General features: G+C 40.5%; 4 protein-coding genes across 4 annotated transcripts; 2 read left to right on the forward strand and 2 right to left on the reverse strand.

Moving 5' to 3' along the window:
* Positions 1–18,705: 18,705 nt before the first annotated feature.
* Positions 18,706–22,462, forward strand: znf710a (zinc finger protein 710a; the record flags this gene model as incomplete). Its single annotated transcript, XM_079223324.1, has 6 exons — positions 18,706–18,720; positions 19,278–19,820; positions 19,926–20,762; positions 21,463–21,654; positions 21,747–21,921; positions 22,293–22,462. 6 exons carry the CDS (start codon positions 18,706–18,708, stop codon positions 22,460–22,462), a joined length of 1,932 nt encoding a protein of 643 aa, XP_079079450.1.
* A 1,638-nt stretch (positions 22,463–24,100) lies between these two features.
* Positions 24,101–38,966, reverse strand: idh2 (isocitrate dehydrogenase (NADP(+)) 2). The gene is made up of 11 exons (XM_079224165.1): positions 38,780–38,966; positions 34,180–34,271; positions 33,529–33,694; positions 32,737–32,897; positions 28,587–28,730; positions 27,405–27,541; positions 26,998–27,149; positions 26,762–26,874; positions 26,430–26,527; positions 26,256–26,348; positions 24,101–24,520 (listed from the first exon to the last, which is right to left on the reverse strand). Exons 1-11 carry the CDS (start codon positions 38,892–38,894, stop codon positions 24,436–24,438), a joined length of 1,356 nt encoding a protein of 451 aa, XP_079080291.1. The 5' UTR covers positions 38,895–38,966; the 3' UTR covers positions 24,101–24,435.
* A 3,701-nt stretch (positions 38,967–42,667) lies between these two features.
* Positions 42,668–45,999, forward strand: LOC306740829 (retinol dehydrogenase 12-like; the record flags this gene model as incomplete). The annotated part of the gene is made up of 7 exons (XM_079223064.1): positions 42,668–42,740; positions 43,693–43,833; positions 43,914–44,105; positions 44,194–44,355; positions 44,485–44,601; positions 44,701–44,905; positions 45,410–45,999. 7 exons carry the CDS (start codon positions 42,668–42,670, stop codon positions 45,504–45,506), a joined length of 987 nt encoding a protein of 328 aa, XP_079079190.1. The 3' UTR covers positions 45,507–45,999.
* Positions 46,000–46,745: 746 nt separating this feature from the next.
* Positions 46,746–48,323, reverse strand: ankrd34c (ankyrin repeat domain 34C; the record flags this gene model as incomplete). The annotated part of the gene is made up of 1 exon (XM_079223833.1): positions 46,746–48,323. The coding sequence occupies one exon, from the start codon at positions 48,321–48,323 to the stop codon at positions 46,746–46,748; it is 1,578 nt and encodes a 525-aa protein (XP_079079959.1).
* Between the last annotated feature and the right edge of the window lie 23,766 nt (positions 48,324–72,089).

Here is a 72,089-nt window from a genome sequence, read left to right on the forward strand (position 1 = left end):
ACCTCGTACAGCTGAAAACATAAGCAAGAATCTGTGTAAAATAAATATTTGTGTTACTACACATGGTAACCAGTACAACATACAGTCATATATGTGAGGGCATCTACAGTATTAAGATATTATATGAAGGCTATTTGGTGAAAAATGATACAAATTTTTGCTGGGTATTTTTTACTCTCAAATACAGACTCCTTTAATTCATAGCCTGAGCACGAGATCAGGGAAGGTAGAATTATTAATTCAAAAAAAGCGGAATGAGCAGTGAGGTGCACGTAAGCTGTACAGAATTCTAGATGTGCTGGATCCAAGATGTACAAGATAAGCATTCATATCCTTGTCAAATCAAATCATATAACTCGCTAGATGAAGGTATTTTGAAGCTCTTAAAATCTCTTTAAGATCTAACACACCCATGCAACAAATAATAATTTTAGAGCCTGTGTGTTTTATCTTGAGGGGGAAGCATGTCTCCAGCCCTTCAAAGAACTAATCTCCCACCGCCCTTCATCGTTACTTTACAGGGAATCACAACACCTACTACGAAAATGCACTAAAGATGCACATGACCCTCCTGGAAACCGGAGTAATGCACACTGTGCCTTGCTTTGAAGAGACATGTGTTTCCATCTTATTTCATTGCATTACAGATTAAAAGAATATTGCAATTTTATACAAAATAATCAACATTATTTCCCTCTACATTTCTTTTTTTTATCACTTAATAAAAATCTAACTATGTCAGTGTCTGGTATGCAATTATGTTAAACGTTTGCTTGCTCATATGACAAGAGGAAACGTGTGCTGCTAGTGGTACTGTATTTTCGTTCACTGGGAACATAGTTATATATTATTTTCAAATAAAATACCGCAGTCCCCTATATTTTGCAATTCTCTGCATGTACAAGAGGCAAAGAGCAAGAGTGGGGGATCTAAGCCATTTTGGTGTATCTCACAGTCAGTGGGTGAGAGTTGGCAGCCCTGTCATGTTCAACCAATAGTGGAAAAGTTTTTTTTCTTTCTCTTTCTTTGTGTGAATCCTAAGGGAACAGCACCTCTCTGAGGAAGCACTGGCTAAGCAGAGTAGCACTGGAGGGCATCCGCAACACACGATGCACGGTCAGCCTAAATGACCAATGAAAAGTAAAATCAAAGAGAAGTCAGAGCTGCTGATTCAGTTTCTGTGTTCAAGAGGTTTTATGAAAACTCCCAAAAAATCTTTACATCACTTAAACAGGGCTTGAATAAATACTACTTTTTGATATTTTTAGAATGCTATTTAATGATATATTTAACAGGAATCAATTGTATATATCCTTGTGCCGCTGCAACATCTTGCAAACTCATAGCACAGGGCCCTGTTCTTCATACAATAGCAAATTAGTTGGTTTAATTATATTATTAATGACTTGACACAAACCTGGATTTTCAGTTCTTTGAGGCTCAAAATGTATCTGGAGCTGTCTTTAACAAAACCTGCAAAAGGCTTATTTAGTTTTAAGAATCATGACCAAGACTCTCTTGCATGACCTTGTTTGTTAAGACGTAACTTCTTTCCTTAAAGGCACTGATGTCAACATGTTGATATAAATATGATATTAGATCAAAGTAATTGAGAAATCATCAATATCTGTGTCTGCAATTTGCAAAAACCTTTACAGCAAGGATGTAAATAGGGTAGCATACATGTTAAGATAAACAAGAAAAAAAATCTGATGCCTACAGCTAAAAGCTAAATCAATACATGTATTTTGCTTTATGAACTTAATGAGCAAAGGGAATACATTACAGTCAACAATCCAGAGGAACCAGAAATTGAATTTGATTGAAGTTTTAAATCAAATATACATAATAATATAGTTTAACGCACTTTTTTCAAAAAGTTGCAAGCAATACATTTTTGGACAGACATGACTATTCAATTCAATTCAGTTAATTTTGTAATACCAGGCAAAGCATTTGCAAAGTCATAATGTTTTGAAACATACATTCACTGTACATTGACTTGCAGCCTTCTTCTTCCTCTTCTTCCTCCCTAATTGCATTTTTTGTTGCTACTTATTATATTATTATACACAGTACTGCCATCAACTGTTGCCACCTGCTGCAGTCTAAGAGTGAAACACATCATGTGCTCATTGTGTGCAGGTATACATTAGATATAAATATTACATGAACCTGATCATCAAAACATTGCACTGCAGTACAACAAGTGGTAAAACACCCTGGAGAAGATGCTCTTAACCATAGATTAAAAAACAAGCAAAAAACAAACAAACATCAACATTCAAATGTAATTTAAAAATGTCTATTGTACCAGTGGAGTTTTTTTTCCTTTTTTAATGCAGCTTTAAAGCTGGATTGTGAGGATGGCTGTTTTTAACCTGAAAGATGAAGTGCATGGATAACTTCATCTTTTTTTAAGGCATGTTCTGCTAAACCCCACCAGACTAATGAAATAATCTTTGTAAAGCCATATGAGGCACTGGATAGTGATCATTAATAGGCTTTTAAGGAGAGAGTTGAATTACAAATAATATAAAATAAATCTGAAATTAGCAATATTAGTAATACTAATTATTAGTAAAATAATACTTACAATTGTATATGTCAGCACAGTTGAGTCTTTACAGCACATAATTAGTCTACAGTCTTCTAAACTGTATTCTAACAATGAACAGTGAATAGCGCAAAATAGACGAAAATCATTTGAAACATGCCCAGTATGCTATCTGGACATGAGGACAACAGATTTTTAGAGCTGAATAGATTTGCTCTGTACCAGCAGCCAGTGATTATGTTTTGATTGATGTGATAATGATTTAATAAGTACGACAGTCATTTTTTGTGGAGTCAAAACCAAATTCTAAAACCAATACAGAGAATGAGAGTCCACTGGTGGTTCATGCATAATCCTCATAATCCTCACAGTACAAAACAAATATGTTTTACCTAATATTGTGGAAAGCTGTAAGGGCTTCACATATAACTTCAGAGGTCGTTCTAGGCTTAGAATAAAAAAACTCAAAACAATTAAGAGATCAAACACCACAACATTCTTCACAATTGCATTGGCTTAAAAATATAAGTTAAAGTGGCATGCTTTTTTCTTTTTTTAACCACGGTGAGCATTTATTTTTAGTATTTTGCTTATTCAAACAGTGCAGCTGAGAAGCACACGGAGAAAGAGAAGAGGATACACTGCAGAAGACAGTTCTAATAAGATTCAATTCTCTGCCAGAAAGGGGCTGTCATACCAAAACCTGCCCCATCTTCATCTCTTTCCTCTTTTGCTTATAGTTCATCAGATTCATTTCTGTGTTGTGCACACTAAACTCTCCCACATTGCCTAAAAAAAACAAGATATCTCAATCTGCAATGAGTGTGCAACTCCACCAGACAATTCAAGCTCTACAGTCAGAGTCTCCCTCTTTCTTTCTTTCATGCTCCTCGGCTCCCCTTCTGTCTCCTCTCAGTGGCGGGCTTATTTGACACCCTCAATTTTTGAACACTGCTCTGGTGTTTCAAGTGCATATTTACCATTCTTTTTTTATCAAACGGTTGAAAAAAAATGTTGCATATGTGAAATGAGTTAGCTAATTCTCTTTGTCGCTTCAGAGGAATTGTGCTGATGTCGCTTTGTTTAGACAATTCATCAGATGGCACATCGGTTGGGGCTGAAGACGGTTTGAAAATGATAACATCTCCCCAGATTTCTGTAGTCCACTCATCATCTCAGTTCAAGGCTACATTAGCCACTACTAGCATAACACATCCAAATCTCAGCCTGAACTGTTGCTGTTTGAGGTGCATTGTGGGTACTGTAGCCAACAGGTTTTTGACAAGTAAGAAAACAGATTAGATTTCTATGTTTTTGGTAAATCCATTCTGATCCTATTTTTAACTGTTGATTAAGAGTCTGACAGTGTTTGGAATTGCAATGCTAAATTGACAGAGTATTTTTTTTAACCCCTGGGCTACCAGGGTCCACATACAGTAGATTCCACACAAATTCTTGCTGATTTTTTAACTTCAACTTTATAATTTTTCTTCAGAGAGGTTTCGAGTAGCATACAGTACTTTATCTTCCTGCTAGACTGAAGAGCCTGGGTTTCAGCCAAGTGGGAGAAGCAATCAAAGCATCTGGACTCCTAACCAAAGAGGGAGAAATGTCTAACCCCCTCATCAAACCATCATATCCTCCACAGTTGTGAGAGCTTCACCAGACAGCAAAGCCCATGCAGTTAGGCTGAGCTAAATTGTCTTTAGTTGTGTCTGTAATGTGCAATAAGAACATTTTGTGTTCACCTCACGGTAAAAGAACAATCAGTCTCTCTTAATTTTAATCTTCATTGATATTGGTCCAGATGAAAGTTTTTTTTTTTTATGGACTGCATTCAAGCTTGGCCTCTTGACTGAGATGCAAGAAAAATCCCTGGAGCCCAGCTCCCTGGATTGTTACCTGCTCAGCTACGAAACCTGTAAGACGTCGCACCTCTGTTTGGTTATGTCAGTTAACCATCACTTGATTATACAATTCTGTAGTCCGTTTGGTCTGGTTTGAGAAATACTTTATGTTCCTCATGTCCTTTATGCTTCCTCACCTTTGTCTGAGTTCTCATCGCTGAGGTTTCTCCTGAGTCTATGGAACTAAAAGAAGTGTTCAACAGATCCCAAGCCACATTGACCATTAACCACCTTCATGGGCACATCTCAGGAACACATCTGCTCGCTGCCTTTAGATCTCCATGGTCACATTTTTGGGCACCATTATGTTTGCAGGGAATGTGCATTGGCACACAGCCAAGATTTAGGCCGTCTTCAATTGGTTGGTCCCGTCAATGCACTTGCATCTTGTTCTGTTGGTGGTCATCAATGGCTGAGCAAGCAACCCAAAAACTTAAGCAGCATTTTATCTCAGCCCCTGTCCTGATATACTCTGATCCAGCTTGCCAGTTTGTGGTCACATGTTATTGATATTTCAGATATGGGAGTGGGAGCTGTCTTGTTTCAATGTTCAGCACTTACGCAGAAGCACCATCTATGTGCTTCCCTCACATGAAGTTGGAGAAGAAGCACCTCCAGTATGGCCATGACTCCAGCCTCAGCCAAACCTGCCATCTGAGCACCGGCAGCAGACTTGCCTTCTTGAGACATTGGAAGCTGTTACCCCAAAATAAGTTGCCAACTGCCAAGTCTGCAAGTCTGTAAATTCAATATTGGAATCAAGCACACATGCTCGAACATGTTCGGTGTGTAGCCAATACGTACATGGGCTGCCAATGGATGACTGCACAGACACTCGCAGACATGTGTAGGTGACAGAATTTGAGGCTCTGTGTCTATGATCTTTATCAACTAAACAGACCTATTACCAACACAGTGAAGTGTTGCAGACCGAAAGGAATGTGCAACGGGACACCAGGTTACTCTGCACATTACTATAAGAAGCTTGTCACTACCGGCCCTTGACTTGGCAAACAAATCTACAAGACAAGATAAAAGACTTGCCGATACAGGGTGTTAAACAGACTTAAGCACTTCATTTGGTTTAGAGGCATTTTAAATGTGACACAAAGCCAAAATGGCCAACATGTTTCGGGATGCATTCAGCTCTTTCTGATCCCTAGTTCCCATGTAATTTCTAAACTTGTTTAGCAACACAGTATGTACAGTGGGGACACCTACAGAGTGTCCATTGCCATGTGGGACATGGCGACCACAAGTAAGTCACCAGAGGTGACACTTTGCACATGGTTAACAAGAAGGTATTTAAATGGAAACATAAATACGCATATTAGCTTTTTGGAAGAAACAAAGGGAAACAAGTAGCTTGTTGTGGCCAGTTTTAGCAGCAATTTTGAGATACTGCTTCCAGCTAATAAATTTTGTCCTGTGAACCTTTCCGATGTAAGAAATTGGGTGTGGCAGGATGCTGATTGCTTCCAACATATGACACATATACAGCAACTGGCCAGATGTGCGGAAGGAATCTAGGTATGGTTTGAACTTCTCTCTAAAGCTGTTCATTCTTTACTCAAGGAGTCCCGTCTCTTTTTGTGTGTACAACAGAGTGCGACACCAAGAATGCCTTACGGGACAGACTTACAAGAGTGGGCACCTTTGCTTGTTTGAGTTGTTAGAAGATGATCTCACAATAGGTCTGGAGGTACATGAGGCAGACTCAACCTTCTGCCAAACTATTAACCAAGATAATGACAATTCCTCTTACGCAGATCCAAGATGAATCATCATAGTAACTTTGCCTCTGGCACACTTGCAGTTAAACCAACTTGATGAAGGTCACTCTCTGATGAACAGAAAAAAAGGAGAAATGTATGCTTGGGGCCAAGCTGTTTTGTTTTGTTTTAGAAATAACTGCAATCACTTGGAAGCATGTTACAGTTTTCTGCCTGGATGAGAGAACTGGAATAAAAGTGTAATTTACTGGCCACAACCACTGGCTGGATGTACTTTGTAAACAGATGTTGGTGAGTTGAATTCTCCATTGGGTTGCTACTAACGTGAGCTAACTAATGTGCATCTTTTGAGATAATACAGACTGGGTACTATAGACTTTCCTTTACACAGTCCAAGTTGCCTGACGTTTTGCAGTGTTGAATATGTGTGGAGATTAACCAGCTAACTTGCTTGTGCTAGAGTTGGTGGTTCTGCTAACATATTTACAAAAATACTTAGTTTTGCAAAGATACTTATTATGTTGTTAAAAAAAAGGCAAATGCTTGTTTTCTTTGATGAACTACAGATAATTTGTATGTGTGTGCTGTTCATACGGGTGCTGCACTGTAACCTTGCTGTTGAGTGAATAACAGCAACTGATTTGAAGCCAAGATAATCAGACAAAGCACTTGGCAACCAAATCCAATCATTTAAACTGATCTACTGAAGACAGTTACATATATATTTGGGCCAATTAAGTGAAGGACTGACCATGCTATCATGATTTTAACGTGATTTTAATATGATTTAACCGCTATAGTGGATTTATATATTTTACCCTACTTACTTTAGTCAAAGTAATTCTCCTAGAATCAGTTAGGTACACTTGTGCAATTTAATTGCAATCTAATACAATGCATTTTATTCTAATAATATGAATTAGTTCCCAGTCATGTATGGAAATGGAAATTGAAAAAAACCTTTCAACATAAGTCCATTACAATCATCACTGACAAAAATTGAAATTATAATTAAATTCACCACATTTTTTATGGATGTAATTGCTGCCTGGATTATGATAGCTGGCAACATTTTTTTTTTAAGTGTAAGAAGTGCGATACGTTTTTGTACTGCAAGAAAGCAGTAGTAATGATCAGGGTGAATGGGGGGCAAAAGGGCAGATACATTCTCTAAGACAATTTTGTAATTCATCAGGTTTGTTCATGAGAAACGTAATTTAGGTGACAGCACATGTATGTATTTGTAATGTATTTGCTGTTGCAAAAAAAGCAGTATATAAATGTAATTCCTAAGAGACTGGCATCATCTCAAAGACAGCCCACATGTTCTTGATGTTTGCACAGTTTTAAGAAATCTCTAAACTTTAAAGTGGGCAGATGAGGATTGAAAAATGTTCAAGATATTACTGTCACTTTTTCAAAGTTTGAACAAACTTAATTGGTTTGAATTAATTTGAACGGAACCCAAAAAATGAAGTTTTATCATCTACAATGTAGAACCTAAAATACTGTCATGTAGTGCTGCTTTAGTCTCCTCCTTCATTTTCATTCATTAGCTGAGTTTACTGATGGAGAATTTGGAGACTGCCCACTGACAAACTATTTTGAATGTTCCGCTAAAAGACTGGGCATTTTAAATTCGAACAGGTCAGGAACCGTTTTCATAAAGAAAATGTTCCCACGCTTGAATGAATGTTTGAATTCTCAATACAAAGTGAGTGACTATAATAATAATGTTATTACAGTCCTAGTTTTAGCCGAGACGCAGAAGATGGACAGCAGCCGAGAACGGCCAGTCAGCAACAAAGCATCACGGTGAGAAAACGGAGGGTGCAGGATCACACAAATCAGACAACCAGATAGTAGAAGAACTTGAACAATGCACATAAACATTCTGCACATTTAAATGCACTATACATTCATATGCACTATTTTAATTTATTTTAAATCAGATTATACACTGCCTATTGCAACAAACTTAACAATCGTATTTGATTTAAGGTCAAGAGACAGAGCTTACTTGTCAATCTGTCAAATTATTCTTGGCATGTTTATCCACTAATCTGGTTTCTTTTTATGTTTGATTCAGTTCCACAAAGGTAACAGAATGTGTATTTGAAACAAGAGCAACGTAGTAGGAAAATCAATCAGTACAAATAATCAAATACATAATAAAAATAGCAATTGTCAAGAGCCTGTTATTTTTGCCATAATATTCATATTTCCTGTAAACTAACACTTACCGAGGAAGTCAGCGTTCTATGAACTATGTAAACACCTTAATCACACTATTAAACTGCTATATGCATGTAAACTCAGTGACTGTTTATTTCCTACTGTCATACTTTAGAGCATTTTATTTTGAATAATATAAAACAAAAAGCAGAAATCTCAAAAATGTTTTGACCCTTTTGTACATCCTCAGCCCTTTTCGGATGAGAGGATATTTGCTGCATAAAGATGACTTCAAAATGGATAGAAATGAATGTTAATGTCTCAAAAACCGAACTCATTTAAGAAGGTCAAAAGGATTGTCAGTAACAAACTGTCTGCACCTTGCATTTCTTAAAAGGAAGTACTGTTGCTTACTGTCCTAATGCAATAGACTACCCTGATGCAGTGCAGTAATAATATGGACCTCTTACTCTTTTAAGATAGGTGATTCTGTTTTGAAATAACTCAACTTCAGTCTTCATATTTTTGCCATAATTATTCATTTGTCTATCTAAAGTATGCGTGAAGCTAGTTTTAGTCATTCTAAGATGTGGTTATATATGTGAATATGAAAAGCACTCATAGCACTGATTGATGATGATGTGGGACCAATAGGAAGATTACACCTGCATAGTGTTAAAGGTGCACATAGCTCATTACATGATCATTCATATAGGCCAACACAATTATTATTGTTTGTCATGTGCATCTTTGCTAGAAAAGAGCTGGAAGGTCAGTGTTTTCAATTACAGATTGTATTGCTGATAGCTAGTATCAGATTCTTGATCATGACATCACCAGTGCCAGTGGACAGAGTTAACCTCCTGCGAGCCACATAGTTACTACCTCAGTCAGATGGAGGGATCACATAAATTAAGTCGTTTAGGGAATAAGTGAGATAACTATTTCTCAAAAGCTTAAATATTATCTCAATTAGTTATTTTATATTGTGTATTTAATATTTTAGAAATAGCCCATTCAACTTGCTGTGAGAGGATAAAGGTATATTTTGTTAATTTTACATGTATATCTGCAGTTTCCCTTTGAACCATCCTGCATGTATGTATTGTTCTGATAATTGTAGTGTACTTATGACATTGCATCTAGTATGAAAGGCCGTTTGTTTTACTGAAGAAAGGATAAAAACAAGCTAATTAACTCTGCCGAAATGCATTTATTTTGCCTCATTTATAAAGTATTTAACATGTGTATTATAAAGTATTTAACATGTGTATACATCATCAATAACACCTGCATGTATAAAACAAATGTATCTTTTTAAATGGTTGGTTTACCTATTAAATATCATACTAGGTGATATGGAACTGGCAGTAAAAAATGGTCAGGAATGTCCATTTCCGCACAAAGGATTTTGGGTGGTTAAGCTAAGCTGAGCGGCTGCTTGCTGTCGTCTCATATTTACATCGTATCCATATTCTCATCTACTTCTCAGCCACAAAGCAAATAAATGCATTTTCCAAAATGTCCAATTATTCTTTAAATCTTGAAGTGAATTTTTTAAATATAGTTACAATAGATACAAATATAAAATGTCCTTCCTGCAACATACACAGTACAAACCATCTGTACTCCCTCTTTCTGGTGTTAACACACCTTGCATCAATAATGATAATTATAACAGTGTTCTGGCAGACACACTGATGATAAGTAATATGAAGTCAAATGCAGGGAGGTCAAATCATGTAGTAAATGTAAAAGGTCAAATCCGTTTGGTTCTCTGTTTGACATAATATGAATAGTTTTTAATCGTCAAAGCATGTGTATATATTTTATATATACTTGTCTGCTCTTTGTCTTTCATTACTATGATTGAAACAAGGGGTTCAGCCAGTCTAATTTAGCATGCATGTTCATTTAGCACAAATAAAGGAAAGCTTAGTCTTTAGTATTTGCACAATCTCTTCTGTTATTAGCGATTTTTCAAACCCATTTTGAGCAAATCCACATGAACCTTTTCCTTTCCAATATAGTGCTCCCCTCATTTTCTTCTTAGAATTTATTTCCACTGAAATGTTCCTATCTTTCAGAGCTTTTTTTTGCCATGCTTCTCTCTCCCTGTTTTATGCTCCTTTTGCTCTGTATCTGTTTCTGTCTCCCCTCCCTCTCTCTGTCCTTCTTTCTCTCCTTCAGTTTTTCTTTGGCTGCTTTTCATTCTGTTTTCTTTCATTGTTTTTCTTTTCTTTCTCGCCTAGGGACCCCATTTTTTTTCCCTCTTCCTCTATTCAGGTTTTCTTTATTCTCTTTTCTGAATAGTTGTGGTACTTTAAGGGGAAGGGGAAGGCGAGGGAGAGGGGAGGGAGGTTAGTTTCAGTCAAAGCTGCAGAACAAAACTTCCTCCCACACCACATGCAGTGTCTCTTGGAATGAGTTTGTCACTGACTTGAAGACACACTCCCCCTCCTATGTATACCGCCATGGATGACAACCCTACAGTGAATTGGTATTAGGCCAACAGACACACACATGTGTGTATAGCCACGATTGTCCTCTTAAATATCAATGAGGCATGTTGTGAGGAGCCACAGTGTCCCAGTCTCTGTTTGTGGTTAAGCGGTGTTGGTTCAATGTGCAGTATCACATGGTGACACATGATGTGGTGGTGCGTTAAAACAACCACAGCTGTGTGTGAATATGATTATCTCCACACTGAGGTGCGTGGATGGAGGCATTCGTGCTTCACAAGAACATCTTCATCACTGCGGAGAAATGACAGGCTACCTTACTGGAGGCAGCCCCATGTCGAGGAGCACTACCTCCTCAACGGCTTCGGGCTCAGTGGGACTCCACTCGGATAAGCATGAGCGTCGTCCACGAGTATATCAAATATAATCAAATCATAAGCGCTAGTTTGTCAATTTGTTAATGAATTGTAACTGTTGATATGGAAATAGGAAAATAACATGTGTGTGGGGGGAGAGAGAAAAATCCATTACTGCACTCCTGAAAGACAAAACCACAGCAGCCAGTTAATCTCCAGATATCATGACAGAAATCTTTCCTCTTCCTTTATGATAGTAAAAAGACTACAGCCTCCTGCACCTTATTCTTTCCATCTCGCAGTCACACACACTCACACATTCTGCCCAAGACATTTTAATGCATGACTCAATGGCATTGAAAGTGGGTTGGATAAATTGGAAATGATTAAAAATGCAGAGTTGACAGGGAAACCGATAAAACTTTCTCTCTATAAGTAAGAACCAAAAACCAGCATGATGGAATGGCAGGCTTGAAGGGGAGAGAAAGGTGAAAGACAGATGAAAGTGAAGAGAGATAAAAGCCGGAGTGAGGAGGGTGTGGGATAAAGCAGGAGGAAGGGAGGCAGAGATGAAAGCAAAATGAGAAAGATAAGAACAGAGTGAGAGAGACAGAGAGGGAAACGGAGGAAGAGATAGATAGTGTACAGAGCAGAGAGAGAGGTAACCATGGAAACAGGAGGAAGGTACAAAAGAAGAGATAGACAAAGGGTTTGATTTAAAAGAATGAAACTTGGACGAAAGAAAAGTAATTCCGACTGAAATTTGTTACCGGGAGGTGGAGGAATAATACAAAGGAGTGACGGCCATAGAAGGACAGTGGCTGTGTCCCCACTGTCTGTTGTAGCCAGCATGAATGTGGTCGCCTAAAACCAGCATATAAGGCACTCCAGAGACCTCTGGTGTTAATAGGCTTCTGAGGTTCATTGTGGGCCTCACCTTGAGTAAATCTGGGGCCATTTCACTATGTAGGACACTTGCATTATCGTCCAAATGACGGTTTTTATTGCTGTACGTCTGTCACGCACAGATTTCAGCACCTACAGAGAGCGAATCTGCTAAGACTGTACAGTATATTATAAGCATACTTTTCCATGAATCACATAGCAGAAAGAGACTTCAGAGCGACTAAAATAGGATAAAGTACCTTGGTAAAATTCCTCTCCCACCTTACTGCAATGAAAAACTGCATTCCTGATAAGACGATATGAGTTCTCCGTGGTCCTACATTGTGTTTGCTGACTTATTGAATGAACTTGAGGTGCTCATTGAATTCTGTACTGTTGACTATCCCTTCCTGTTGAAAAAATGCAATGTGCCCATATATTAGTATTCATATTTGTATATCTATATAGAGTTACAGACAGACAGAGGGTTTTTATTCTGTGGTTTTTGAGTCTCTTGTGGCTATCCCTCTTTCTCCCTTCCCCCTCTCTGTTTTTCTCTCCTCTCTGTCTTTCTCTTTCGTCCTCTGTCTCTGTTTCTCTCACTCGCTCCCCCTCCCTCCCTCCTCCCTCTTTCTCTTGATCTCTCTCTCCTCCTCTCTCTCTTGCTCTCCCATGCCCCCCTCTTTTTCTCGCTCTCTTATGCTCTCTCTCCCTTCTCTTTCTCTTTTTCCTTCCATAGCTCTCTGTCTCACTCCCTCGCCCCCCTCTCTGTTCCTTTTATATCCTCCTTGCTGAATGCTCTTCTCCTCTCCTCCCTCAACTCTGTCTTTTCTCCTTTATATTCAGTCCTTTTTTTCAAGCTCTCCCCACACTCCTTTCTCCAATGTTGTCTCCAAGCAGAGCTATTTCATTGCTAATAATTCTGTCTTTCCATTTAGTGCCCCCACTACAAATTGGGGAGTGTTATCTTTTATTTAGGGTTTTTTGCTTTGGCCATGTCTATATCCTGTCTTGAGGTTTTCTTTAGAATGATTTGTTGAGTGAATTTAAGACCTGATTCGTTAAAATATACAGGGGGAAAAACAAGCAAACATGGAAAGCATCAATATTAAAACAATATGCTGCAGATTCTTGTTTGTTTTATTTGCTTGAAGTTGCAAGTGATTCACTTATAGTGAACCTTGTCTAATCGCGTATTCCTCACGTATAAAGTTGCTCTCCTTCACAGCAGTGAGTGAGGCAATACTGATAAAGACTGAAGCTTGTTTTTTTTCAGTTTGTGTTCTGCTTTCTGTGTGTCCAGTCTGTTTTTACTGACCTTAATGGAAGAAGCTGGAGGCGTGCGACTATGGGTGTGGCTGTTTTTATACAGTTTTGCTATATTCCATCTGCATTGCTTAAATTCAAGCTGTGTGATTGTCTGTTCTGTGCTTATGAAAAACCCTGCTGTGCTTTTTTTGTGAAAGCTTAATTACAGCAGCTAATCATGCTTGAGACTTACTATTATATCAGCATGCCGTGCAGAGGTGAGGCTGATCCAGCACTGGAAATAACAGAAGGTGTGTGGGCTTGCTGCCTGAGAGGAATGGCCGTCTATAACATCAGCATCAGTCCAATAACTCAAAGTTCAAAACACAGAGCAAACTGATTCCTCTCTTTTCTTTATCCATTTCTGATCAGAAGAAAATCCTCACCTGAATGCTGCAGCTATAAGAATCCTGTACACAAACCTACACAGCTCCCAGCACACTTGACAGTCAGAAGATGTTGAATTATAGCCATCACCTAGCACAGCGTCTCACACACAGTTAGGGCAAACCTGGGCAGTGTGCAGCCTGTCACTGGGCTGGAGGAAGAAACCACACTGACAATGTGAGCTCACTAATATACAGCAAGATGAGCGGTCTGTGTATGTGTGTGTGTGTGTGTGTGTGTGTGTGTGTGTGTGTGTGTGTGTGTGTGTGTGTGTGTGTGTGTGTGTGTGTGTGTGTGTGTGTGTGTGTGTGTGTGTGTGCGTGTGTGTGTGTGTGTGCGTGTGTGGAGAGAGAGAGAGACAGAGTTCCTCCAGTATGTTATCAGTTGCATTTCTCAAATGTGAGTGTGTACTCACATTTGTTTTAACCAGAGAAAAAAGAAAGAAAACAGGGAGTTGTCATCAATGAGTCTACTGCAGTTTTAAAATGCATTGAGTTTTTCTCAGGGGGAAAACAGACAGCTGATAGCTGAATCTGTTGCCCCCCCCCCCCCCCCTTCAACACACACACACACACACACACACACACACACACACACACACACACCCTCTTCCTCACATCCATCTTGCTCTCTTCCTCTTGCAGAAAAAGTTATAACTTTGACCTATATCACAGAGAGGATGTGCCACTGGACTGCATGGTTGTCCTCCTATAGATAAGCAAGGCTGCGAACCAGGACGCGGTTTAGAAAACGGACAAGAAGTCGCTGGTAGACATACAGTAAGTCATACGGACACCCGTGTCAGAAGTGTGTTGTTTCAGGGCTGTGGGGAACTGAAAGCGTGTGGGTTTCAATGGTGGGTGGGTGTGTGTGTGTGTGTGTGTGTGCGTGTGTGTGTGTTTGTCCCTGATCTCAGACATCAGAGAACTTGCGCACACGCAACCACGCACAAACACACATTTGAAATCCCAGTTGAGGGTTAGTACACTTGAGAGTAGGGCAATGGTTTACTTCCCTTATTCTCTCTCTCTCTCTCTCTCTCTCTCTCTCTCTCTCTCTCTCTCTCTTTCTCATATGCTCACAGGAACCTGTAAAATCTAAGACCTGAAAGTTTACGCTTATTATCCACCTTAGCCTTTCCCGGTATGCTGTAACCCACAAACACACACACACAAATGTACCCAAAGTAAATGGACAGGCGAGCAGGTTTTTTTTCTTTTTGCTGTTATGAAGATTCAGGCCTGGAAAGGAGCCAGTGTATTTCTTCCCCAAACTTTTGTTGTCTGTGTCTTTTTCATTTTCCCCATAGGCTAGTTCTGTGTTGTTTTATGTACGTGTCCCTTGTTGTTTCTTCCATGTGGTTTCTTTGTCTTTCAGCCTCTTATCTCTTTGTTTCTTCCCTTGCTCTCCTTCTATTTTCTCTCCCATTCTCTCCCTCGACTTCCTGCTATCTCTCCCCCTCACTCACACCCTCACTCAATCTTTCTCTTTCTGTCTCCCTCCCCTTCCCTCCCTCGCGCTCACTCTCATTCCCTATCTCTCCCTCCTCCCCCCCTCCCTCCGCTCCCCTTTCTCTCTATCTTTCTCATTCTCGCAGCACTCCCAGCCGCTGATGATTGATCAAGGTTTTCAAGGTTTGCCCTTTCCTGTTATTTAGTAGGAAATGTTTATGCACAGTCCTCAGCCTTACAGTCACAATTGGCATGTGTCCACACAGTGTTTGTCACGCTTGCCTGTACCTAAACATACATTTCTCAAATGCACTTTTTTTGTTTTCTTCTTCCCACACATTTTCCCTGTTTACCAGTTAAAATGTGTAAGGTAAGCTCTGGTATACTGGAATACCTGTCTAATTATCAGGATCATCTTCAGAGCCGACTACTTAAGCACACAACCTGTACTTTGCCCGCAGGTACTCTGCCGCACTGTTTCTCAACGCAGCCTGAAAGAAATCTGGAAGTTCAATAGTTAATGTCTTCCCTTGCTGTTTTTCCTTTTCCTCACTCTCTCCGTCTCTCTATCTCCTTTCCTCTCTCCATTCCCTTTGCTCTCCACCCCCTCCCCTTACCCCATCCCTCCTCCTCCACCTCCTTCTCTTCTTCATTCTGAACCCCCCCTCCTTTCTCTTTTCTCTTGCTGATGGACTCTTCTTTTTTATTTTCACACTCCACCATCCCCCTTTTTTCTTCTCTCTTTTTCTCTCTCCTTCTTTCCTTTCACTGCATTTTCTTTCAACCCTCTATCTCTCTTCCCATCCCCACCCTCCACCACTCCCCCTCCCCTCTTTTCTTTTCTCTCTCTTTTATTCTTTCTTTCTCTTTCTTTTGCCACATCCTTTCTTATGCCTCAGCCCACCCCCTCCCTCCCCCATCTCTCCTTTTTCTTCTTCCTCCTTTTTGCTGCATTCTCTTCTTCCCTCCCCCACCCAGTTCTCTTTCCTCTCTCCCTTTTTCTTTCTGTCTCTCTCCCCCTCCTCCTCCTCTTCCTCCACTCAGCTTCACTCCCCCTCCCTGTGCTTCTTTCTTCCTTATTCTTTCTCCCCCACGTCTGTCTCCCTCCCTCCCTCTCTCTTAACTGCTTTTCTCTTTCTTTCTCCTTCTTTTTTCTTTTGTCACTCTTTTTTTTCTTCTTCTGAATTTCTCAGACAGTATACTTCAGGCTGTCTCAATAGTTAATTAGTTTGAATCTAGAAATAATGAAAGCAAACTACACGGTCTCTGGAAAGTTTAAATTTTAGCATTTCTCAGACATTATCTGTCGGACTGTTTTGCTGCTGACAGACGCACCTCCACCCATAGTCTCTCTGAGTGTGTGTGCGTGTTGTGAAAGTGTGTACGTGCCTCTATGTGTGCCTGCAAACATACACATATGGAAACATGCTTGTACGTGCGTAAATTCACCTATATCTGTGGAAGAGAAACTACTGATTCAATTTTATAACTGTTTGTGCGTTTGAGCACACGCTCGTAAAAAAAAGAGGAAATGCAAAGTATAAAGTGTGATCAAGAAAAGATAGAGCTTGTGTCTCTGTGTGCCTTCAAGAGAAATGTGTGTTGAAGGGTCATGCTGAATTGTATGTAGTGAGAAAGGGAGATAAGATGTGTGTGTGTGTGTGTGTGTGTGTGTGTGTGTGTGTGTGTGTGTGTGTGTGTGTGTGTGTGTGTGTGTGTGTGAGTGTTTGTAAGAGAAAAGAGGAGAGAAAGAGAAGTGAGATGGGAAGGAGAGGGTGGGAGGAAGAGAAAGAAATGGGGTGATGCTGTGTGTGTCTCTCTGTCTGTGTGTGTGTGTGTGGGGGGGAGGCTGGAGGAGGAAGGGGGGTGGGGGGGCTAGGCACAGTCAGTTCTGATAACAGCAACAGTAGGAGGAGGATGAGCCGTGGGACCGCCCCACTCTCCCACAGATATAAATAGGAGGTGGATTTTTTTACTCCACTCATTTCTCCTGAAGGATGAGATCCCTGAAACACCTCAAACATCACTCCAGGAACAATGTGGTGAGTTTGTAACCTACAGATGGAGAAAGATGTTGTGTTGCTGCTAAGGGTTAAGAGGGAGGGGTGGAGGGGGGGTTACTTGTTTGGCAGTTTGTTAGTGAGGTATTTACATTCTTGTCTGTATGTAAGGGGAAACAGGATTACTTTTTACATTCATAAGAGTATACCGCAGTGAGAAGATCTTTTCAAAAAAAGATAAGAGTTGTGTTTCTATCTCTGCCGCACGTTTTCCGCTGCTGCTCTAATTGTTTGTCCTTAGGTGTCTCTCAGATGCAACTTTAAATGTGAAAGTACGTACTCTTGCAATTACTCCTCTACCTTCTCTTTCTCCTTGTCATTTGTCTTTTTCTCTTTCATTTTGTCAGCCTTTCATTTTGCTGTGCTTTTTCTTCTTTCTCCGGCTCCCCCTCCTTCCCTCCCTCACTCCTTCCCCTCTCTCGCTCTCTCTCTCTCACTCACTCACTCACTCACTCTGTCTTTCTGTCTCTCTACGCCCCCCATCCCCCCTCGCACACCCCCTCCCTCTCCCTTTCCTTTCTCTCTTCCCTCCTCTCACATGCTCACTCAATCTCTCCTTCCCCTTCCCTCCCCTCCCTCTCCTCCCCTCTTTCTTTATCTTTCAGCCCCTCCATCTCATTTCTCTCTCTGTCTCCCTCCCTCCACTCCTCCCCCGCCCACAGCTCTTTCTCCTTCTCTCCATACCTCCCTCCCTCTCTTTTCTCTCTCACACACACACACACATGCTTTCAAATACACATCCAGTCTCTTTCCTTTTCTTTCTCACAAACACACAGTCTGTCTCTGTCTGACTACTTTAAAAGCAGTAATTATAAATGACGTGGTTATCAGGGCATCCAGGTCTACTCCCCTCTCCCAACACACACACACACGCACACGCATGCACACACACACACACACACACACACACACACACACACACACACACACACACCTTTATTCCTGCTCTATCTCCACTTCCTTTCTCCATCCACTCTTTTCTTTCCTCTCAGTATTGTGTCAAGAAAGGAAGCAGCCCTTGGTGGTGCGTATGGCACAGAGTGAAGACTAGTGTGTAGTCTGATAGAAAGTAGGGGTCAGAGAGCTTCCCTCTATATGTTTTCTTACCACTCAGATCAATGCTGAGAAATAGCCTGAAACCATTGGCCTGCAATACTCATTGTGTCTCCTTTACCACAGACAGACAGTTTGGTTGTACCACAATTTCTTCCTCCTAGTTTCACTGTTCTGCTTTTACATGCGGCAGGGTAAACATGTGCGTGTGGGTCTGAAACACTTCCGAACCATACAATTATGTTAGTGAGCCTTATGCATCAGTCTGGAATACAGAACGAGCTCGAAGCTCAATCGAATGTCTGTTATGGATATGAGGCTGCCTGCCGGCATATATCATCTTGTTAAGGAAGCCCAGTGTGGCAGGCATTATGAAGTTGGCTACGGTAAGTGTAGAGCCATGGCGCTGTGCTCCCCATGAATGGGACGGATAGCACCAGCGATGAGCTGACTTTGGTCAGCCAGGCTGCCCCGGGACCCCACAGGAAATGCTGAGGACAGTCCGCGGAAGTCAACTTCCTGGCTGGACCTGCATCCCTTGTTGTGTTCTTTATTATTCTAAAGCCTGTCAAGGAAGGAAACGCGGTGCTAACACAGATCTGCCTTATCTCCTCGATCGAATGTTATGCGAAACAGTATGAATGCTGCTTTCACAGTGTAACCATGAAAAACATTGTCTTAATACTCTACTGGAGTCCTGGGAGTGGAAGATAGTGTTGCATCTGGTGACTTAAAAACTGAACCATATAATTTCAATATTATGGCAACAAAAAACATTATGTTTGTACTTATAGTAAGGTTACCAATATCACGAGGCTGCACTGGGGAAATGAGGTGATATGAGGAAACATTGTGTAAGGCAGGGTTTGTAACGACGGAGTAACACACAGAGAGATGTTATTTCTTCAAGTTCATTTTTTAAAAGCTTGTATGTTTCTTCCAGGAGGAGGAGAGTAGCCGCTTGGTGCGGACCTACCCCAAGATGACCGATGGCCACATGGATGTGGGCACGCAGACGGAGCCCGTCGTGGTGCTATCTCTGGCTCAGGCTGCTGTTCTTGGCCTCATCTCCCAGAATGAAATCTTTGGGGCCACTATTGCTCCCAATGGCTTTTACACTGGGGAGCCCAGAGAGTGTGCCCCTCCTCCACCTGAGTCAATGGAGTATGAGTATGCAGATCAGCTAATAGGGGCCAATGGGGACTACCTGGCTGAGCCTGCAGGCGAGACAGAGCCCCAGCCCCACTGCAGTGAGAGAAGAAGGCCCGGGCCCCGTGGGAGGACCAAGAGGCCCAGGACTGAGGAGGGTCACCCACACAAAGTAACAAGTCCACAGGCTCAAGTTAAAGGTGAACGGCTTGAGTCTGATACCCCTCCTTCCTGCATTCACATGAACAGCAGGCGAAGTACCGGCAAGTCAGAGGATTCAGTCACCAAACAGGGATCTCTGAAAGAGGAGCAAGCCTGCGGAGACTGTCTCTCATGTGTGAGAGAGACACCCAGGCCACAAACAGACACACAGCCAGAACAGGAAGAAGAAAACACTGGTGAAGAAAGAGAGAAGAAGGAAGAAGATTTGGTGGTGGAGGAGGAGGAAGAATTGGAAGAGGCACTAAACCTCAAGACCAGTGGGGACACTGGAAGTCCTCTGGAGAGCCGCTTTTATGAGTCCAGTGAGGTGACCTACGAGTCCGCTGACATGGCCCTTCCAGGAGAGTATGAGGAGAACGGCCAGGCCATGCTGTGGTCAGACCCAGAGGGCCTTGCCAGGCGAATGCAGATAGACCGGCTGGACATCAACGTACAGATCGATGAATCCTACTGCGTCGATGTGGGAGAAGGTCTGAAGCGCTGGAAGTGCCGCATGTGTGAAAAGTCATACACATCCAAATATAACCTCGTCACTCATATTCTGGGCCACAACGGAATTAAACCCCATGAATGTATACACTGTGGAAAGCTCTTCAAGCAGCCAAGCCACCTCCAGACTCACCTGCTCACCCACCAGGGAACCAGACCTCACAAGTGCACAGTTTGTGAGAAGGCCTTCACGCAGACAAGCCACCTGAAGAGGCACATGCTGCAGCATTCGGACGTCAAGCCCTACAGCTGCCGCTTCTGTGGCCGGGGCTTTGCCTACCCCAGCGAGCTGAGGACCCACGAGAACAAACACGAGAACGGTCAGTGCCATGTCTGCACCCAGTGCGGTCTTGAGTTCCCAACCTACGCGCACCTAAAGCGTCACCTGGCCAGCCACCAGGGTCCGACCACATACCAGTGCACAGAGTGTCACAAGTCCTTTGCTTACCGCAGCCAGCTGCAGAACCACTTGATGAAGCATCAGAACGTGCGGCCCTACGTTTGCCCCGAGTGCGGCATGGAGTTTGTCCAGATCCACCACCTCCGACAACACGCTCTCACACACAAGGTAATGGCAGCACACACTTAAGGTAGTCAAATCCAGATGTTGTGCCTTTTGTCAACTAGTTGATGTGTTCAAAACAAGGCAAAATAGGCACGTACTTACTCTATATTTAAAATGGCATTATCAAGATATAAACATTTAAGAGATTCGAGGAAGCATTTTATCTTCACTCCTTTAGAGTCCTCTGTATGAATCCTGGGAGGGTATATTGCACACTTGCACCACAGCCTTTCCTCCAAAACCAGTTGCTTTGTAAACATAGCCTTCAAAGGCCTTGAGGTTTTTTTTGTTTGGCTCAACCCCCCACTTGCATGTGTTTTGTGTTGTGTGTCATTCGCAGAGCTACTTCCTTTTGTGTCTGATGAATCACCGTGGTTTTTCTCTCCATTTTATTATATAATCTGTTTTATTCTATAGGAAAAATATTTCTTTTCATGGTATTTGCTTTTGTTAAATATTAACATTAAAGTCAAATAAATGTTGAAAGAAAAAAGTTTCATCTCTCCATTGTTTGGCTTTTTCCACTCTTTTCCCATCTTTCAACACTTGGGAGGGTGGGCTAATGTAATTTACGTGTGTTGGATCAAAAGCCAGAATGCAAATGCTCCTCGTGTTTTTTCTCTATGACTCATTATTTATCTTCCTCCTAACCATATGTTAAGCCAAATTAATTAGAATGCCCAAACATTCTTTATTTCTGCAGGGTATGAAAGAATTCAAGTGTGAAGTCTGTGCCAGAGAGTTCACCCTGTCTGCCAACCTGAAGAGACACATGTTGATCCATGCCAGTGTGAGGCCGTTCCAGTGCCACGTCTGCTTCAAGACATTTGTCCAGAAGCAGACCCTTAAAACACACATGATTGTCCACCTGCCGGTCAAGCCTTTCAAATGCAAGGTGAGTGAAGCGAGTGGCGTTGTACTTCGAGAACACCGGGTCCCACTGTGCTTGAGATGGGAGATGTACTGACGCACTCTTTTGTCTCTCAGGTGTGCGGAAAGTCATTTAACAGAATGTACAACCTCCTCGGCCACATGCACCTCCACGCAGGCAGCAAGCCCTTCAAGTGCCCATACTGCTCCAGCAAGTTCAACCTGAAGGGCAATCTCAGTCGACACATGAAGGTCAAACACGGCATCATGGACACCTCAATAGATGGACATGGTAAATACCGTTCTTGATCATCAATTAATTACTCTGCTTTGAAACTCGTTGATGACAGGTTATGTGTGGAACATTTCCTTGTGATACTGCTTGGCGGGCTTCATGTCGTATTATTGTCACTCAGTCTGCCCCTAATGCACTTTGACTTAGCATGTATTGTAATCGAGTGGCCAAGTGTTCTGATGTTTCTCCGTCACTCCCTCCCCGTGTTTTTAGTAAATATAGCACTGCCTGGATTAGACATGCTTGTCTCTATCAGTAGAGGCTGATACAGAGGCATCGGAGAAGGGGCCATGTGTCTTTAGGAAGAGCTCTGAATGCGTGTTGGGGACAGAGTGCGATGATTTTTGTGTATTTGCTTCCTTCATCAGAACCCCCCAAAGACACAGAAGGCCAGCAGGACTACGAAGAGGAGAGCTTTGAATTCAGCGAGCGAGAAAACCGAGCGAACAACAACAACACACCAGACATTGCTAAACTATCTCAAATGGAGTATTACAGCACCTATGGGAAGGGCACAGGGCGCTTCAGTACTGCATGAATTATTGAAATGACCCCAAATTGAATATAAGTGTGAACTAATGAAAATACGATTGTTTTTTTTCTTTGCTTTTAAAAGCATAGTGCTTGGGTTGTTCTTCAAGTGTGTGAAGAAACCCAGCAAACTGCACATTCATATGCACTGGAATCACTCGTAATTCTACGAAATTTGGAAATATATACTTTTTACCTTACTACATATTTTTCATGTCTAAAACACAGCAAATCTACTGAATAAATATATTATATTTGAGAAACGTGGACTGTCTAAAATCGGAGCGTTTAGGTAAAGTAAAGAAATATATATACAAATACATAGATGTTGTCAGTTGCTTAAAAACACGAACGTCATCTGAGCCGAATTTAAAAAGCACATTTTTAGCTACAAGCTTAAAAGCACATGTTAAACTGCACTTACTCATTCAGACAATCCCACTCTCTCTGTCTGCCGGGGTAAACTAATGTGAAGGGTTAAAGAAGGGAAGAAGTAATTTCACATGCCAAAGCTTATCAAGTTGCAAAGGTTAATGATTCACTTTGATTTTTACTGTAATAAATTACATTTGAGGTCTGCAAAATTAGTTATATTCAATTGGATTTGCAATCTGTGTTGAATTGTATATTATTGTACAGAATGCATCAGTCCTCTTGTATGGTGGCTGGTACTGTAATCAGTGCGTTGCACTGAGGACCACTGTGTCGACTTTTTAGGTTTTGCATTAACAAGCATCACCCTGTATTGATTGCTAGTCTATGAATGTAATTGTTTCTGTGGAATGTTTTAAGACTCTAATCAAAATACCCTTTTTAAAATGGTAGGACCCCTTTACCAAAGAATTGGATGAAATCTTGCAGCTACGGGGACTGCAAGTCTCTTTTCCTTGCTGTTGTGTTGAGCTGGGACATTAGATTTCTTGGGGTCCAATCGCAGACCTCATGAAATTACATTCAGGTTCCCCTCCCACCCATCTGTAGATCTCCTCTAAAGATTACAGAGAACAGACTGTGGCACAGCTTCTCTTTCAACGAGTCTCATCGTTTCCCTCCATCCAGGCCTTCAGGAGACAGGACCGTAGCATTTTTCAAAAGCAATGCAAACCCTGCATTCATATTGCAGTTCTGTTTTTATTTTAATGGATGAATCTCAACAAGAAGTGTCCCCAAAAAAACTCAAGACACAAATATTAAGTGCCCCAGTGTGTCTGCAAGAGCATGCCATCCATCATGCTGTACACTGGTCTCAAGTGATGAACGACAACCTCCCAACATGTGACAGGGCCATGGACCTTGTGGAAAATGATTTGGGAAATGCTCAATATATTCAGTTTCCCAGTGCTTAGCTTTTCAAACTTGTAACCTGCAAAACAAGGTATTCATTTGCGATGTGGATATAGCGCATTTAAAATAAAAATGCTCAATTCTGTGAGTTCTTCAGCTTCTGTGTTCATTCCATCACTGTTGAAGTGATGTTCAAAAAGGGAAAGATGTTCATCTTAAATGGAATTCTGTATTAGACATAAGTGTGGAGATAATGTTGATAGAAATGTATGTACAATGTTGTGGACCAGACTGTAAAATAATAAATTTATTTACCTTTAAAATGGCTTTGCTTGCTTTGAAACAACAAAAACTACCAATAGTGGGTCAAACAGGATTTATTGGCAAATGCTCGACAGAGGCTTCAGTCCTGCCCAAGGCATTACACAGTATTGACTTATTAATACAGTACTTCACATTACAAAAATAAAACCTGGAAAATAGTGGGGTGGATAGTTGGGGAGACATATGGTGGAAGCACAGTTCTCAGCTATTTAACAATAACCTAATTGAATACCACATAATAATCCTATTACAGTACTTTCCTTTCTCCTTCAGACAACATGCAAGTGGATTTATTGACCTTTTAAGTTAAAAATGAGGTACAAAAACATGTGACATTTCCATCTCCAGGCTAACTACATTCTCTCAAGTCTTTTACTTGCCGAGGGCTTTATCCAGATTTGTCTTGATGGCGTCGAGGAAGTCTGTGGTATTGACGTAGTGCTCGTTCAGCTTGACACTGAGAAGGCAAAACAGATTAGAACATTCAGTATTCATACTTCATGGGGAGGGGGAAGAGAATACTGTAGCAAAACAATCAGTTACCCTTCTTATCATTAGGGCTGCTAGTTAATAGCATCATCATTATCCAGAGCAGCATTATTTATTATATATATATATATATATATATATATATATATATATATATATATATATATATATATATATATATATATATATACACACAAGATGTACAATATGAGCAACTTTTAACAAAGTATGACTTGGTGCTGCACCCGCCTGTATTTATGCTTGTCTCTAGTCTGCAGAGTAGTGTCTTTAGTGAAAAAAATAACAAGCCATCATTGGGTGTGAGCTGCAAGGCCTCATGGATGAAAAGTGCTTGAAAGAAAAAAAGTCAAGATGTGCTAAAGCAAGCAACTAACAGCTAATGTAGTGCATATACCAATCATGTGCCAAAACGACTTTGTGAACAAGACGACACATACCATCAGGACTACACAACCAACAAGTGAGGGTTTAAGACAACATTTTGATCTGTACCTGGATCGAGAGGTACAATCCTGCAATGTGTGCAGTTTGTTCTTCGGCATTCAAAAACGCACTTTTAATGAATATTTCACGACATTAAGAATTCTCAAAAATCGCCTGGATCCACATTTGGAACTGAACCGAGACAAATACATTTCTTTCACCGCATAAATCTCTACCAAAATTTATTGAAATGGTTTGTGTTTTTAAGATATCCTGCTAACAAACAAACTGTATTGTAAACACTACTTTGAGAGGTAAAAAATAACGCCTCAAACCGTACACCCATTTGTCCACAGGAGACCATACTGGCTTAAACTCTTGTTAGCGAAAAACAAGATGAGGGCATGTTAGGGACAAGGTTTTGGGTTCCCAACCTGTATCACATGTGGGCAGGTCAGAATCAGGGCAAATAACACCCCGTTTTATGTCAATGTTTCAGACTGATGTTTTAATCAAAAAGGGGATATTTGTATTCAAAGTTGAAAAAAGAAAATCTGCCAGTGACAGCAGCCAACATTAATATTTGGATGCCATTATATGTTTAATTTCCCAAAACAAAGACCCATGGACTAAATTAAGACACCTCAAATTCGGGCTGCAACATATTTTTGTACGATTGATGAATCTGCAAATTGTTTTCCCAAACATATTTGGTGAATAAAATATATGTAAAAACTTCACTTTATTTTGTATTATGTTGTGCGTTTTTCTCTTAAATAATAATACTTAAATGACAGATTGATACATACATGCCCTTTGCAAATTGGGAATAATAGTTGCACTCTGCTGCACATTACTTTTATTCTAAATGTTTTAGAGTGAAATCCCTTATTTTCGGTGGCCTCTGGGGCTGAACCCTTCCTTACACCTTGATGTTTATGTAACCATGCAGTACCCCTGAGACACTTTTTAGGTTTGTTATAGTTCTCACACAAATATTTGAGTCACTGATGACACCGTTCAAACCAAACAGGTTACAGTAAAGGTGTGCTGCCTGACACTGGACAAAGATCCCTGTGGGACATATACAGCACTTCGCCGAGTCAAAAACTAACTCTAGCTGATCTGGTGACTACTAGTAGCAAAAACTAGGAAAATATAATAAAAAAATCTTTGCAAGCAATACACAAATGTATGTAGTTTATGATTTAGCTCTGACCACTCTTTAACATAAGCATTAACACACAAAATTAACTTACTTGGGCAGGCCATGGATGCAGCCAGCGAGGTCCTTGGTCATCGTACCACTCTCAACAGTCTCGACACACACCCTCTCCAGAGTCTGGGAGAACCTGCAGATAAACAAAGACATTTAGAAAAGGCATGCTTGATCTCAGGAGCAAAACGTTTCCCTTAAAAACAACATCTCTTACTTGATCAGGTCTGGGTTGCCGTCAAGTTTGCCACGATGCTCCAGGCCTCTAGTCCAGGCAAAAATACTGGCAATGGGGTTGGTGCTGGTCGGGTTTCCCTGAAAGTAGAGTTAAGGACAATGTAACCGTTTTTAACTTCTTCACAGAACTAGAATGTTGTTTGTAATAATCATGAATGTAGAGCCCAGTTTATTTACTTCTCAATTTCCCCCACATGATGGCAGTATAACCCCACAGATTACAGTCGGTTTGGCTTCCCACATTTTCCGTTTCATTGCTCATAGTAAATGTTTTTCAATACAGAGCAAAACATGATCAAAATGGTTAGCAACCTTCTGGTGCTCGCGATAGTGCCTGGTCACGGTGCCATGGGCGGCTTCAGCTTCGATAGTCTTGCCGTCAGGGCACACAAGAACGGATGTCATCAATCCAAGAGAGCCAAAACCTAGAAACAGGAAACACAAATCCTTCCTTAATGCAACCCTCATCTGACCAAATAACTAGCAATATTTTTGCAACATAAAAATTCCCAAGAAGCAGCAGCCGTGTTGCTTTCCAAGCATCTCACCTTGTGCGAGGATATCGGACTGAACATCTCCGTCGTAGTTCTTGCAAGCCCACACAAAGGCTCCAGAAGACTTGAGCACTTGGGCGACCATATCGTCAATAAGCCTGTGCTCATACCAGATCTTCAGTTTGTCAAACTCAGGTTTGTAGTTCCTGTAGGAAGAACAAATAGCATATTCAACTGAAGTTACTTCTTTCTCTTACCTCGTTAAACAAAATGCAAGTGAAAAAAGCAGTTATATTTTTCAACAATGTCGGACCCTATTCAAACTATTGAAATAGTTATGTATACAAGCTGAATAAAATACATTTATTTTAGCTATATTTCAGCAATGATGCAGAGCACACATTTTACAAAAACTCTGAAATGTGTTTGTGCATGAAAACAGAAAGAAAGAAGACACTCACTTTTCAAAGATATCCTGGAAGATGTCTTTAAATCTGCCATCATAGGCTTTAAGAATGGTGTTCTTTGTGCTCAGGTACAGGGGCCACTTCTTGCCAATCGCATACTGGAAGCAGCTGTGGGCAAAGCCTGTGATAGACTGTTGGGGGTAAAACAAACGGCTCACCACTACTGTAGTGTTTTATCAGTAGTACTGGGGCTAACGACCTTCCCCATGACAAGTTTAAAGTCATCTACTGTGACCTATGATGTTGTTAAATCAAACAAACCAGTTCTGATGAAGGCAAACAAAACAGTAGCGAAGCAGGTTGAAAAGAGGTCAGACTACTGAAACGACTTCCATATCCATTCTAAACGAAAAGCCTTGGGCAGAATGTAGCAGCAGTTACAAAGGCAAACATACAGTCCTCTAACAGTCGTGTTTGAGACTACTGACTAGAATTAAGCAAGTTATATTATTTTGTATCCCTCTCTGTGACAAAACAATATTGACAAAGCACTAAAAAGGTGTTGCACATTTTCTGAAGCTTTCACCTACAAAGTCTCAATGTGAAAAGCATCTTATTCAGGTATGCAGGACCATTTGTTATATTTTATGCAGAGAGGCGCTTTGAAGAAACAATCGTCCCTCATGAATTTAGTAAAAACACAATGAAATATTGCGTGTTCAAAATGAGCAATACACAAAGCCAAGTTATTTCTTACCGTCAACAAATCCCTCCCCAAAAAACAAAGATGAATTGATGCCACTAACAATAATTTTCTGTGAGCCAAAGCCTGGTATGTCTTATTCCTCTGTGCAAGAGATCTCCATTGTTCACAAACTATTACAGGCACATCAATGAGCCGCACCATTAGCGGGCGACCACGTTCCTTAAATATGGTGAACTTTACTTTAGTACTATATTTTATTTTGATCATACATAGAATGTCCTGCTGCCATAAGTATTCAGTGGCAAACTAAATCTGCATCAGAAAATAGCCCAGAACAAATGAGTCAATAACTCCTGTTTGTGTAACATCTGCTAAAAACCACAACTCCAACTGTTACAGGGAAATAAATATTTATTTCTGACAATTTTTTTTTTTAGGATTAACCTAATAATCTACAGCAGGAACACATTGTTTAATACATGGGATTTGTGGAAAATAAAGGCATCCTTATCTTTTAATCACACACTCACCTCGTCAGTGTTGTACATGCCCATTCCACAGCCACCAGCAGGAAAGTCATAGACCTCCCACTCCTTGCCTGCACTGCCATCAGCAGGTGAGAAGATAATCTTGAATTTTCCAGGCTTGTCCACAACAAAGTCTGTGGCGCGGTACTGTAGAAACAGTGCATTGTTTTAACATTTATATATCAATTCAAAAATGTCCTTGGATCTGATGTATAACGGTACACAAGCACAAAACGCTGCCTGAAACAGACTCGCGTCACCTCCCACGCAAAAGTTATGATCTATAAAAACAAACTTGAAGGTAGAAACTGAGCACCTGGACAGAAACTCTCACCGCTGGGTATTATGAAGACAAAATAAATCTTAAAAAAAAAAAAAAAAAACTTCTAATATTGTTTGTTTGTTTATATATATATATATATACATACATACATACATACATACATACATACATACATACATACATATATATATATATATATATATACATACATACATACATATACATACATACATACACATATATATATATATATATATATATATATATATATATATCTCATATCAAGCACAATTGTAGTTTTCATAGAGTTTTTGTGTGTAAAAGCAGAGCAGTGACCACAACTTTATTAATCTATGGTTTATTCGAATGGAAAAGAAGTGGTGCAGTTTGGAGCAATCAGTCCGATTACCTTAAAACTACATATTGTGGTGACACTCGTAAAGCTGCATGATTGATGCACTGCCACTGCTAGAGGACTACATGAATCGAGCGTTTAGGAGGAAATGAGTGTTTAGGGATCACCTCAGCCACAAGCAGGCCCGTAGAGATTTCGTCAACCGTCGGAGATTTTTTTATTTTACATTTCTGGGTCCAGCATTTCCCCTGTCAAATGGACGATCTTTGATCCACCTCAGACGGCACATGCGCAGTCTACTGAAGAGAATGCACCCGGGCTGGCTTCTGGGAAATGTAGTTTTCTTATAGAACTTTGACGTTTTTCATTTTTTAACCGATTTACAGTTTTTCCCCTAAAAAGCCTTCAAATGACCCCGACACTTTGTTTGTATGTGGTTTCATTGCATATTCGGGTTCTTTATGCTCTGTTCTTTCAAACAAGGGGTGTTATTAGTATGTGAGACCTTGGTAAGGGTCTGAAGCACACATTTTGAACATGTCGGAAACCGCTCGAAAAGCATTTTTCTGCCATTCTTAATTAGATCATGCTGGATGTTCATAGTTATGATAAAAATGTTATAAAAGGATTTTTTTTAAATATACATTTTCTTCACAAGAAAATTCTGAAAAAAAATGATATAAAATAGTACAAGTATTAGAACTCATTTGTGGTTCATACGACTATTTGAAAACTTAATCTTGAGACGCTCCCCCAGTACCGGGGGAATGGGTCTTCACAGTTTGCTATTTGACAGTTGACTGTTGCTATGTGAACGATGCCTGGTTTGTGTACGTTCCAAACTTCCTTTGCTTCCCGATCTCTGTGGCCGTCAAAATAAAAGTCCCATTCACCGTTGACACTTAAATCATATTCTGTGACAGAGGATAAGGGAGAGCCAGACGTGCGCCAAGGTTCTGCAAGTCCAGCGAAGTCAGGCTGCAGTGAAGAGCCAGGATGCAGTGAGGAGCCAGGATGCAGTGAGGAGCCAGGATGCAGTGAGGAGCCAGGATGCAGTGAGGAGCCAGGATGCAGTGAGGAGCCAGGATGCAGTGAGGAGCCAGGATGCAGTGAGGAGCCAGGATGCAGTGAGGAGCCAGGATGCAGTGAGGAGGCCTCGGGTAGCCGTGCGAAAGAGTCAGATGAAACTTCTAATACTACACGTTACCCTGGTGACCGGGCACATTTCCCAGTGGATATTACTGATGACATGAAAAACTTCATTTTAAGGCAGGGACCATGTAAATGTGAAGGTCCATATCCTAAAGATAAAAAGGGGAGATGTTTTTCTAAAGATTTGTATCATAGTGTCAAAAAAAAGGAACCAAGATACAACGCAAATGGCTGTGTTACTCCTCCAAAATTGACAGAGTATATTGTGAGCCCTGTTGGCTTTTCGGTGAGAGAAGATCTGCATGCCAAAACAGTGCCTGGGCTACGGGAATAAATGATTGGCAAGGACTGTCTAGAACAGGGGTCATCAACCTTTCGTATCCAAAGAGCCATTTTGACCTTTTTCCACCAAAAAAAAATTGTCTGGAGCCGCAAAAATAATTTGATATCACAGCTTCTGAAGTTTTATATATAGTCATATTATATATACAAAAAACTATAGTTTGTTGTATTTATGAAATTATAGAACAAGAATAAAGACATTTTTTTTACATTGTATTGCTATTTTACCTGTTCATAACTATCAAACAAAAAAATAGTCATGTGTCGGCTACATTAAGGTTAATTAAAAACACAACTATACAGACCTTCAGGTCTATCTATATTTGTGGCTCATGTGGTAGAGTGTTTGCCCTGTAACTGCAAGTTAGCAGGTTCGATACCTGCTACTTCACTGAGTTTTACATTTTAAACGCATATCTTTTGCTACGTTTACACTGAGCGTCCTCTCACTAGAGCACCGCAAACGGAGGACGGATCCGTTTTTACTAACGGACGCCTCACTGTCTCATGAGTAGGGATGGGAATCGTTTGGGTTTTTTCCCCCGATACCGGTGCTAAACCGATACCGGTGCCTAAACCGATACTTTTTTATTGCCAAGGCAATTTTTCTTCTTCAAATTGAACAATAGTATTAACTGTTTAAAGTATACTATAGATATAAATAAATAAGTACATACAAAACACACTTCAAACTACAGCTTTAAACCTTTTAACTTCAAACTATAAATATATATTTAAAAAAAGAACAGACACCAGTCCAATCAGGTGGCCTGATGGGACCGTGTGCAACAGAACCCAGACACTGTTGGATCCTAAAATTGCTGCTTTACTGGACTACAAGTCATCATTAATATCAACTGGAGAGATTTGTTCCATCAAGCCGAGGACGGACGTTCAAAAGCTCGTGCTCGTGTCTCCAGCGATCTCTGTGTGCGCGCACTGTGTGTGTGAGCGCTGGAAGCCCCGCCCCCTCGAGCCCCGCTCTGCATACAGGCAGACAGAGAGCAGAGCAGCGAGTGTGCTCTGATCCGCGCCATTTTAATAATCGTTTTTAGCGTGCGGGCACCGCGCTACCTTTTTAGTATCTATATATCGTGCAACTTTACAGAGTAGTGTAAAAAAAAAAAAGTATTTAAAAATCGGCTCAGGCACCGGAAGGAAGCACCGAAATCTGCGTTGCTTTTCGGTCCGGTAGGTACCGGACGTGTTGGAACCGGTGCCATACTGGCAAACGGTTCTCGGTACCCAACCCTACTCATGAGCTGACACAGAACCAGCAGCAGTAGTGGAGTTTGGAGATGTGATCCACTTCCTGAAAGTAGATCTACTTTACTCAGTTTGCTGCAGCAGTTGAGGAATCGCTCTTCTGCACTCATCTGCGCGTGAGGGCGGGCCTCTGAATCACGAGTAGCAGCTGCAGGAGCGGAGGCTTGACAGCGACGTGACGCACATTTTAGTGAAAGAAATATTTATTTTTATTTTCACTGACCCAATATCACCTAAAACTCCAAGATAAAAGGAATTCCCTTTGAAAGTTTTTCCACTGGGCAAAAAAATAAAAATTCTATTTTTTTTTTTTGTCAAAGCCTCAGGGAGCCGCAACAGACAGGCTAAAGAGCCGCGGGTTGCCAACCCCTGGTCTAGAAAAATAAAAGAGCACAAACAAACTCGCTCACATACCTGTTCATTTATCTTTGGATAATGACCGCCAGACAATACATTATCCCTTACATATGGGGGGGCGGGGCCTCTCAGGATTATTCTGCAGGGGGGCCTCATGTGTTTCCGTTACGGCACTGGCCACAAGCATCTCAATTACCATTTCTAGGCATAAACATTCATGAGGTGCTTTGCATTGACCATGTAAAATTCAACGTGGGCAGAATGGGATATGAGGCTGATCCACGTGCGCACATTTCCAAGTTGATTTGCAATTTATAAAGAGGAATTTGCGCACTGGCAGGCATACACACAAGTAAAGTGAATTGCTACATTCTCATCAGCATGTAGAGGAGACTCACCTGGTCACCGAAGGCGTGTCTGCCGATGGTGATGGGCTGCGTCCAGCCTGAAACAAGCTTGGGAATGTTCTTGCAGATGATTGGCTCACGGAAGACGGTGCCGCCCAGGATGTTTCTGATGGTACCGTTGGGGCTCTTCCACATCTTCTTCAGGCTGAACTCTGAAAATATAAATAAAAATTACTGTTAGAACAGGATGAAGGAAGAGGTTAAACACGCTTCAGCTGCCTCACAAGAAATACAAGGCCTGACCGGTGCTCTCAGATCAGGGCAATTTTGTATCTGGAGTTCCACAGTACACAAAGCAATAATCTTTGTGAGATAAGTAACGTTTTCCTATAAAGTTTGTTGCCTCTAATCCATGTTTTCTTCAGTGTACTTTGGACCCAAACACTGAAGTCTCTACCGATACAAAATGGATTGGATTTTTGAGGCGGATAACGCTACATAGAGGTGGGGGGTGGGGGGAGAATGTCTATATCTTTGGTATTTCTGTACAATATACTCTGAAATCCTAATGGACTCTCAACTAGAGCCGTTGCTCAACCAGTTATGTCCACAGCAAGTATGTACAAAATATATATCTCGTGCTGCATGTCATCTACATTGCATTCAAAATTATTTGATTTGACAAATGATCATAATTACAATGTTTATTATATATAGCACTTTATATACTGCAAGGTTTAGTTTTCTACAACAAAGTGTAGGCAAAACCATTTCGTCTGCGAGGCGATGGGTACGCTAAACTGAAACTAGAAATGTGTCGGCAATTAAATACTTGTTACAGACCTTCCACTCTTTCTTCGTCGGGTGTGATGGTGGCACACTTAACCGCCACATTGTACTTCAAAGTGGCGAGGGCAGAGTCAATGGTGACCTGGTCATCAGTCTGGTCACGGTACGGCAGACCCAAGTCATAATACTTCAGCTCAACATCAACATTGGTCAGGATGAGCTAAAAGACACAACACAAACATACACACTTACTACAACACTACAGATTTTTTTGTATATATATAAAAAAATGTATTCAGTCCAGTTTTGAGAGACTAAATGACATGATTTTAAACTGAAGTAGTGCAAAGTGTGACGTATAAAAATCCCAAAATGTGAATAATATATCGTAACAGGTATTTGCATGACTATTTAGATTTATGAACTAAACATCCGCTGTTGGAACACACTTCTTAACGTTTCCTTCCTGAACCAACGCACCATCTGCTCTCTCTCTGGAGGCAAGCAGCCAGTGACTGAATGAAACCTCACGAAGCCCCTCCCCCCACATCATACATACATAATCTTCCATAAACCTCCCCTCACATCCACGTGTCAGTCTGCAATATAAAAAGGGACGGGTCAGACAGCGTGGGCACGCTGTCCTGAGGCTCACACCAGTGTTTGAGAGTTTAATCCCTCTACATCTGGACGCCACTTAATCACCTTCTCTTTGATGAACTCCCAGATGATCCTGGTCATCTCATCTCCGTCCATCTCCACCACCGGCTGGGCCACTTTGATGCGTTTGTCGGCATCTGTCAATCACACACACACACACACACAGACACACACACACACACAGGTTCAAGCAAATCCAGCTTTTCACAAATAAATAAAAAACAAACATATTCATTTAAGGGTCAAAGACTGCCGAGTAACAAACATAAACAAAGGAAAACGGGTGACTGGAAAAAAGAGATCTTGTTTTGCTATCTGCAGAGCGGGCACCAGTTATGTCTGCATCCTGTTTCCTTTACATTTGTCAGATAAAGTCTTTGTCTCCAGAATTACTGTTGCAACTATACATGGCCAATATCTAAAGCCCAGAGATCGGTATTTGGACAAACAACTTGAATGTGAGGGTTTGCATCTAGAGGAATTATTAAACTATGAATTTGAAAAACTGTACCGAATAGGTATATGGAGTAATACTGTGTTTACCTAAATGCATCTTTTGTTTTATGTGTTGAATCTTTCTTTCTTCGTAAAAGCCTTTGCAAAGCCAATTTTTAGTTGTGTAAAATAAGCATGTTTAAATGTGCATTGTTTTCCAGAAAGCAGTCCTCTTCCCTGCATTTTGGTGGCACTTTGAGCTGTTTCTTGATGCATTACTTCATTAAAACAGTGGGATAGCATGAATCTGTCAGCATTACTTTGCAGTGCTCATGTGTTAGAAACAAATCAGGACCCATTTACTAAAACACTGCTCCATGACACTGCTAGTCGCCAAAAGGTTACTTATAATCTGTACAAAGAATACCAGGTCCACTCTTTAAAATACAGTTTCTCTCAAATTATAGGAAACAAACTTTGGATCCTAAATTTCTATTTTTCCCCGTTTAAAAATACATACCATTTAAAGTGTTTTTTTAAAAAGTGAACTTCACTAAACCAAAGTGTTTTTATTTTCACGCTCACAATGATTTTTGAGAGCGTGGTCATAAACTTCTTGGTCTTCCAGTTAGTCCGATTACCTTAGATTAGTATATCTAATCATATCTTCTCTCATCCGGCTCAATGTGTGAGAGTTCTGCCAGCAGGACCATTTCAGTGAATAGAAAAGTACAGGGGGAGGTGCAGAGGATCAAGTGACGGTCAGAGTTCCTAGCCAAGTTAATGCTCCCCCACTGTCTTCCCAGAATAATGCAAGTAAACATGAAGGAACCCGGTGAACTAGTTACACACCCAACATTTCCTTATGTTAAATGTAACAACATATTAAACATCCACATGGGTTTGTGGAGACATTTGACCTAGTTGGGATTATGAAGCCATGGTAACACCTGTCAAAACAGCCTCAAGTTATCCCATGCTCCAAACATGATACATGACCTCTGCCGATTACGGATACATGGCGACCATGAAGTGCTGAAAATAACCTCACTGAAAAGACAGTTCTAATGTTACAGTTGAGTTACTCAAAAGCTTGAAGCAGGCAGAAAGAAAGTGATTGAGCAATAGTGTAAATAATTATTAGCTGCGGCTTCATTCGTCACCAACATGTATTGAACACAGAAAATATTTTGCTTTTCCAAACCGCTGTCACACACAAACTCATGTATCGTTCATAAAGTAGGTTGGCAGTGGAGGTATTAGGTTTTGTGTCATGATCAGGAAAAATCTAACTCCTCATGAGCAGAGGTGTACTGGATTTTAATAATAGACTGTCCTTCTCCATCCGCTATTGGAACAGTTCAGCTTCTGCCGCAGTGCATTATGGGAGCAGCAACTGGCATCATTTGACTCGTCCAACCAAAAGCTGCTATAGCAGGGCTCTACTATCACAGTGCAGGGGGAGGGGAGCGCAGGAGGGATCCTAGTAGGTTATGTAACTTTTGTATGCATCACAAGCTGAAGGGTGGGCTGAATAGAAGTCATGTGGGTCTGCCTGCCACATCATTCCTCCGTGCATCGGAGATACGCCTGCTCTCATTTCTCGCTCTCTTTAACCAGTAGGTTTAGACAAAGCTGAAATACAGTCAGTAGCAGAAATACACAACTAACCCTCAAATGGTATAATTTACTTCAATTCCTAGCGTATATGTTGATAAAAGATGTCTCCCGGTCTTTGTATTATATCAAGATGAAAACATACGTTTGCCTTTACCACCAATCGAGTAATTTTCTGAATTTACCAGATTGTTCGAGCTGTTGTAATATTTCCCTTCACCAACCGAGTCATTATATTTACATTACCGATAATTGCTCATCAAAAATCTCATTATGTAACTATTTTGTGAAAAGCACCAATGGTCAGCCCTATATTGAGGCATTTGATTTAAAATATCATGATATTTGATTTTTTTCAATATTGCCCAGCCGTCGCTGTCTTCATTCAAAACAAAATACTAAACACAAGGGGAAACTCTGCATTAAAAAACAAGTCAACAGCTACTTACAGTCTACATTTGGATTGGGAGCCATTCAAAATGTTTTGATACTGGTACAAATGCACTACCTTGTTTTCAGCACTGACAACACATTTAAAGAAATCTTACTTTGAAGTATGACATTCACATTATTATACTTCTCCAAAGCTTCAGTATTGAATGTTGTTTTGAGCTGTAAAAGAATTTGCTCGAATACGGGGTAAAAATTGATTTAAAAAAAACAGAATGTGTGATGAAAGGTTAAGTAAACAAAACCAACAATCTGGCCTCGCATTCAGTGCCAACTTTGAGCATTAAGCAGTTTTAAATACCCCGTTGCACAGTGTTTACAACTAATGTGAGAACTCAACCGAGTTTAGATAATGAGATCGTACCTATGTGCAATATACATAAGGGGCAAGCAGCCAAAGACTGTCTAAAATAAAAAGTGTGCCTTGACAGGGACTGCAATAACCTTCATATGTGTCACTTCTCTGGTTGACTTTCAACAGAAGGAGGCAGCATGCCTTAAACCCCATTCATTTTAATCCTATACCAAGGAACGGCATCCAGCAGGTAAAGCTGCAGACAAGACTTTTGTGAGAAGGTCAATTAATGAACTTTTAAACCAGATTGAGACTAAGTTTATAAACTAACTTCGAAGCATTACACAGTCTCTTCCACAGCCTTCCAGAAACTTCATATTGTTCAATTTTATGAGCACTGTGAAATTTAAACAACATGTAATTACAATAACCAGCTGGGTGGAAAGACAATGCCACCCGTGACTGCAATAAAAACAGGAAAAAGCAGTGTCACTCTGAATCATACTTCTGGCACACTGATTGTTGCATGATTTCTATAGCAAACACCAAAGAAAATGAAATGCTGCCACACGTATGTGTTAACCCTATTGGAGGAATCTCTAGGAGTTAAGGGTTTAGGTGTAGAGGTGGAGGTAGTCGGTTTGTTTGATCCTGGTGGTGTAAACGGGTCTACTATCGATCACCACTGACAGTCAACTACAAAGTTCATATGACAACTTGATTCAATCACTCCAGAGCCAAAGTGCCCTTCAGCTGACCCTTGTAAACACCAAGTAGTGCTGCTAGTTTGGGTTGAATGGAAGCACAAAAGCGTATTAGGATACAAATCCTCTGTATTAAAGTTGGGATATATACAGAGCCCACGTGATAAATCTGGATTCTTGCTCCAAAAAAAGATTTAGTTTGCTCTCCTGTAAGGATATAAACAAAGTAGCATTGTTCAGCGTTTCGGGTAAACATGAAAGTAACAATCCGCAAAGATCAGATGAGGTCAAATGTAGCCACAGTGAACCCAGATGGAAAACGCTAAGTAGGACACACCGGGCTGCGGCAGCCATTGCTCACGATCACGGAGTCTCGTAGTGGCTGACCTTGCCAAAAGTTTTCCAACTCAGTGTCGGACTAAAGTCATAGATGGCCGAAAAGCCGGCAATTAGTTTTTGAGTTTGGACAACTGAATGAATTACATTTTGAGTGACGACACCGAGTTTTCTCCCCCAGCGACGAGCAATAAAATGTCGGCACAGTAACAAAAAAAAAAAAAAAAAAAGATTAATTTTATTCATCTGCTGCCAGTTTTCGCACCGCAATTTCTCCCCGATGTATTTATTTAGTATTTTGTGGTGCAACAGTTATCCTTTTTCTTGCACTGTCATATTTGCTTTGCCAGTGATAGCAGTATTTTTCGGCGAGGCTGTTTCATTCATTTAGCGTTATGTGGCAACACATCTTCAACCCGGCCATTAACCGATGTTCCTTCAACTTTGGACGTGGAAGACAAAGACGGCGTCCTGGATTCTTCTTCTCGGCCTCTCGACGTTTTACGACCTCACCCGGAGGTCGACACGGCCATTAAACAAGTATTAAGCCCAGGGGAAGCGTCGACAGCATCGTTGCCTCACCGGCTAAGAAACCCCATTAGTTATACTACGAGCAAAACGGTGCGGCTAACGCTAGCCGCGTAGCTTGTGCGCCATCCGGCTCCAAAACCGAAGGGCTGGCTGGTTGTTGTCGCTGACGTTACCTTAGCTGACCTCAACTACATTAAAAATTCACCATCTTAACACAAAAGCTAACATGAACACGAAGATGCTGAGCATCACCCCGGTTCTCTCGCTCTCCACTCACAGTTTCTTTGTTGCGAGGTCTGGCAATTTGAAGCCGGTGCAAGCACCGCGGGGTTTCTGGAAAAGGCAGCGGCGGACCTCGAGAGAGTGTTGAGGACTTTCAGATATCCAGCCATGTTTCCCTGGCTTGATTCACTGAGGTTGACAAGTACTCGACGAAACTCAGAGCAGAGAGGGATACAACGCTTGGAGTCGCTCTGCAATATAGTGAGCAGCAGAGGCAGCACCGCCCTCCTTTCACCTCACCGGCGGGACACGCTGGGTGCTACGTCAGAGTCGCACAGACACAGAGGAGGGACCGAGCAAAATAGCTGTTAAAGTCTGCAGTTTTTCCTCCGTCTAGACAACAGTGCAGAGCAGGTTGAACCCTGAGCTTCTCATGACCCCAAGGAAAGGTCACCATCTGCCATCACTGCTAAATACATTAAATGTATCCCACACAATCCCAATGCCCACACTCGGCTGCAGAGATGTGGCACATCGATTATCCCAATATCTTTTAAGACATTTAACTGTTTCACACAAAAACGATATGAATATAGTGCACTTTAAAAAATCACTCTAGTGACTATAATTCCACGTCAATAAACTTGCAAGATAAGATGAAAAAAATAGTCTTGTTAAAAATCATAGCAGCAGTAGATAACATCAATGACATATACCTTCTAGTCTCAGATGATGACACCTGAGACAATTTCGTATGGACTTAAGTAAATTCATATAGCCATAGCAGACATTGTTCTGTACTCACAGGTTAGGTTACTCCGTGAACTTGATATGTAAAATCAGTGAATAAATCCCCTTAAAAAGCCTGCCAACATATGCCCCATGTGACTTGTTGAACGTCTGTTGCACTCAATTGTGTTTTCAGGACTATTATAATTAATCAGCCAATTTAGATTGACCACAATAAATGTGCATAGTGTATTTGATTGTCTATTTCTACTCCATAACCTACTGAAGGTCAATAAGACCTAGGATAATGCAGACACATAATTTATTGTGTAGGTTAAAAGCCAACTAATAGTAACTAGAAAATAGCCATAAATATGTGAGTTAGTTTAAGAAATAATCCTGGATAGGACAAACCCCATTTAGTGTTTTATTTTGGACAACTTTACTTTTCTTGATGCCATTTTGCATAATATTAATGCATCATACTTGATAGAAAAACGTGATGTAATGTTAGATGGATGAGACTGAAATGCACAGTGAAAAAAACCCTGCAAAGAGCAACATTGAAAAAAATACAGCAATATAAATAATAATAGTCATCATAATGCCACAGTTATATGTCAGGAAACAACTTAGAAGACGATGACTCTGTGTAAAATGTGCACCTCAATATAGCAGGTGTAAAGAATAAGTACTGTGAGTTCATTAGTGTTAGAAGAAAAACGTATTTACTCTTAATCAACTACTGTTTCACAGTTATATTATTAATCATATACTGTGTAAAGGCTTGTGGCTTCTCATTTGACCTACTCTCCTGTTAAAACATGCATATGCTTTAACAGTGACCTTCTGATAGTCTTGGGACTCTGGATGCCTACATGTCTCTGTTCTAAGAACGTGGTGTTCCTTCTTATCATATGACCATGCCGATGCAAGCCAATCTGAAGACGGCATGGGGCTTCTGTGATTTTGTCATTAATGTATTTAAAAGGTAATTCTCTGCTCATTCATGAAGCAGTCCAGGATACGCAATTGACAAATCATGTTGTGATTCTGACTCTGTTCCTTCTTCGAAGAATACATGTCCTGATCAATGATTTTACCTCAAGGTGTCGAGTACATTTTTCTATCAATTAGGATAAAACAAACAAAAAGATTCACAATTAAACTGATTCAATCTATTCGGCTACATTTGCAAAAGTGGATAACAAATATGAAGTAGCTATTTAAACATTTTTGCACAAAGCAATATTTTTTTGAAAAAAGAAAGTATACGCTCACAGGATTTGTTTTATTAGTAAGAAAAGCCTGGATCCTTCCTCTGTTGGAGCAGTAATAAACTCAAGAAAACATTAAAAAAAAAACTGACAAGAAATGTATTGAGATCCCCTACCATCTGCAGGATGGGTGCAGGATAGTCACGTTCCAAAAAGCCTCGGCAGAGGGCCCTCTAATTTTAGCAGGGGAAGGTTACCATAGAGGGATTGGGAAGTGTGCAGTGTAGTCACATGACAGGCTGGGTGGAAGCATTCTGCAGGTGACCTCTGAAGTATAATCTTTCATTTGAGAATGCATTGACAAAAGTCAGAAATGCATGTTAAATACAAATGTCTATGAATCACATATCTTGTGTTGTATGAAAAATACAACATTCTTCAAATATGTGTTTGTAACATTACGGCAAAGGTCAGCTGTTCTTGTTTCTGAAATGCACAGTTTTGTCCTGCACACCTGTAAATCATGTCGTCGCGGTCAGACTGGGCAGTGTGATTACATAATCTTTTGACTTTCCCATTAACTTCTTTGGTATGTAAACACTGTACACATGCTGTCCACCTTCACATTCACTCTCAGATGTCACCATGTAAACCACAAGGTCAAAGCTCTATATTAAGTCCTTGTCCAGACTCATAATGGTGGACTAGCCTATTGTGCTTTGAAGTTAAGAAAAGAGCGATGACTTAATGAGCTGCCATACTAGAACTTTACACTCATCAATAAGCAAGGAACTCAATTATTTATTTGAAGAGTTAGTTGCTGAGCTGTAGCTTTGATCAAAGTTTAATTCATATCTGAGAGTGTAATGCTATTATTACTGTCAACTTTTTTGTCTGCTCGTACAGCAGCAGAGAGACATCTTAATTTGCTCGTAGGAGTTTAGGATATAATTTGATGCTATATAAAGTCTTCCCTAGTGTTCTTAGACTTGATTGGTAATGGTGGATATCAAAAGATAAAACATAGTTTTGGTTCTTATATGATGTATGTGCTCCATCTACTGGACTCCTTTAGAAGGCCCTGGTATCGTGTTGGTGAGCCTACACTGACCTCTGCTGGATGATTTGTGTGCATTTGATTTTAGATTTTGGATTACTAGCAATATAATGTATATATAAACCAATCATCTCATTTTAAAACATAATAACCATCACAGGCTTCCAGCTAGTTTTAGGAGAATTTGTAAGATGTCTTTACTTATCTGTAGACCTTAATGTGTTTCCCCTGACTACCTTGGTGATATGGTAAGCTAACGATATGTGCCAACAGGTCTGTAGTTCTTGATCCAAAATGTGGGACCATGAGGAAAGCAACATAGAGTAAGGCTTTAAAAAATGTTAAAACTCACCATTTTAGCCTCACTTTTATAAAATAATAATTAAAAAACTTCAGAAAATCATAGAAAATTCTGATAATTAAGATAATAACGATTTCCGTGTTAATGGTAATGATAATAGCTATATTATAATATATTGTTATATACATATAATATATATATATATATTGTTATATTTCTATTTCACCTTATTGTATGTCATTTAAATGTATGTATAAATATGAATTTCTCTATAATATATACAAATATTTTTAATTGTTTTTTTCATTTGTATTATTTATATTAATGTAGACATATATTATTATCATTATTGTTATCAAGTAGGCTGAGTCCAATATAGCATCAGAAGTGTTTTAATTGTTGTTAAAATATTATGTATAAGCTAACTAACAAGAGGAACCAATAGGATTTGTCTATAGGACGACAGTAGGCGGTACTTCCTGTAGGAAGGCTGAGTTGTTATGTAGCTGTGAAACAACACGTGAACTGTTATGGGCATTTCTTCTAGTTGGTTTGTGGTCATTTTGCAGCTCATACGACAGAGAGTGAAACTAAACTGAAAGGCCTAGGTTGTAGAACCAGTGTAACGATTGGCAGGCGATGCAGACCTTCACCGCGATGAGATCGTTTGTTTCCCAGTACCCTAAAACCATTGCAGCGGTCACAGTAACAGGTAAGTCCTTTAAAATAAAAAGAAACCACAGATCTGATATCGTCTTTTCGCTCACTCACTGAACTGTACGCAAGTGACTGATAGTGTACAGTCTGTGATGTTTCAGGTAAATCAAACACTGAGGTAGTTTACTTGTTGTTAATAGAATGAATGAGATCGAATACTTCGAAAAAATGATAATTGGGCGTCCATTCATTTTGCTACAAGTTCATATTCTCAAATGTTTCTTCATTAATAATTACAGCTACATGTTTTGGGGAATCATTTGACGTTTTACTTTTTGATTTATTTGTGTGTAATTTCCATATTAGAGCAGAGCTGCAACATTAGTACATACTTACTAGTCAATAATATAAATACACAATGTGAGCTTTCATTATAGTTTAACAAAGGATTGATTTGATCGTTGCCTCGATTGTTTTCAATATGGTCACGAGATGTAATATACTGTATGTGTTATTAATATGGATGGATGAATAGACATACATATTGATTTGACCTCTCCTGAAATACAATTAAATTGTCAGGGATAAAAACACAATAAAGCTAAAATGTCTATTGTGATCCTCTTTAAGAAAGTTGACCCTGAAGACAGGCACAACTGAATTATACAATCCCACAAATCAAAGTTATTAGAGCAGTTTTAGAAGTTGATATGTATTACTCTTTTAATCTATGCATTTCTAAAAAAAAAAAATCCCAGGGCCTGAATTGATATTTTCTAATATTTGTTTTTCATGAACCCTGCTTACAGTAATACAAAGAAAGAAAGAAGGAAAGAGAAACAATAGCATAATATTTATCTTTTTTGATTGAAGAATGACTAAAACAATTTATTGATTAACAAAATAGTTGCAAGTAGTTTGAATTTAAAACCGTTGACAATTAAAGAGATATGGTACTGAACAGTGTTTCTCTTGAAGAGGTATTTCAACTGTATACGCTCTTCCAGGAATGGGACTATTTGGTGTGAAGAAATGGATGGCAGGTGGAGTGTGTCGTAGCAAAGCCTCGCTGGAGGGAAAGACCGTCTTGATCACCGGAGGCAACACTGGGATTGGCAAAGAAACGGCTGTTGACCTGGCTAAAAGGGGTGAGCGACTTCTCCTGGTTTCATATTTTGGCCATATCTAATTTAATTTGAGCTGTAAAAGATCCGCTGCTGTGTTTCAGGCGCGAGAGTCCTTCTGGCCTGTAGAGACATGGACAGAGCCAACAAAGCTGCAGAAGAGGTGAGGAAGAGGAGCGGAAATGACAATGTTATTGTCAAAAAGTTGGACTTGGCATCTTTACAGTCGGTGCGACAGCTCGCCAAAGACGTCCTAGCAAGTGAAGAGAGGCTGGATGTTCTCATCAATAATGCAGGTAGATGTATAAATCGCATCTCATGACTGATGTTGTGATATATCCAACAGCTTTGAGACTTTTATCTACTTTTAAATATGACATTTAGGTATTATGAGCTGTCCAAAATGGAAAACTGAAGATGGCTTTGAAATGCAGTTTGGTGTGAACCACCTGGGCCACTTCCTTTTAACAAACTGTCTGTTGGATCTCCTGAAGAAGTCGGCTTCGAGCCGCATCGTCACCGTCTCAAGTTTAGCGCATGAAAGAGGTTCAGTTTTTCTTTGTTTCTTTTTCACTTCAAGATATGAGGATTTGTATTCTCTATCAGGAATGTCATCATTTTCAGTGCCATTTAATATTAAATACCACATATGTGAATGCTGCTTTCCCTCAACAGGTCAAATCTATTTCGATGACATACATCAGGAGAAAGATTACCTCCCTAGGAAAAGCTATGCACAAAGTAAACTAGCTAATGTCCTCTTTACAAGAGAGCTGGCTAACAAGCTGCAAGGTATGGAAACATTTTCTATCTCACACCAGACGTTACACAGTTTTTAATAAACTGTCCATAATGTGGATACATCATTTCCTATGTCTTGTCATGTTGCAGGTACCGGAGTAACTACGTACAGCCTCCACCCTGGTATAATCCGGACGGAGCTCGGCCGACACTTCTTGCCCACAATACCCCTTTGGAAGAGAGTTGTGTTTACACCACTCATGTTCCTCATCAAGACTCCAACAGAAGGGGCTCAGACCACCATCTACTGCGCTGTGGAGGAAAGCCTGCAGAATGAAAGTGGACTCTACTACAGGTCAGTCATTGTAAATCAGTTGCTGGTAGCTTCATTATGAGAGCATAACTATCTGAGGATTTGCATCTACAAGCAACTCCTTACACATTATGTATACCGCACAGTAGTAGTTATATGTTCATGTTGTATACAAAAATATTGATCAGTACAACTTTGAAACTAGATTTTATCACATGGATCCATTTCAAGACTGAGTGTCAAGATCAGGTAATAAAAAAGGACCAAAATGCCCTTGTCAAGTCAGTGGATATTGTGCTTTAGTGGTGCTTATTCCCAAATAAAATAATAAATAATGAAATTACGGTACCACAAACTACTGCAGTGGTAATGCAATATTCGGTCCAAGATCCCGTCCTGTATCGTTAGTGACCCTGTGATTTCCATTCTTATTCATTGTTTTTTACCTGAATGAGAACTGATCCTTGGGACTAAATCAGCAGTATCAGTAATCAGTAGTAACGGATCGAGCCACATGTTTAAGACTCAATTCTGCCCTGATTGCAGCGACTGTGCCCCTAAAACCGCAGCCCCTCAGGGTCTGGATGATGAAGCTGCCAAGAAGCTGTGGGATCTGAGTGCCTCTATGGTTGGTCTGATATAATCACAGTGACATCGATGATGATCGTCATCATCTTCATCGTACCAACGGACTGCCTGAGGAAGGATGGGCGCTCTTTCTAATGAGCATCTGTGTGGCTGCTAACAGCTGAGCTCCTACTTAATGTAATAAATGAGTAAACAGACAGAACGTCTCAAGTGACAGACATTTATTCAGAATATACAACAAACTACTTGCAAAAATACTATGGATTTAATTATGTTTTCTTTCATTTTGTTCAAACAGTAGCAATGCTTCTCAGGTAAGTTACATGGAAGCGGTATGATCTTTAGTTTTGATTGCCATTAGCGTGAAATTACATTTTAATTGACAGGTTTCACCAATGCCTGTGTTGATTAAGGGCTCGAATGTCATTCTTTGTTACTTGATTTCATCATATAAGAATTACGTGTGATTTGAGGTTTTTTGTCACACTGTTGATAGCAACATTTTCATTTGTTTTCTTCTCCTGGGCAATAAAGTGCTCTTATACATAGCCAATAATTTTACCTGTTTGTTTAGGCATATGTTTCATTCATTCACATCACGTATATCCATTTTGTTTCATGTGAGACCAACAATATTCAAATAAAACACAATTTGGTTACATCATCATGAATTAAAAATGTTCCTAATACATTAAATGTATCTGACCACTCTTTTTTTTTTTAGGTTTCTTTATCTTGAAGGCACTTTGTACAAATTTGCTACAAACAGTCAAATCTCATCTTACTCAAAGCTACATCTCAGACAAGTGCATCACATTTTCTTTTAAAATAAAAACTCCATTAACAGTTCTAATTACATTTGCACAATGTGCACCCAAGTGGCCTGCAGGCTACAAATGGACCCTGTATGTTCCCTACACATTACATTGTCATGTAAAATAGCTAGTTCAGAGGAATAGTACCATGTCTTGGCATTTACATTCAAAACTGTAATACATATACAGCAGATGTTGTGAAGTCAAAATATGATAAACCTTATCATATTTTGGGTGTAACACAGGGAAGAAGTCTATCTATATTGCTCAGTTTCAATATATATATATATATATATATATATATATATATATATATATATATATATATATATATATCATTCTCGTTTTATAAATTATACATATTCAACATCTAGATGGCTGTGAGTCTACACAGCGGAACCTATGGATGTACTTCCTGACAATTTATGTTGCTAACAGTTCTACTCCCACAATATGTACTGCATAAACAACATCACTAACTAATGAGCAATCTCTTCAAAATCAGAAAGCTGCTTCATCTGCTCCACTTGCATAGAGTGCCTTCTCACAAGTTTTTTCTTGGAATTGAGGCCACCTCTCTTTGGTGTGTTAGGTGCTACTGGAGCTATAGATCTAATACCTGTGGCCAGAGGTGAGGAGGGCTTGCTACTAGCCCCGATGTCAGGGATGGGAGGGTTCGGGTTGATGTTGAGCGCAGGCAGGTGGCCGGGCCTGGTGTGAGAGATGTGGTCCAACAGCAGCGTGCCCGAGCCTCTCCTCTCCAGGAGGCCTGGTGCGCGTCTGTGTGCTGTGCTTGGAGAGGACGTGCTGGCGTTGCTGTCTAGAGATTCTCTGGAGCTAGTTAGCATCGCTAGAGGAGAAGTGTTCAGTTTCCTTCGCTCCACTGGGACCTTAGGTGAGTCTAACATGGCAGAGCCTGAGTAGAGCTGAGAGTCTGAGTCATAGTGATCGTTCCCCAGGTGTCTCATATGCACCATGTCTCTCAGACTGGCAAGTCCACTGCTGCTCTCCTGCTCTGTGGGCACAGTTATGCGCTGTGCCAGTGGCTGGTGCTGGCCTAGAGATCTCTCATAAGATGCTTTGGACGTTGGAGGAACTGATATCGAGGTTGTGATTTTGCAGGGTAGTTCACCCACCAGCGGGAATAAGCTGTCCTTTCCATCCACACTGCTCTGTCGAGATAAAGCTGACCTCTTATTCAGAGACAGTCCGTTTACCCCTGTGACGACGTCCTCATCAGAGCTGGCTTTTTTACTCTCCTCATGGGCGGCTGCAGCCAGGACTGAGGGAGCAATCAGCCCCCAAGGCTCTGACTGCAGCCTCTTCAGCTGAGGCAAACGTGCACGTTTGGGGTTGGCAGGCCGGCGTGTTGGAGACGTGGGCCCATTGGCGAGTTTTGCAGCCGAACTGGAGGTTTTCAGTTTGGTCTGGAAACTGAAAACTGTGTTTTGTTGCTCTTGCTCAGGTGTGGGCGATGCAGAGACGTTGATATCAGACGGAGAGGTGCAGTATGCTGGGGAGGACTTATCATCCAGCTGTGGTGATGGGGGGACATTTAGGTACTGTTTGGTTGTTTTAGTGCCAGATGGTGACTTATCTGTGGTGATTATGATGACCTCTTTGCCTTTAGCTTTGCACGCATCCAAGAGCAGTTTTAGTGTCTCCTTATCGTCTGCATTAATGCCGTAGACCAGGGCTGAGGCCCCGCTCCTGTCCTCCAGACTGGGGTCAGCTCCATTGCTCAGCAGTAGATCCACCACCTCGTGTCCAGCCTTGTGGCTGCAGGCTTGCATTAGAGCTGTCCTACCAGCTTTGTCTTGTATGTTTGGGTCTGCCTGGTTGTCCAGCAAATATTTCACCATCTTTAACTTGCTCACACTCTGCTGGTCACTGTGTGTGGACATGCAGGCCACCATGAGCGGAGTCTCTCCACGTTCATTGCTCTCGTTGATGTACGCTCCTCCGTCCAACAGGAGCCTGGTGAGTCTCAAGCGTCTGAGCCACACCGCCTTCAGAAGTGAATTTCCATCTGTCCGCAGCTCCAGTATATCTGCCATCTCCCAACCAGTCACAGATGTCTCAGTGTTGAATTTACAGCTCACAGCCCTTTGAACAAAACATTGAAGTAGTTCAGTTTACATTGCAACATTTTTATAATTTAACACTCATGTTGTTTGTTTCTCTGTTTTGCTAAATCACCTCCAGCAGGTGGCAGTCTGTTACAACGTAAAGGTTATAAACATAACTTACTGTTCCAGATTTATTATATAGGAAATATATAATCTTTATATAAAAATCCCGGCAATGTGTACAAAAAAAAAAGGAAAAAGGAATTCCAGTGGATCATGGCCATTGCCCAAAAATCCCCATGCACCAGACAGCGCGGTATAGCACCTGTTAGATTCTCAAACGATGGATGATCATGATTTGGATATGAAAAGCAAAGTTTATCTCGTTATCTCTGTCGAGACAGGAGCTCGCGTTTGTCTTTTTCCATCATATGTATGAAAGCCACGAAGAACGACGAACACATGCATCCGTCGTCCTGTGAGTGCGCGCACACACCAGGCGTGTTAATCTTTTTCCAAAATATATGCAAGAGACTATACGTCAACGAGATTTATTTTTCAAATATCTCAAAAATAAAAACATGTGTGACAACACAATCTGCTCATAAAAGCGACATAAAATATCAGCCCCCCGTGAGACGTAAGAGTCGCTGTCCATGGTTCTCATTTTGGATAACTTGGCGACAGAAACGCGCTCCATTACAAATAAATTGCTTCGTCGTCTGTTTATCCGTTAAATCCGGCATTTTAAATTGTGCTTATTGTGTAAATGTTAATTCAGATTGCAGATAACATTATACATACATCTCACAGGTGACTCATATTTTTACGAGCCTCCTGTATAATGCTGAATGCAGCGACTCAATACATAAAGTTGAATTAATTTCCTTTCGTTTTCAATCATTTTGTAGTTTGATAATTTTGCAGAGCAACTTCATGTCTGCTAATTGTCTTACCTGGTCAGAGGAGAGGTTTCCCATGCTCAAAGTACCGAGAGCTTTCTCGTGTAAGAGGGAAGAAATCGGAGGGGAAATTAATGATTCAAAGAGAAAGTTTGTTGTAGTTCTTCGCAATATCCCTATTTTTCAGCCGCGACAGTTCCCATCGACGCGTCCTAGTATAGTTTGCAGGGCGCCGTACCTCTCTGGACATGAGCTGTGTGGCTTTTGTTATGGAGGCTCACTACATCAGTCCAATGAGGAGTATTCCTTTCTCTGCGCACTCAAGGATCACAACCTGGAGGTGCTGCGGGTTATAAATAACTTACTTTCTTGCTTCTTGAATGAACCGTGTATTCTCTTGACGTCAGAGTAGTCGACCAAAATAAATTGATGATGAAAACCTCTGTCCTTATCCTCATAACTGCAGCACACAAACAAAACTATATAGCAGTACCTCCCAAACACATTTGTGTGCGTCTTATTATGGGAATACATTTACAATTTGTAAATGAAAGCATCTGACAATGCCTACATGTGAGAGAAATTAGGAATAACGGCTTACTGAATATCCTTTTTTTATAAATGTCTGAATCCATGCCTCAGATAGTAAGCCAGAGCTATAAATAAGATTTAATCTGTCTGCAGTGTGGAACATCAGTGCCAGTTAGATGAAAGACAGTCTTCCTACTACGTAATAAAGGCATATATATATACATATATATATATATATATATATATGTATATGTATGTATATTGCGCAATTAAAGAGGCCAAAACTTGTAGCAGGCATCACAGCTATACAGCCTAATAGGGACATTTCTATTTTTAGGTTGCTATGAGACAGCACAGAAGCAGTTTCTAATGAGAACAGTGATGTTCTCAGCCCTGCAAGAAACAGGTAAATCAGACACATAACATTCCAACAAGGACCACAAGGCTTTTGTGGCATTTACTCAAATACTTTTCTGATGCAGTTTTTTTTCTTTTAACTTGCACAAGTAAGCCATCATCACCACCACCACCACATTCAATCATTAGTCCTCTGACCCCTGCTCTCTTCCTCTGAGACTGAGACTAATCACTTTATGACCCATCCAAACACATGCTGTCTCAGGACTCCAGTCGTCAATGTTGGCAGTGATTTCTCACCTGTGATTGCCTTCTCAGCCCCTGGGGACTTGTTGTGCACGAGGCATTTGGAGAAGTAGGTTTTACAAAACAGCACACATGTCCAAGTCAAAACAAAGTGCCTCTTTAAGAGACGTTAAAATATAAATGCAGAAATCTGGTCTTGATTTGGTAAAATATCTTTATAAATGAGAATTGTATAACATATTGTTTTCATAGTGCAGATCCTATGCGTAGTATCAAGCAACCTGAAGGAACCTGCAACATATTTAAATTAATAGTTTTCATTCTCAGAACTCGTCTCAATGCTTTTGTGCCTAGAAATCCTGAAGTCCAACTGTTATTTAAATTATGCTTAATGTAGAATCTTTGTTGATTGGAAATTACCTATATGATGGACGGACCTACCGTCCACAGGGACACGATGGACAAGGGACCCGACCAAGGCCAAAGCTCACTGGTTTGGACACATTCATTAGCACAAGAACGTCAGCAGTCCTCAAACAGCGTGATCTTTGCCCCATCGATGCTGTCGTCCGCGGTCTATTAAAGGGAAAATAAATAATTAAGGTGGAGAGAATAAGCGCTGTCACCCCTGGGAGCAGTTTCCATTTTCAGATGTCTTACATCGCAGCTGCTGCTCATCCTCCCCTCCTTTCTAAATATAACCTTCCTTCAGTCTGCATTGTGAGATTTTTATTCAACAGAGTACTGTAGCTTACAGACTATTTAAAGATCCTGTCAAAGTACATGTTAAAGTTATCAACAGTTATTCAATTTAGAGTCCGGGCAAAATGTCTCCAAAAGTAGTCAGCAACAGAAACATGATGTCTGGCCTTTATACTCCCCAACCAATGTCACTGTTTGAAGAAAAAGAAAGAAAATGGATTCAAGTAAAATGGAAATGGAAAAGAATAAATCTCTAAACATTAATGTATATCTGCTACCATGCAACTGGCCACCAAGTTTGTTTTTAAAACCGTATGTTGATCAAATGTCTGGCTTCCCTCATGTCAGTCCGTATTTAAAAAATGTTGTGTCCTCTGAAATTTCCCTACTGCAGGACTAATATATAAACATCGTACCTTATTTTATGTCACACTTTTCGTATTTTTAGACTTTAACCTTTACAATCCCATGCTACTTGCATATATCTGACTCTCAAAGTCTTGTTTCAGCTTTAAATATGTATTGCAGATTCTCTTTTTCTGTCATGTTACTTGATTTCTGAAGGTGTCAGATATGATATTTCAAAAACGAACAGTAATCCACTTATTTAAATATGTGATGAACTCACAGTCTCACAATGAGCTCCTAATACGAAATAAATCAGGAGACGTTTAAAAAAATAGTTTTATCAGGTTTTACTGACGTCGAACAATGTCATAAACCTTTCTGACTTCTAAGAGGTCAAGGGTCCAAACCTATAATTAGTTTTCTTTTGTAATTGGTTACAAAAGCATCATAACAAAAAGGTGAACACAGGCTGGACTAATGGGACTTTGATGAGCACACACTGCTTGGACTGCCATAACCGGCTAACTTAGCTAAACATAAAAAGTAGGAACACAGGGAAACAGCGAGCTCGACTTTGTCCAAAGGTAAGAAAATCCACCTGTTTGCCCGGTTAAAGTCGTTGTGAAAGCTAAGTTAGCCGGCTGCTGGCGGTAGCTTTATATTAGCGTGCAGACATCTTCCCATCCAACTCTAGACAAGAAAGCAAATGTGTGTATTTCTCAAATTGTCAAACCTTTACTTAAGAGGATTGAAAAATGACCTACGCAATACAGTTTTCCATGATTTACACTGTTTACAAGCTGTGTATTGGAATTTGAATTGAGCGCAGACGCATCACCACTGTCCTGCAGGCCTGATCTGAATTTTCTAGAAATCTGCTGCTGTCTCACACAAGGATGTTTGATAATTTGTTGTTTTTATACAATTACTTTATGAGGGAGATCAATTGTTTGTTAATCATGTCCATCTTTTCCATCTTAACAACTACATTCGCATTTCGACACAGAAGTTGATTTTCCAGAGCGTATATATCCTCCGTTGTTGTGGTGCTGTTTGTGTTTCTTCCTCTGTGCTGGTTGTCTCTTTAAAGACTGTGTTTGACATTCTCATGGCATTTGGTGTCTCTGCGATTGTATCAAGCGAATGTGTGGGCTGCGACAGCAATGAACTGGCACGAACTCTGCTGCAGTTTTGCACCGGACTGCATGCCTCCCTCCTACCTCGGCAGATTTAGGAAAAATGCCTCCAGTGCAGCTTAAAAACCTGCCACCCCTCACATACGCTGCAAGTCATTTTTTTTTTTTTTTTTTTACTCATCCACTCATGATGATGTCCCGTGAAGTATAACACATTTTTGGAGACACTTTGATCTTTTCATATTGAGAAGTGCCCACTTTCTCATACTAGAAATCTTGAAATGTTTCCACTCCTCCTCTGCCTCCATCTCCTTCATCACTCCTTCTGTTCTTTCACATCTCGCGGTGCAAACCAACACCTGCCCTTCTGGCGAGAAGTAATTGAGGAGAGCATAATTCAAGAGCATTATACAGGCAACAGTTTTGCTGGGTGATCATTGTGTATGTCGGCTGTATCCTAGGAGATCAGTGCATATCTAAAAAGGAGTTTGTTACTCATTTTGCCGAGTGGGCACTTTGATGTCCTCCGTGTTGAATTTTCTGTTTTAGCTCAACAGCCTCCTAATGAAGCAGAGGGCCTGAAGCTTCAGAAGCGGTTGCTTATCAACTCTACACCCCACTTACTAGGAGTTGTTGTGGAGCCTTTAATTGGATATTGGAATAGGAGACGCCTTAATAGCCTGTCAGTAATCAAGTGGTCAAGATATATCCACAGATGACAGTATTGTTATCATCATTAAGAATTTTACCATCAATATCCAAATCAAACTCTTTCTTCTTCATGTTTCATGATCCCGTTTCCTACTGTCCTCTAAATCAAAGTGGTTCTACAGTTTATCTTGTGCAGTTTCACGCAGACCTTTGTACAGCCGCCTCACTTACTGCAGAAGTAATTAGTGGCAAAATTGATGTTTTGGTAGGATCTGTCACACCTCTGTTCACACTACCAAATCAAAAGCTTACCAATGTGTCTGGCCCCCATCGAGCGGACAGCAGAAACTCTCCCTGCTGTTAAACAAGGTATCTAATGAAACACTACAGAGGAAATACACAGCCATCAATAAACGTCCGGGGATACTTATCTGTGTATCAAGAATGCTGGGCCTTTAAAACCTGTTTGTTGAAAGATTTTGCTCATCTATACCTTTTAATAATTGCATGTTGTGTTTTATGTCTGTTTTAGTTATAGATTTGTAGAATGAGGAAGAAAATGTTGATATGGGTTTGAATACATTTCAGTGCAAACAATGTTTTGCGCTGTGAATTCATCACAGAGTGTTTCAGAGCTGCATCTGTCAGAAGTTTGGGTCTCTCAGAGTATGTGGGTACATCAGTGTGGATGAGTGGATGTTCTGACAGTGAGTTAGAGAACTTCACTCTGCTCGCAGTTCACACCCCTGAGACTGTGACGTCTTTGACACCATGAGGCACTCTGACCGAAATACACCTCCTCTGCAGCACAAGGTGGGGAAAGAGCTTTTTCTGTGTCTGTTGTTGTTGGTGACGTCAAATAATTCCTGTCCGTCCTCGAGGATGTCAGGGCTCATCTTCAGAATCAGACATGACAGGACCAAACATGATCTGCCAGGCTGTTGCGAAATGAGTCCTCTCTTGGTGACAGAACTAACAATAGATCTGAAGCTTCATAAACATGGCTGTACGGCAGGATACCTGCCATCTATTAATTCAGGACTGAATCCTGCTCCACTGAGTACACACATAATTAGTCTGTGAGCAACTGATTAAACCGGATCAACCTATAGTAGGCTGAACTTTACATCTCTTTATATATCTTCTCTAATAAATGTAATCAGCCATAATCCTGCTCCAATAAGACAAGACTGCACAGGGCTTTTTGTTCAGAGAGCTAATTGTTCTTCAGGTTCCCGATAAGAAAACGTTGCAAGAAAATTTACAAGTGTGTTGTAGCTGGATCTGATCAGCTGCTGGGAGGTGGGAAGAACTGGCAGGTACCAGAGGAAAAGCACAAGTCAGTAATTATTGTTGGGTGCTAAAAGAAAGGAGCTGTGAGACAATGAAAGCTGTCACACTGAATGCATTCCAACTCCTCAGAGACAAAACGCTCTCACACACACTTTCTGGTTTCCTCTTACATCCAGATTGAGACTGAAAAAGCTGTATGTTGTTGTAGGCTGTACTTCATTAAAGCAGTGCGATGAGTTAAGGGTTAAAATGTTGACACACTGATGTTTAGCAGGGGGTGATAATTCAATATCATTGAATGGAATCATATTGTGAGGAATCATATATCGAAATATTGTAATGCACAATTATGTTGTCTAAAATAATAATAACAAGCAAATAGTAACACACATTTTTCAGAAAGTCTGATTGTTTTGCACTCAAATTATTAATTCAATGAAAAAAAATACTATGCACTCTTCATTTGTCAAGTATATAACGCACACACGAATATACAAAACCGTGTGGCTATTTCATACAGCTTCTTTATTGAATGACCACACAATTGTAATAGAGATATGAAATTACCTTTATCAGGATAGAAGATTTTAACCAGTCTCTGCATGTATGGTTGTGCCACGTTCATCTCGTTAATATAGCATGTTCACATTTGCTATTTAGAAGAAAAACAAAATGGTAACATCATTAGTTTTGAGGGTATTTGGTCATAAATCAAAGTATTGGACACATTTATTTAGACGTGATGACGGCGCTATGGAAGGTTAAAAAATTCCAGAGGTTATTACAATTCATCAACATGAATGCCAAATTTCATCCAATAGGTGTTGATCCATTTCAATCAAAACCATACATGTCAACCTCATAGTGGTGCTGGAGGAAACATCAGAGGATCAGCCAGTCATTGTCTGGGAAGCATGAATGTTTGTTAAAAAAAAATTGGTACCAATCCATTGATTAGCAATAATGAAAAATGTAACCTGTTGGTCCCTCTAGATGGAATCAGAAGTGAAGAGGAGCTATCCTGTGAGCCATCAATGTCTGTATGAAATGTCATGGCAATCCATCCAAAAGTTGTTGCGATAGTTCAGTCTGGACCAAAAAGCTGGAAAAACCAATGGCCATTGCTGTCACTAGAGGACCACAGCACTAGCATGGATTAAAATGTCCAGACTGATGGCATGACCCTGTTCAGTCAATCCTAGTCATATCAATAAGCAGTCATTGATCTGAATTGATCATCTTTAAGATGTGTTTTTATGTCAAATGACTGCTTAGACTGAAACAAACAAGTCTTGAAAGCATGGTATCACCTGCAAAACTCACACGTGCTTTCTTTCCCTCTAAATCTGAGCGCTTCAGCTGACACAATCGGCTGAGTTGCCTGTATTTGTATCCTGCTGTTGTGCACACAGATCAGGCATCAGAGTTTCCATCAGGAGGTAGAGCGAGCGAGGGCTCTCTCTGCTTGAATCACAACTCTCCTGGTTTTTAATCCTCCTTCCTGTCTGATTTAAATTCAAAACAGGCATGACAATAACACACCACCACTGCGATCTGGCTGCTAGCCTGTTGGCAAAAATGCTTGGTGCAAGGAAGATAATAGACACAATTAAAATACACAGCACAGAGTTAAAGGGAAGGAAAATTGTGTTCCCAGTGTGCTCGTGAGGCCCAAAGCACTGAGATCCCTGTTTGTGTTGCCCCGGGCCAGGAGCTCTCATACCTGACTGAGCAGATCGAGATAAGAACCAGTTATCTTTGCCTCACAGCACTTCACATCCCAGAGGGAGATCACCTCTCTAAGTAGACACAGCAGCCTGGGATTCAATCAAACCAGAAGAATACCATTTACTCCATGTCTCTCCAACCTCTATCTACAGTCACTTTAAAAGCACTGAAATGTCATTAATTGTACAAGGTTTTAAATTAGAGTGCCTTTGAGAGCTTATCCTATGTCTGCCCGAAAGACCTGTAGGTAAGATGTAGCAGTATTAAAATAGATGCAGCTCGCGGTTATTATTTGAGATGGCACTATGAGTCATTATTCAGCAGGTCAGAAGGTGCACTGTAATCATGAAGCAGTGAAGTGTGCAGCAAGAGAGCTGTGGAAGCTGGCTGACTTGATGTAAGGAAAACATATTGAAATCTATTGATTGGTGTCATCTGAAGTGCAATAGATATTGAGCTGCTCGTTCACACTGTACACTTTTTTTTATGTCAAACTCCTATTGTTAAAGCTCCAAAAGTCTTGGATTCATGATGGAATAATCAATATTTTAATCTATTTTTAAAGTGTGAAAAACTCGGCCAATCTGCCTTATGAGGACTTTGTGACTGTAATTTGATCACAATTGATTAACAGGAAACACAAGTAAACAATGTTGATTCCAATGTAATGCTGAACTCTGGTGCAAATATATGCCCATTTTAAATACATGATAAAAGCAAGGACAAAACACATAATAAATAATAATACATAACTCTCTCTTGCCCTGTGGACTCACCACCCGCAGGGGGAAGCATCGGGGTCAGGTGCTATGCAGACCGGGCGGCGGGCCAGGCAGGAGACCTGGGCGAGCCGATCACCTGCAGCATAGACTAGCTCTAGGGACGTGGAACGTCACCGCGCTAGCGGGGAAAGAGCCGGACCTGGTGCAGGAGGTGGAGCAGTGCCAGCTAGATATAGTTGGGCTCACCTCCACGCACAGCATGGGCTCTGGAACCAAGCTCCTGGAGAAGGGTTGGACTTTGTCCTTTTCTGGAGTCGCCCTGGGTGAGAGGCGCCGGGCGCGAGTGGGGATACTCACGAGCCCCCGGCTGAGCACCGCTGTGTTGGAGTTTTCCCCGGAGAACCCCGATCGCCTCCCTGCGCCTACGGGTTGCGGGGAGTAAGGCTCTGACTGTTGTTTATGCTTATGCACCGAACAGCATATCAGAGTATCCGGCCTTCTTGGAGTCGGTGGGAGGGGTCCTGTAAAGGGCGCCTGACTCCATAATTCTCCTGGGAGACTTCAATGCTCACGTGGGCAATGACAGAGAAACCTGGCGGGGCGTGATTGGGAGGAACGGCTTGCCCGATCTGAACCCGAGCGGTGTTTTGTTGTTGGACTTCTGTGCTAGCCACGGTTTGTCCATAACGAACACCATGTTCGAGCATAAGGTGGCTCATAAGGTGGCTCATAAGTGTACCTGGTACCAGAACACCTTAGGCCGGAGATCAATGATCGACTTTGTAGTCGTATCATCTGATCTGCGGCCGTATGTCCTGGACACTCGGGGTGTATGGGGTGTCGGACCTGCTGGCACGGGCCATCCGGCCCCTGTACGTCTGCAGTAGGAGCTGTGTTCGTATCCTCGGTTATAAGTCAGACACGTTCCCGGTGGGTGTTGGCCTCCGCCAGGGCTGCCCTTTATTACCGGTCCTGTTTGTGACTTTCATGGACAGGATATCTAGGCGCAGCCAGGGGGCGGAGAGGATCCGGTTTGGGAGTCTCGGGATCGCCTCTCTGCTGTTCGCGGATGATGTGGTCCTGTTTGCCTCCTCGGACCGTGACCTCCAGCATTCACTGGGGCGTTTTGCAGCCGAGTATGAAGCGACAGGGATGAGAGTTAGCACCTCCAAATCTGAGGCCATGGTGCTCTGCCGGAAACCGGATTGCTCCCTCCAGGTGGGGACAAACTGCCTACCCCAAGCGAAGGAGTTCAAGTATCTCGGGATCTTGTTCACGAGTGAGGGTAAGGTGGAGTGGGAGATAGACAGGCGGATCTGTGCGGCTGCAGCTGTAAAACAGGCGTTGTACCGGTCCGTCTTGGTGAAGAGGGAACTGAGCCGGACCCGACCCCGGATAAGCGGTTGAAAATGGATGGATGGATGGAACTCTCTCTTGCAAAATGAACCAAACTGTTCAATCTATAGCTGAAAGTTTTGTGTTCATAGAGAAAACTATCACGACTAAGAAGCTAACTGAGCAAATATGTTTGCAGGGCCGTTAAGCTTGATGTATGAATGCATTCTTGATGTAATATTCAAAATACTTAAACTCACTTACAATATGACATCAATATGGCACCTAAATGACCCCATCACTGACAAAACTGCTGTACAGTGAGGCATTCAGACACTGCAACCTTTCTGCAGAAAGAGTAGTCTAATGTCAAATCAATCACATGTGAAGCGACACACTTAAATCTCTAAATCCATCATCAAAGTTTCATACATACTACCATTAAAGCTACATTTATTGATTTTCTTTTGGCCGCTTGGGGAGTGAAAACTCAACATGGACATATTATCACCTTATAAGGTTGTTGATGATCGTGTTAACACTACAAAAGTTCAGTAAATTGTTTTGGTCTCTATCAACTCTTGAGAAACAATGAACCACAACCAAAACAAACATCTAAAAAAAGGGGAAAGGGCTTCTTTGAGCTGAGGGGGAACTACAGCTTCATGCCGTCACATGATCCATTGTTAGATATAAAAAGCTATTGATTTGAAGATTTCTTTTTTATGACTCAGTCTTTGAGCAGACGGAGGCTGAATTGGTGGAGGCCCTCTTCATTACACTGGGCTCTCCCAGCATTTGTGTGAAGAGGAGTCAGTTTACTTTGGCTGTGACAGAGCTCCAGTTGGCACATTTTGAGAGCAATATCTTGTGTGGTCGGATGATGGCATTGTGCCTTGTTTTGTAAAGGTTTTCAAAGGTATACCACTCAGTCCAAATAAATACGTCCTATCTGCCTAGTAGAGCTAAACCAGGGCACTACTTAATTCTGCAGGGTCACATGAGGATTGTGCTCCATCAACCTCATCTTTGGTTCCTGTTCTGATACATTTTTCTATATGTTACTCTTCTGGGCTCACTGATATTATGTATATGGCTGTTTTATTTATTTTATCATTATGTTCCTAATGATTCACTGTATTCTAATTTAAAACTTTAGAACTTTGTCACGGTCGTATTGGCAAGGACTTCGGGTCCTCTTTTCCTTTTAAGCTGCATTTCTGATGGCACACTTCCCGTGGAGTTGGAGACACCCAGAGTGCTGCTGGGATGTTTTCCATGGCACGATTGTGTCAGTATCACAATGTGGTGACTCATGTTTATCAGCTATCTCCTGTTGTGCCTTCTCCTAATATGATGTTTGACAAAATGTGGAAGAAGTTGTGTGTCAATGTCTATATCAGTGTCTGTGTTTTTATGTTAAATAACTTGATGTCTTAATATAATGCCTTTATCTTCTATGTATAAATGCAATATACATATATATATATATATATATATATATATATATATATATATGTATATATATATATGTATATATATATATATATATATATATATATATATATATATATATATATATATATATATATATATATATATGTACAGTTAACATACAGAATTTAAGAAAAGTGATCCTTCCATTGATGATTATTGGTCTCTTCTGGAAAGCTGTGTTACCCTCAGACTCAACCTGCGACGCTGCTCTCTTTTCAGTAGGATACACTGAATGCTGAATGGAGTGGGAAGCTGATTTCGTTAGTGCTGCTGATCAAAGGGTTCACAGGGCTTTTCATTGTCCAAGTGTGCCTTCACAAAATGGTCACAAAGCATAATCTGCAGCGGCTGTGCAACAAATCTGATCCACACAAGAGGGTAATAAGTTGTGTTTCCTATGAAATGATGCAGCAGTTAAGGCATCATTGAGCTTCATGAAGACCGTGTCTTTGCATGGTTATGACTGATCTGGGTACAGCTCTACAGGCTTAGTAATGTTAACTCATCTTGTGCTCGCAGCCAGCTGTGGTTGTCTTTGCACCCAAATTGGTGAGTACATATCGGGGAGGAAGATTTGGGGTCATCACTGTGAAATCAATTACACACTCTGCAGTTGCACTGCGACAACACAGTTCCAAACCTGCGATTTATCAAATGCTACTTGCTCTACATCGCGGCTGCCGCAGAACTAATATCTATTCTTAGCTGCTGTGATCTCGATTTGTGCTCTTTATACGTAATAATTATGGCAAAATCATCAGATGACAGTTTATGTTTTAACCAGTTGGAAGCCTTTCTGTTTGCAAGCTAAACAATCTGTTGTATCACAAGTGTTGCACCTCCACAGACATGAGGAGATGTGTCTGTTTTACAGTGTCACTGTTGATACAGGCACAGATGGAGGGGATGTGCCCTAAATAAATATGTAAGTAGCCATGCTGAGTTCCTGGTCCTCCTGCTGCTCCCACTGATGCTATTGATCTAATTGCTCTTTTAAAGCCCAAATGCCTCAACTGAAATGTTCCCGGTGTAAACTAGTCAGCAAAATGAGCATCAGGGTTCCTCATTGTGAGCCGCTCATTCTGTAATCATCACTTTCATATTCTTCTCTCCTGCACACACAATGACTTTCTCGACAGCCACTTTCCAAACAAATGATGCTACAGATGATGGAAATATTTAATTATGCTTCATTAAGCTGTAGATGTACTATTGCACAGTATGCTTTTATGTGACATTAAAGAATTTGCAGATGATTGTTTATGATAAGCAGACAATAGGTCAAAAGGTAAAGATGAGAGAGGCAAACCAACAACTAAATTAATTTAAAAACATATATATATATATATATATATATATATATATATATATATATATATATATATATATATATATATATATATATAAAAATATATATATATAATCCTATTTATCCATCTTGCAATGTATACCTTTTTTCATGGGTGTATTCATAATGTCATGTCCATTATGAGAACCCTTCATCCTCGGTTAAACACTTTGCATCAAACTTGTTTCAAGAGTTGTATATAATCCACAATATCACCAATACAGGATTTGTGGCTTTGCCCACCGACCACGATGCCGGATTACCTCACAAGTAGACAACCAGAAACAGATACTAAACACAAAAGAGCAAAACATTTTACTTTTCACTTCAACTGGAGCAACACGAACAAGATTAATGAATTGGAGTATTTTAAGGATGATTAATGTGATTCAGATTCAATCCAGAGGACAGCCGACCAGAGAGAGCACAATCCATGAGGGACTGTAGATGGAATTGAATGGGGTCATACGAAAAAATAAAACAATGTAAAAATAACCAGCGAATGTGCAGAAAAGGTATAGTGCTCTCTGCTTCTGCTATTTAGTTTTTAATAGAATTAGAGATGTATCGTTTGTTACCATTTTCTTCTGTTCACGTTATTTCAGTTAGAGGGTTTCTTTTCAAATATCTCCACAGTCTGTTTTTTGCAAGAAAAAAAAGACTCCTTGGTCCTCTTGCTCGGACCCCATCTTTAAACTCTGCCTTCATTTTGATCTCAACTACACACCTGTAAAGGTTCATGACTGATTATTGCGTGGTGATGACACGATCATGGTGAAAAGATCTGTCCACAGACAGCCAGAAACAAAAACACCTGGCAAAGTACTCAAAACTGTTTCTGTGGTCGTACCTGCTCCAGTTTAAATTAAATAACATTTTGTATATAAATTCTATAAATTTTGTATAGCCCAAAATCACAAATTACAAATTTGCCTCGGAGGGCTTTACAACAAATAGGACATCCCTGTCCTGGGACCTCACATCGGATAACATTGGGACTTTGTGCGACTGACATTTGAAGACAGAGATATGATTGACATTTGGTGCGAGGACATTTAAAAAAGAAGATAAGACATTTGATTTGAGGTGTTCAAGGCAGCGTGCCTGTTGTTGTTGAGCACAAATCATGAGTAGAGGTTTGGCTCAATCAATGTGATCAGCCATGCACAGCCAGGTGTGTGGAGAAGCTCAGCGAAGCACAGGGACAGGGTTTATAAATAAACCAAATAAAGGACGATGCCGTCAGTGACCCTTGAGATGTGGCTTTGCAAGGGGTGGAAAGGGAGACGTTTATCCTGAAGAAACTAATAAAGCACTGTCTGTCAGCTGGGAGGTGAGTCAGCCCAGAATAGCATCATTAGAGAGAAGCAGCGCTCTGATCATGTCTCTGAGGGGAGATGACCACCACTCTGCACTACACATCCAGCCGAGACCACCAAGAATCACGCAGAGTGAGCAGGACCACAATACAATCTGTTCCTGCAAACAGCAGCTCTGCAGCACAGGCCAGCTCGAAAATAGCAAAAATGCTTATGGTGTTACAGTCAACTGTCATGGTGATAATCTCCCAATAGAAAAAGAAAATCATTCATCTATCAAGCATCTTTTGTTGGATAATGATGTGTTAGTTTGACAAAGCACCCATTACACCTCTCTCACACAATAGTCATCTAAGGGCCTTTTACACAAGGATATTCTTCGACTTTTCCAATGTGATAGTTGGCAAATGACCAGAAGATTGCTGCACGTCAAAGGCGTATTGTAATTATTATTATTGTTTCCGAGAAATAAAAAAACAACACATCATTAACCATCATTGATCTAGTCTATGCATTCTTCCATTTACCCACATCTATACAATTTCACTTCAAAATGGCCAAATGGCAAACAACATTATGGTGCATAACCGCTACCAACATGTGTGTATACGTAGAACGCCAGACCCACGCAGACGCTCAATTGTATCAATGGAACCACACGCGTGTCTGAAGTCCTGCAGCTTAGCTTAGAATGAAGACTGGAAGTAGGGAGAAACAGCTAGTCTGGCTTTGTCCAAAGGTAAAAAATACAATTCCATCCATCAGCATCTTTAAAAGATCACTAATTGAAACATCATATTTGATATCTTGTTTTTTTTAATACATAAAAGAAAAGCATACACCTTTTACCTTTGGAGAGAGTAAGGCTACCTTTCCCCTTGCTGGAAGTCTTTATGCTAAGCTCCTGCTGGCTCTCGCTTCGTATGTAACATATTTATCGGATCATTTAACTCTTGGTGAGAAAATAATCAAGCATTTATATCCAAAAACTGTTTCTGAAACAAATCTAATCTCATAGCTTCAGTGATGGTGAAATACTCTCACACTTAAGACATAGACTATATGAACATGGCCGTATTTACTCTGCCAAGTCTGCATATGCTCACTGGGTTGCTGTGCAAGGCTGCCGTTTCTTCCAAATACCAGACGATTTTCCAGCAGTCTTCAAGTGCTGATACATTTCTCAGAGCTGATGAGAGTCAGAAAAACTGCATGCTGCTGCAGATATTAGGTACAAAGAAGAAGTATTGAGGACGTGCAGATCTACTTTAGGCTCTTCCACATTGCTGAGCTGTTCTTGAATGTGACACTGAGTAGATGTGGAGGGATGAGGTGGGGTCAAGCAGGTATAAAAGTACATGAGAAATAAAATTGAACACGTAACATTCCGTCTTGTAGACACGGTTGAAGATGCTGGGATTTGCACTATTTCATTTCTATGGTTAATGTTAAATCCAGTCTTGTGCCAAGACTTCTCCCACAGAGCTAATTCACACCCAAATATGACATCAAATGATTAGACTCTTCGGTACAGCAGCATGCAGGTCTGCTTGAATCACGTGTTTCATTTCATGTAGCTTACAACTATTTGCAATGTTTTCGATATATATAATTTGTTTTTTAAATACATTATTTTGAGATTATTATCACCTTGTTAGAGTTGAATGAATGATCACTACTGTCACCCTGCCAGTTAATTAAGCACAATTTTCTGAAACTAGTGCAGTCACATACAACACTCCTGCAATAAATTATTCCTTCATGAAGGTTATAATATTCAGTATTTGATGAAGATGTTTTAGAGAGGTGGGGATTCAACAGTGCGTTTATTATGGAGGATGTAGTTTGTGGTGCTCTTGAATTGCATTGCATTATACAAAGAGGTGTTTCTGTTATTTTGTCCATGTCGTTTATATCAATGAGGGTAGGATACATACCATATAAATGTATTGTTCCAGTTAATTAAAACAAGAAGTAACACAATCTTCCTTGAACAAATGAAAAGTTTGAAACATTACAAATAAAACACATATTTCCGTTCAACGCTTGAGTGGTTATGTATCTACAGTCCTACTTAGTCTGGTGTGACCGTCATGTTAGCTAAGCTTTGGAAAAACTGTAACAGAGATTACTGGGCCTATTCACTATGATTCCTTCTTTTTGCTACTGCAACATTTAGTTTTATCATCTCATAATTGTCACTTTTTGCCACGATGGCAGCTGTTCAGCAACAACACCGCCTCTTGAAGCTGCTCCTAGCTAGCTTTGTAACACTGCAGAAATAAGTGACACGTTTGACACATTTTTCTCACATGTTTCTAGGGAGAAAAAGTCAGCTTTACAGCTTGAAAAAGCTTTCAAACAAAGTTTCATTCTCTATATTTTGATGGGCCTACAGAATTGGTTCACCTGTCCAATGTATGTCATACACAGTTGAAAAGGTCACTAGATTCCTGCTTTTGGTTTGTGAAAAGTCAATAACGGGAATGGTAAAGCTCAGCATCCTGGAGGGGAGGCCCTTTGTTCTCTGACCCTTACTTTCACTGTCCAATAAAACACAAGTAGGGTTTTAAAAATATCCAGATAGCCAAAGGGAAGTAAAGCTGGAATAGTTCCTCTGCTTGTGTGGTGGCTTATCTTTGGGGATGAATGTGCCCTCCTTGCCTTGTTATAGTTGGTTGCTGGCTTAAGAAATATGAACATTTGGCCAAAATATGCTCATGTATGGCAGCACATCTCTTATTAGCACTTTGCCAGACTTCCTGTCAAAGCTGACGCATAGAGGCATGAAGATGTCACTGGCAGACTGCTCACAAGCCACCTTCGAAGGTCTTGTCAGCATCCTTTGGCATATGAATGAGGGGAAAATGCAAACCCAGTGTAGTGAGCAGCTGAGGACCACTTGGTACCTGCAAAACTCAATTTAATAGAGGGAAACAACTTTAACGAGATACTGAATTTAACATGGACTTGCATGGGTTTCCAATGATGATTCAGCTGAATGAATAATGGGTTGATTCCCGGTTTTTGTCCATATCCTCATTATTTGCACGAGATGTACACAACAGAGACATTTTGGATCGACCTGAAATTGTTGTTATAGAGTCCCAGACCTGCAGCCTTATCTTCGATGTCATAGATTCCTCCTGTGAGTAAGACTCTGACGTAAGAGAGCACAGCAATTAGTGCCTGCAGTCGCTTTGCCGCGCGTCAAGCCATAGTAACTGCTGAGCTCCATACCAAGCAGATGGATACAAACCAGTCTCAATAGGCACAGTGCCGCTCTCCAACAATTAATTACTGGGCTCCTTTTCCGGGTGTCCTGAACCCACCCTGGGACTGTTTCAATGGGATCTGTAATTCAGCCTGTCCCCTGTGATTGGCTGGTATTCGGATGATGCAGGTCTTAGAGGGCTGGTTTTGTGGCACTGTGGCATTCGAGGCAGTGGATGTCCGGGTAAACACTCGGCAACAGATGGTGGTGGGGAGCTCCAAGCATCAGTGGGAGGTTTGGTGCTATAGCTCGAGATGATGGGGATTTGCGGCCCACTCAATTAAAGGTGTGCTTCATTTCTCCCCCTCTTTTAGTCCTTAAAAAATTATGAGCCAGCCATTTTTCATATCCCCAATATCCTGGGCATAATCATATCTCATTAACCGTTCTATAGTTTGACCAGTGTGGAGCTGCCATCTATTCAAAAGGACATCATGCGTCACGACGTGGTCGCAGTTGATTTCAAGAATCTGTCAAAATAAATTAGCAGCAGATATTAATAGGACGTGGGAGATTATATCACAAAATTATAGCCAAATGTATAGTGATATGTAGTGCCCTTTCTGCTTCCAGAGATGCACACCAACCCATCTTCCTTCGCCTCTGTCTTTTTACTGTGTCGTCATGGTGATGGGTTTTCGTCTTTGTGTCTAATTAGAGAGCTTTGGATGTATTGACTATCTCAGACGACAGAACACCTCTCTCCTATACCTTTCCTTGTGTCGTCATCAAACTTTAATTAGAAAGGAACATACCGAGCATGTTGACAGAAACCTGTAGTATCAAAAACACAGATGGCTGTTGCAATGTTATTTATATTTATTTAGTGAAACTGTTATTAGCATTGATTCACTCACGCTTTGAGAGAGAATCCTGCCTTCTGTGTTGATCACTTTCACAAATAAACTCTGTGTGACCTTTGCTCACAGACACTGGTGCCAGTAAACAAGTTTGTTTTTAGAAATAAACATCTCTGCAAGCGCGAAAATCCCAAATGTATCCCAGAGCGTGTCAGCAATCAAAAATCAAATCCTTAATTGCAATACATTGTTTCCATAGTTACTTGGAGAATAGGAAAGGGATGAGCCAACATGGCTTTTTACGTCATGTTTTCAATGCCTCCTATTAGAGGGAACATCGTGTACACGCTGTTGCTCGTGGCTGTGACGTTTAGAGACAGCATCACTTTTGTAAAGTTTAGTTAATTCCTTAATCTGTTTCTTATACTTCAGAAATTGTCTTTACTGGGATCTTCGGTAAAACAATAAGCGTGGAAGCCTCCTGGTCTAAGTGAAGAGAAACACACCCTTTATTGTCATGCAAATATAAACAGTGATAAACAGTCATAATTGCCTCTAAACTTTAATAAATAATAGTAGCATGATGGCAGCAGAGTCAAAAAGAAGCAGCATTGTTGTTTTGTGTCACTGCATTATTTTTAAATAAAGTGAGGCATCTTTGTCTTATTCTCCACTGTATATCTTTGCGTTACACATACTCAACAACTACTATTAGGGTGTTTTTTTTGCCCCCTGAGCTGCACATAATATCCCACAGGCCTTATTGTAAATATAATTCTAAGAACTATTCTTAGAAAAATCAAAAGCTTTGTCTTGTTCATCAAAGATTTTGCAAACAAATCAGGCAGGAGGGTCCTTCATTTGGCAGGCGAGGATACTTAAAGCAGAGTTTAATGATCCCTGAGTCTAAAGTCTGCCCTGTTCCACGGATCAACTTCAGGCGACATTGGCTGTCCTTGCATAGTTGACATGATTAATGGTCATTGTATTATATTTTCCCATTTTAAGTTGATTGCATTTTCTCTTCTCAGGGATGTCATTAAAGGGTTGTATCATTGGTGTGTCCTGTGTGTTGAACATCCACTCCACCTGTATCTGACGAACAGAGAGCTGCTCTGCAAAAGTAATGAAAGAATACCCTCTTGTGTCGACTGATGCAGCTGCAGGCTACAATGCAGATTTCCGCCCAGGAGTTTCTGCATAGGATGTTTGTATGCATGTTTTTAGATATGTATAATGCTCATATAATTTCTAAAATATGTCTATGGTTTCATTAATCTAATATTATGAGGAACATGAAGCACAAATATATATTTGTGATATATTAAGATTTTATTTCCAATGTATATCAGATCACATAAATCACACTAAGAGAAAAGTTGTGGTAGTTTATAATAAAAAAACTAAAACATTTTGAAGCCACAATTTGACTTCATAAAGTCAGAAAAAAAAACGATGAAAACGTTCTGCTTCTATCCTCAGAGACGCGTTTCGAAGGCGTGTGAACTGAACATGGGGCTAAATAAGTATTTTGATGTGGTGAAATGTATAATATGTTTTAAATAAAGGAGCAGTGCAGCATCGTTACAGCATTTGCAATTCAGCATTTTGCAACATTTTCCAAAAAACAAAATACATACAATACAATTTTGTAACTACAAAATGTATCTTTCATCTTTTAATCATGGCTGTACCTGCATCATCACATACTGAAAGGTTCGATAGTTATATCTTTGACGTGCATCAAAAAACTCTGATCAGCAAACAACCATACACATGTCTAGTCTGAAAAATTGGGTATATGCCAACACACTTAAAAATACTTACGGGACTGGACGGAGTTAAACTGTTCATGCTGGGATGCTTGAGTTTAAATCTGTTGGTTAAAATGATTTATGCAAATATGGATTATGGCACATTTTCTCGAAAAGAAGAAATTACTCACATCAAATAATAAAGTTCAGAAATTATAAAATCATCAGCTGATCAAAATGAACTTGCTATTAAAACAAGCGTCAACTACATATGTAGTGATGCTATTCAGAATTGAACAAACATACAGAAGCAAACTCCATTCTCTCCGGTGAACCATGGTGTCTCCAAAATGCCAAATTCAATTAAACAGTCTTGTAAACAGTGTTCAATTGGACGCACATTTTCAAATGGTTTGATATCCATAAATATTACGTAATTCTTCCTAAAACAGAGGGATATGAACTTGTTGAATACAAATTAAGCAGGAATTTCATAAAATATTGCATTCTTGAGGTGTTTGTATCACAGCATTGATATGGTACAATGATATGACAGCAAAGGGGTGAAATCGAGCCAGCAAAATGTGGCCAAATGAAATTCATCATAGATGCAATATTGTTTTTAATCAAAAGTTAAACTTGAGAAAGTCATGATCTGGTTGTCTTTATGACCCAGTCACTGGTTCATATAATGAACTTTTCCTACAGAATATTTGTCCAGTTATCAGTGAAGGAAAGTGTCAGACACATACCCTTATCAGTTCTCCGTCCAACAAACATTTGATAGATAGCTGGGCTGGAAAAGTGATAAGGAGATGTGCTTGACAACATATTACCTGAACAGCATGTTGTAATAAAGCAGAAATGGAAAACAAACTGACCGTAACAAAGTTCATAGGAAAATAAAAAACACTTTTAAAAGTGTCAATAAGTCTTCATAGTATCACCACAAAATGGTCTTCCAAAACGTTTATGAAAGGTTATTCGTCAAAAAATGTGAAATTGATGAACACAAATGTCCTCAGAGGAAGAAGATCGCTGTATCACTTCATCATCAGAACCAAAATGCCATCCAGCTGCAGTCGGTCCAACAGCTCAGAGTCCAGCTTCCATCTGCATCCAAAAGGCCGAGTAACTTTGAGGACACGTCCCATGAGCAGTTTTATGTCACTCTGGCCCCACCTCATCCCCTCTGCTGTCCTGTCTCTTACTGGTCGAACACAAGTCCTGAGATTATCTTTCCCCCCTCCGGTCTGTGCTTTGTCAAGTCATTGTGGTGCGAGGGAAAAGATGATAATAGTAATAACTAGTGTAACTTCATTACATTCTTCAAAAATCGTAAATCTGCAGTAAAACTTTGATAAAACGGTAAAAATACATTAATAATTATTAAAAGTGATACAAAATTCCAATTGTAAAACATAAAATTAGTTCCAGCAATTACAATGTTCCCAACAAATTACAATATGTTAAGAAAAAGCCACAAACATTTTTAAATTTTATTTCTAAAAAATAGTAAGTGGCTGTTTTTCATATCTCTTAGCAGCTGCAAAGCATTAATAACATTTACGCCTACATTTGATTGTAGTCAATTTATATTCTATGCTTCTAAATGCAATATGGATAAATGGACTGTTATCCGTTAATCCTAAAGTGTCCGTGTCCTGATATCATAATTGTTCACAAACTCGTAATAATACTTGTTTCAATTATGCGAAACTATTAGTAGAAACTACAAAGCAAATCTATAAATGTGTTTGATTCAATCAAGATTTAAATCAAAATTGCTGTACATCCTATCTAAGAAACATAAAATTGACTGAGGGTTATTATTCATCATCTCAAAAGCAGCCAGCTTCATCTGTGAAAATTGCAGAACATATAAGTTTTACAAATCAGCAAAAAAGTTGCTCTTTGTGTGGTGACTATCACATCTTTAGTAACTGGCTCTTTAATGTTTAGTGGTCATCTTTCATTACAACACAGTCTTTTCAATGAGAATTAAACAGGCTTCATATCCAGTGCACTGGCACTCTCTGACCCCTCTGCCTGTTATCTGCAGTCAGTCCTGGCTATGCAGTTGGCAGAGGAAGGACAGCAGACGTCTCTGTATGCTTTGGTGTTGGGTATCTCTGCCTAGTTCCTCCCGTCGGTGTGAAAAGTCCTGAGCAAATTAAACACGGGTGGCTCGCTTTCTGATCCAGTTCCGGATTTCTTCTCCACACCAGACGCCAACAGCAGTCACACGGATGAGGGGAGATCTGCCAAGCATCTCATCTGCAGTGCTCTGCTCTCCTGTGGGATTAGCTCCACTGCATTCCCACCATCAGCAGCACCGGGGCCATCACACACACACACACACACACACACACACACACACACACACACACACGCACATGCACACGCACGCGCGTGCACACACACACACACACACACACACACATTTCAATGGAGGCAGGGGCGTCTATACAAACAAACACACGTAAATTCTTTTCTTTCTCTTGTCTGTCTCTCTGTCTCCCACGGACTCACACCAGTCTGGTTTTACCTTTTCACACACACACACACACACACACACACACACACACACACACACACACACACACACACACACACACACACACAGTGGTAAATTAGTTCTGTACTTCCTGCCGGAGACAGAGTGATGCTAGGTTGACAAAAGTTTTTAAAGGTTGTGATTTTGTTGCGCCCTCCCCACACTGACAGGACAGAGACCCTCTCCCCTCCTCTCACCCGCCCTGGGGACGATGGATCAGATTGTATGAACAAGAGGTCAGCGCACACATCATTACATATCGCCGGAAGGCTGCAGCATTGCAATGCAAAGCAAACTCTTTCAATTCTGGAGTTAGACAACACACAGCCACTGGTGCATTCACAACTTTTAAAATAAGAAAATTCATTTTATTTGTAGCAATAATAGGTAGTGCAGGATCTACAAAAATGTCATTAATCTCTAAGAAATATGCTTAGAACGTGTATGTTTGTAGTCCTACTCTGACTATGACATTCGTCAAAAGCAAAGGGCAGAAGCGTACGGATTCCCACCACATTTGGTGAAGTAAATTAGCTCCACATTCCACCACTACCTCTATCACTATTTATCATCCCTGTCTTTTCCTCAGCCAGTTTGGTTGCCTCCCGACGGTGGGCGCCTGGAGTGACCTTGGAACCCTGCTGCGTCCTCCTGGGTCATGATGCAGTTGTTAAACAACAATAGATGATTAGCCTAAGACAGAGCGGGATTTCCACTGCGCTATTTTGCCTGCAAACAAAAGAGGCATTCAGTTTAGTGGAGGCTTTATTAGGCTTTTCCTGGGGAGACCAGGTAATTCCCACTAATGACGCCCTGAGAGAGAGAGAGAGAGAGAGAGAGAGAGAGAGAGAGAGAGAGAGAGAGAGAGAGAGAGAGCGAGAGAGAGCAGGGGAGCCTGGGAATTGACTAACTTCCCCACGTCTTCATGGTGAAACAAGCTCGCGTGACACAGATGATCAATGTGGCAATGTAAAATGAAAAATGCCAGCCTTGTGATTTATATGCAAGAAACAGGCAGTATAGTCTTGTGTACATGGACATATATCATCATTCTGTGAACAGTCCTGCAGCATTGCTTGATGTTCCCAAATACAGTAAAGCGCATGTCAGTGGCTCAAATTAATCTCCAACAGAGGGCACCATGAATGCCTTTTCTATTTTTAGTAGTTGACTAAGATTTCTAAAGGGGATTAGAGGCTTCCTGAGGATGCCTTGCTCTGCTTTCAGGGGGGAAAGCCTATTTTCTCAGACTGA

This window comes from Taurulus bubalis (genome assembly GCF_910589615.1).
Source record: "Taurulus bubalis genome assembly, chromosome: 9".
Classification (NCBI taxonomy): domain Eukaryota; kingdom Metazoa; phylum Chordata; class Actinopteri; order Perciformes; family Cottidae; genus Taurulus; species Taurulus bubalis.

Bases quoted from the DNA above. Each gene is read 5' to 3' on its own strand.
- idh2 (XM_079224165.1), bottom strand. From the start codon at position 38,894: ATGGCTGGATATCTGAAAGTCCTCAACACTCTCTCGAGGTCCGCCGCT. The intron at 32,898-33,528 runs GTCTGTAACAAG...TTATATTTTCAG, and splicing joins CGACGAAGAAAGAGTGGAAG to AGTTCAGCCTGAAGAAGATG. The intron at 26,528-26,761 runs GTTGCTAACCAT...CTCTACTTTCAG, and splicing joins ACTATCGCGAGCACCAGAAG to GGAAACCCGACCAGCACCAA.